General features: G+C 45.8%; 3 protein-coding genes across 5 annotated transcripts in view; 1 reads left to right on the plus strand and 2 right to left on the minus strand.

Annotated features, from left to right (window-relative positions):
- Window positions 1-18,046: 18,046 nt before the first annotated feature.
- On the minus strand, window positions 18,047-23,551 carry LOC129710553 (uncharacterized). The gene is made up of 7 exons (XM_055657623.1): window positions 23,242-23,551; window positions 19,502-19,683; window positions 19,262-19,423; window positions 18,998-19,177; window positions 18,814-18,888; window positions 18,656-18,721; window positions 18,047-18,458 (listed from the first exon to the last, which is right to left on the minus strand). The coding sequence occupies exons 1-7, from the start codon at window positions 23,549-23,551 to the stop codon at window positions 18,324-18,326; spliced, it is 1,110 nt and encodes a 369-aa protein (XP_055513598.1). The 3' UTR covers window positions 18,047-18,323.
- A 2,860-nt stretch (window positions 23,552-26,411) lies between these two features.
- On the minus strand, window positions 26,412-47,182 carry glod4 (glyoxalase domain containing 4). 2 transcript variants are annotated; one of them, XM_055657624.1, is made up of 9 exons: window positions 46,951-47,182; window positions 41,472-41,521; window positions 37,729-37,849; window positions 37,445-37,586; window positions 35,018-35,154; window positions 32,486-32,572; window positions 30,068-30,181; window positions 28,734-28,820; window positions 26,412-26,880 (listed from the first exon to the last, which is right to left on the minus strand). In XM_055657624.1, the coding sequence occupies exons 1-9, from the start codon at window positions 47,074-47,076 to the stop codon at window positions 26,815-26,817; spliced, it is 930 nt and encodes a 309-aa protein (XP_055513599.1). In that variant the 5' UTR covers window positions 47,077-47,182; the 3' UTR covers window positions 26,412-26,814. The 2 variants fall into 2 exon arrangements, with proteins under 2 accessions (XP_055513599.1, XP_055513600.1); XM_055657625.1 differs by lacking the exon at window positions 32,486-32,572 and having other exon boundaries at window positions 46,951-47,106.
- Window positions 47,183-54,697: 7,515 nt separating this feature from the next.
- Window positions 54,698-59,405, plus strand: part of mrm3a (mitochondrial rRNA methyltransferase 3a) — an 8,620-nt gene continuing 3,912 nt past the window's right edge. The window contains exons 1-3 of one of the 2 annotated variants that reach the window (XM_055657620.1): window positions 55,144-55,282; window positions 55,908-56,112; window positions 58,609-58,853. In XM_055657620.1, coding sequence (XP_055513595.1) covers window positions 56,105-56,112; window positions 58,609-58,853 — 253 coding nt within the window. In that variant the 5' untranslated portion in view covers window positions 55,144-55,282; window positions 55,908-56,104. Of the gene's footprint in view, window positions 55,283-55,907; window positions 56,113-58,608; window positions 58,854-59,405 lie in introns of both variants that reach the window. The other variant, XM_055657619.1, reaches the window with a different exon arrangement.

The following is a 59,405-nucleotide window of genomic DNA, read 5'->3' on the forward strand; positions in this document are numbered from 1 at the left end:
CCCCATTCTCCTGCCTTCTCCCCATAAAGCCTGACACCCATACTAATCAAGAATCCATCTATCTGTCTATTCCTTAAAAAATTCCATTGACGGCCTCCACAGCCTTCTGTGGCATTGAATTCCACAGATTCACCACCTTGCTCTCCGTCATAGATCCGAATGCCGACAAGCTAGTGGATGAAGTGAGTACCACCATCTCGAGCCTCGCCTCGTTCACAGTGCAAACTCGGCCCTGAGGGGCAGCAAAAACACTACAACAGACAGACTTTCTTCACCTTCCTGCCGTCATTCATTAGGGGCGGCAGCAGCTGGTGGAGCTGCTGTGTCACAGCACCAGAGACCCGGGCTCGATCCTCACCTTGGGTGCTGTCTGTGGACCTGTTGTTAGGTCAGGCTGCAATGTTAAATGATACACCATCTCCTTCTGAATTAGGATTTGTACTTGTTAACGTTAGATCTGCACACACCACCGGCCCAGCCACCAGGGACAGTAATTACGCCCCCAGTTGAGATGCACCATTCTCTTTACTTCGGGCGCTGTCTGGGTGTGGGGTTTGTCCGTTCTCCCTGTGACCGCATGGGGTTTCTCCGGGCACTCCGGTTCCCTCCCACATTCCAAAGATGCGCAGGTTTGTAGGTTAATTGACTTCTGGAAATTATGCGGGTGGTCGGTGGTCGGCGTGGAGTCGGTGGCCCTGTTTCCATGCTGTATCTTTCAAAGAAAGCTTTTGGTATGCTAGCCTTTATAAATCAGAGCATTGAATATAGAAGCTGGGATGTAATGTTAAAATTGTACAAGGCATTGGTGAGCCCAATTCTGTGTTACTATTTTGAGTATGGTGTACAATTTTGGTCGCCTAATTATAGGAAGGATGTCAACAAAATAGGAGAGAGTACAGAGGAGATTTACTAGAATGTTGCCTGGGTTTCAACAACTAAGTTACAGAGATAGGTTGAATAAAGTTAGGTCTTTATTCTCTGGAGCGCAGAAGGTTAAGGGGGGACCTGATAGAGGTCTTTAAAATGATGAGAGGGATAGACAGAGTTGATGTGGACAAGCTTTTCCCTTTCCCTTGAGAATAGGGTAGATTCAAACAAGAGGACATGACGTCAGAATTAAGGGACAGAAGTTTAGGGGTAATATGAGGGGGATCTTCTTTACGCAGGCGGCAGAGGGGGAGCTGCTGTGTGGCCATGAGATCCTCCCAGTGGAACCTGGTGGAGGCAGGTTAATGTTAAATGATCATTTTCTGAAAATAAATTGGAACGTAGGCATATGGATGAGAAGGGAAGTAATTACGGAGAGGTTATGGTTACGAGTGCAGGCAGGTGGGACTAAGGGGAAAAAATTTGTTCGGCACGGAATTGTAGGGCCGAGATGGCCTGTTTCCGTGCTGTAATTGTTATATGGTATATAGGGTTATATGGTTATATGGTTATAATGAATCAATACTGTCGATCGCAATTTTCCATATTGGAAAACCCTATTTCCCATTGAATCCCATGTTATAAGGGGAGATGTATTCCCATGGGATACTTTCTCTCAACCGGTGATAATATGTACTACAGCTGCTGGTCCAAGGCAGGTTTGAGAGGCTGCCTTGTCAGTTTCCCCAGCAAACCGCTTCAGGTGCACTTGGAGATAGATACTGTCACACAGAGATTAGATGGATTCAGGGGGTTCAGATTTAACATTGGGATTGGCCTTGATTTTACTCAAGGGACAGAGTGGGAGGGGGGGAGAGAGGGAGAGGATGGAAAGGGGAGGGAGGGAGGAAGAAGGAGGAATGGAGAGAGGATGGGAGGGAAAGGGAGAGGGATGGAAGGGGGGGGGGGGATGAGGGAGGGTGAGACAGAGAGGGAGGGAGGTACTCGTGGGTACTTTAGTTCAAAGCCTTTGTTTGCTGACCGGGATTTTCATTGGCTCATTGCAAAAATAAGGCATGTATAAACAGCTCCACCTCTTGTGAGCGGCCATTACGCTTTTTTTCCCCCTAAGAGATCAGACGGTGGAACATGGCTCCCAGGAGAAGGAAGGTTCAACGTAGGGGCAACACACAACCCCCATCACCACCCACAAAGCAGGTGGAGATGGCACAGGTGGAGAATGCCATGAAGGAGGCAGCCCTGGAGTATGCCTCCATGGAGGTAGGCCTTGACCGCACCACCACCCCACCTGGGACTGGCCTCCCTCAAACCAGCGCACCCAAGGTACTTTTATTACAACAATTTTTTTAATGTCTGGAGGCTCTGGACACCATGTGTAAATGACTTCATGTAATTCCTACAGGAAAAACACATCATTGAACAGGCGTTGGATGATCCTCTGGAAGGGACTTCCACACCGAGCCCATCCACCAGCCAACAGCACCGCAGTAGGCACAGTGCAAACATCCACCTCACCACAGCTGGAGGTGCTGAAGAAGGGACAGATGTAGACAGCATTAGTAGTGTGAGTATATAAACTTGATGCTTATTGGACAATGCACCCACCCAGCATTTTGCTGATTTTTATATTTGCGCTGTGAATTTTCAGCTCCATAAAACTATTCAAGACTGCATAAGATTGTTGCAGGAAAGACACGTGACACCAATGGACTTCATGGACAGGACATTCAACTTCTGTCACTCAATGATGGTAGATGAAATAAGTGATGATGAATGGGATTTTGCATGGAATAATATAAATGGTGCGATCACTTATAGAAATAAGAAGGTATAGATCTATTCTTAAAATTATTCCCTTCATTCAGCGTCTCTGTTAAAACTCTTTATTTCTCACATCATAAAGCAACACAGTTTTAATGTGTGGTGTTGTCTGTGCAGTTAATGAAAGCACGTGCACCTCAGGCGCAGCGTCCACTGGTTCCTCAGCCTCGCCCGCCTCACTTCTATGACCAGGTATTAACAAAGATATGTGCGCTTCCCAAACTTGATTCATAATCTGTGGGGTTTTTTTACATTGACTAATACATAACTCTGTGATTCTAAAGTACACAGACAGGCCCTATGGATTGCCGCGTGCAATGGGGGGACATCCACCATTCCGTGCTGAACAGGTAAACTATTGTGTTTAGTGCGATATAAATTAAAAAATAAACATTAGCATCCGCATATGGACAACAACTTATTCATGAGTTGTGTTAATGAGATTCAAGAGAAGAACTCTGATATTCAAAGGGAACTTTAATGAAAGTTCCCGCAATTGTAAGGTCCGTGAGAAATTTTTCACATGTACTTCTTAATTTCCTTCTAGAGACACTCACCATCACCTCTGATGTTTGCAGAGCTGCAGCCTGCTCGAGATCCACCTTTGCCTGTTGCTTACGGAGAGGTCCGTGCACAAAGTCCTTTTCAAGAAAGGGCAGAAGGTTGCGCTGACGTCAACTACCCCAGTTAACCCTCGGAAGCTGAGAATATTTTTTGTGGTGTTTCAAATAACAGTTTGAGTTTTCGTTTATGTTATTTGTTGGCCACTCACCATTTGGTGTGACATCTATAGTCCTTTGTAAATGTCTGTATGTTTTGATGTGTCCTTTACTCTTGTGCATTTTTTTTTCTGTTGGTGGCTCCACATTTTATTATATCCTGAAGTGTGATGAAGCTTTTACCTCAGCATTTTGATTGTCATTGCTTGTTTAAAATAAACTTATTTTTTACTATCGGCTTGATGTCTGCAAATCGTCATTAATACATCACTACAAGATGAATGTCTCTAATGTTATAATCCCTCTCATGCTGAAACACAAAATACCTTAATGGAGGTGATATAATCACATTTTCATTCATTAACATTTTTGAGTGTGTAGGACCCTGAAATGCTCAGCTATTTAAACGTGTTCTTCACCTCTTGGTAGAAAATGAAATAAGACAATCAGCACGGTAAATGTGATACAAAGTCTTTATTCCTGTCTGACAATATAAGAAGACGAATTCTGTCACATATTGAGAGGAGATGCATCACACAAAACATTTGTCTGTAAAAGGGCCTCGCAAACACGAAATACAACAAATGAGGCACGCGAGATTATTTAAAACACATATCCATCAACCTCCGCTACACGCGTGAACTCAGGCATTTAAAGGGACAATGCAATGTTCTAATGGCAGGTTTTGCGGACGAACATCTTATAGGAAGCACTTTTCAGAGAACAACATTAGGAAGTCAGCTTATAACATGCAGTAGTGTTCCTGTGGTCGGCTACCCATCAATATAGCTGTCCTGCCACGGCACACTCCCCAATTGTGAATTGTAGTAAGCGCAGAGATGGTCCCTTTGCTCTTTCACACTGGCTGTGCCCGAGTTACCTTTCAAACGCTGCAGTGAGACCATTTTCAACTTGTTCGCACCACTTCTCCAAGCACCTAGTGTTACTTCCCCTGTGTCACTGTCCATTATTGTCACCGTCCTGGATGGATGTTGCTGATCCAGCAGCTGCACCTCTCATTCGGATCAGGTTGTGCAGAACACGTGCTGCATATACTATACTCTCCACATTCTTGGGCCTCTGCTCCATTGTCTTGAGCAAGCAAGGGTCTATTTGTTTGTAATGTATGGCTGCAGAAACGTCATTTCGTTTGGACCTCAAGGGGTCCAAATGACATATAAATTGTATCTTGTACATCTTGATTCTCACAATCATTTCTGAGAGTTAAGGACTCGGGTGCCTCAAATGCTATGCTTCTTAAATGTTAGAAAGTGTCACCTCTCAGTAGATAATAAAATAAGACAATCAGCACGGTGAATGTGAGACAAAGTCTTTATTCATGTTGTACAATATAAAAAACGTCTTTTTGCACATATTGAGAAAAGGAGCATCACAGCAAACAACAGTGGTCTGAAAAAGGGCTTCTCAAACATGCAAATCAACAGATGAAGCACAAATGAAAGAATTTACAGTATATACTAATTCAGCTTAGAAATGGAGCACAAGCCTAAACTCAGGCAATAAAAGAGACAATGCAATGTGCTCAATGGCAAGGTTTGAGATTGACCATCAGATAAGCAGATGCATGATAACCACTTTTAAAGGAAAGACAGATGCAATGAAATCACTTACACTACAAAGCAAAAATAAATCCACACTTTAAAGTGAAATAAAGAGAAGTCAGCAGGATTAAAACTAAACATCAAATTAGCTGGATTTGTGTGTTTGTGGGCTCTCCTCATGCAGTGGTGTACCTGTGGTCGGCTGCCCCTCAAAGTAAGCTGTCCTGCCACGGCACACTGCTCAATTAGAATAGAATAGTTTCTTTATTGTCATTGTAACATGAGCCATGTACAACGAAATTTAAAAATGTCAGCCAGTCAGTGCACCATTCAAACATTTCTAAAAGCTAACGATACATACAAGGTAAAATATTAAAAGATAAACAACTAAATAAATATCACGAAAATAGCACGCATAAACACCCAATCCTCCATCCTTCTGTCGATTTCACAGTGTACCACAGTCCCTTAGTATGTATCGCCCCTGCGTTCCTTGGCGGCTACATTTAGTGCTTTTATAGCAGTGGGGTAAAAACTGTTTTTTGAACTATTATAAAAAACTATTATAATTCTGAATTATAGTATGCGCAGAGATGGTCTCTTTGCTCTTTGCTCTTTTGCACTGTTGGTCCCCATGTTACATCTGAAACACTGCAGTGGCACCAAAGCCGTGTTGTTTGCACCACTTCACCATGCACCCGGTGTTATTCTCCCTGTTTGACTGTCCACTAAGTCAGTGATTCCCAACCTGGGGCCATACCATGGCAAATTTCAGGGGGGGGCCACAGAAACATTTTGGGATTTAGGGGGCCACAGGTTCAATGAAGGGGGCCACAGAGCTACCACCCTGTTGCCTCCTACATTTCAGTGCTAATAAATTTAAATGTATGTAGTTGAAATATTTTTGATGTTTGTGGAATAGAATAAAAGAGAATATATGTGCAATTAATAGACACTGATATTTTTATGGAAGTTATTATAATATTGAAGTACTTTTTTCCCGCTAATAATGTCAGAGGGGGGGGGGGGCACAGAAAAATTAAGAGATCCCAAGGGGGCCATGAGCTAAAAAAGGTTGGGAACCACTGCACTAAGTCACCGTCTTGCATGGCTGTCGCTGAACCTGCAGCTGCACCTCTGATTCGGATCGGGTTGTGCAGAACACATGCAGCAAATACAATAGTCTCTACGTTCTTGGGTTCCTGTTCCATAGTTTTGAGCAAGCATCTAAATCTGTTTGCCAGGATGCCAAAAGCATTTTCTACAACCCTCCTAGCCCTGGACAGCCTGTAATTAAAGATCCTCTGTACCCTTGTTAAATGTCTGTGTGGATATGGCTTCATCATCCAGGGCCTTAGTGCAAAGGCATCGTCAGCAACCATTGCATATGGAGTGTCCGGGCTGTCTTCTCCTGGCACAGGTTCGGGATCAGGCATGCCAGCTGTTCCATTTTCCATTTTGTGCCCAAGCCAGGTCTCTCTCCAAATCCTGCCATCAGCGACACTTCCAGGTGTGCCCACATCCACATACTGGAAGTTGTAGTTAGAATCCACCACAGCTAACAGTACAATAGAATGGAATTTTTTGTAATTAAAATAATTTGAGCCACCATTGGGTGGACAACGAATGGCCACATGCTTGCCATCCACAGCCCCACATGTGTGTGAAGTTCGATCTGTTTTCAAACCCCAGCGCCACTCTCTTCCACGCATCTGGTGTACTGGGGCAGTCCATCACCTCATCTGCATAAAAATCGATAATGGCCTCACAGGTCTCTCGGACAATCCCACTGATGGTGTTGTGGCCAACCAGAAAGTTGTACGGGAGACTTTTGTAAGAATCACCCAAAGCCAAGTAGCGGAGGGTGATGGCTAGGCGCAACCCTGGTTCCAGTGCCTTTCTCATAACCGTGTCATGTTTCGTCAGCAGAGGTCCCAAGTTAGTCTTCAGCTCATTAAAGAGCTCAGGTGAAATTCTGACTAAATTTTTAAATGCAGATTTATCCTCATCACACAGCACATTAAGCAGCTTTTCATACTGTCCAAAGAGAGATCTCCTTTGAATGAGGGGCTTCATTCACTGAGACCTCTTCTTAATTTTCCTCTTTACTCTTTCCCTTCTGCCTTCATTACAACAAGCATCCTTGCATCACATAAAGGGCTGCTGCATACAGCACTCGAACAAAAAACATCACCCATCCTGGTCTCCAGTAGCCTTCTTGCAGACATGTTTCCAAATGAGCCAATTTAAACAAGGGGGCTTTTTATCGTGTGTAAAAAAAAAGCATGACGTCGTTTTTAACCATGTGATGATTTTTCAACACGTCGGTAAACGTTGTTGGCTCAAGATTAGTGGGAGAGGAACTTGGTAACTCGGGAGACGAACTTGGAACATCGCAGAAATGACAAGTAAACGGCAAACTTAGTCGTACCCGTGGGAACTCGGTTAAACTCTTGATCATACACTTGGAATCTCGTACACAACCACGAGTCTTTCACTCGGGGTACCTCATGGGTCAGCTCGCACCGTGAGTCAGGGTTTTAACTCATACTTGCAGCATGGTCGCCACGAGGTCGTAGGTGGGTCATAGCAGGTCGTTATGCTAGCCGTAGGTGCTCGTGGCATCAGGTAGGTCGCTGCGTTTTTGCTAGCCCGATAAAATAATGCCCACGAGTAAAAAAAGGTTGGCATGAAAAAAATGGTGACTTTTTACTCGTAGGTAGGTCGTAGTAGGTCTTGAAGGTAGTTGTAGGTCGGCAACTGGACCGAGAAGAAAAGGTGAGTGGAAAAAAAAGCTAAAGTAAACATCAGTACGTGACCTCTGTCACTCCAGGGCATTTCCACTTATTGCTGGAGAGTCTTTGGGAGCAGGAGCTTGTGTGGAGTTGGCACCTAAGAGGCAGCAACGAAGGGGCAGAGCACCACCCTCCAAATAACCTGCCATGAAGGTTTTGCCCAAAGATCCTATAGTGGAGCAAGATCGTCCACTCGACGAAAAAGCCGTAGTAGGGTCATGTGTAATCTTTAGTGCCATTTCCGTAACCGGGTTCCGTCTCTGCTCTAGTATCTTTGCTTTGGTCATGGTGTCTTCATACACCAATCACCTTTTTTGTTTCTCAGCTGCAGGTGATCATTTTTGATATTCCTGCCTCGTCTTCCTTATTAACTTTGAACATACAAAATATTGCCATTAGGAAGGAGCTCCAGAAAATCCTGCACCCACTCAAGCCATCCCCCCCCCCCCCCCCCCCCCCCCCCCCCCCCCCCCCCCCAACATGGACACAGAGCAATCTCCGCCCCCCCCCTTTTTTTTGTTAAGCATCTATTTCCTTTTCCATTTTTTTTAATTTCCCCCTTACGATTTCCGTACTTTTTCGGTAGGTGCCAGGACCCGTTCAATGTCATCCTTCGCCAGCACACTGCAGGAGGATTATGTCCTCAAATTGGCTGATTTTGTGGCCTCTATGGTACACGTCATTCCTTCAGAGGACTTGATGTCGCTCACCATCGGCATTGTTAACCCCCTCCGCTCATGAGGTGCTGAGGATTTTTCCCATCGATTAAAAATAAGAGTTGTTAGTGTTTAAAAAATGTTGAGGTTCTCTCTCCTGTCAATCACGCCATGAAGGCCACACCCCATCCAGTGGGAAGGGGAGAAGACTATAAAACCCAGAAGTGTGGGCGTGGCTCAGTCTCTGCAAGATGGGGGAGAGGTCACAACTCTCTGTCTTTGGTGGCCTTGCACCCTGCTTGAAGTGGCAGGAAACTGCACTTGAATTTGGTGGCCCTGCATCCTGCTTGAAGTGGAATTTCAAGGAATAGCTGTGAGTCAACTGCCAGCCCACCAGCCGTGAGTGAGTGAGTGAGCTGCCAGCACAACAGGCTTGAGAGACTGAGCCACCAGCCCAAGAATCAATTCGGCCCACAATGTCCATACTAGCCCTCTGGAAACCAGTCCACAAGACTCATACTAGCGCTCCAGAAAGTCCCCCCCCCCCCCCCCCCCCCCCCCCCCCCCCCCCCCCCATATACACCTTTTTTTTGCAGTAGTCGCCTATAAACCCCAGAAGATCAGTGGAGAAATTGAGCAGCTTGACCATCGGTGCCCATTGCATCATACGCTTTAAAAGATCTACAGAGACTTCAATATATTTCTCCTGTAGTGTCTGGGAGTTGGCAATATCCGTCTGCGATTCCTGGCGTTTTTAGCTGCATAGAAATGACCATGATAAAAGTACAATGAAGGATGGATGCATGGATTGATGAATGAGAAGACAAATATGCAGAATTTTTAAACAAGGTACTTACTGTCTAGATCAGCTTGTACCAATCTGCCTCTCTGTCATCTTTATCAATTGCATGTGGGGTGGAGGCTGCACTGAGGCTGGTACGTGCCATGCTCCTCTTCGGGTGCTGCTGACTGGTGGAGATGTTGGTGCAGATGTTCCCTCGAGTGGATCACCCTCCTCTTTACAGGGCTCACTGTGCAGTGGCTTGCTCATGTTAAACTGGAAGAAAATACATTTGTCTTACAAACTGTCAAGACCATCAAGACCAATTATAACAATTATCTTATTGGTACTCTTTCTATTCACTTTCACAAGATCTGAGGAGGTTCACAATAACCAACCTAATCTCCCGGTGGCTCAGCACTTCATCTCCCCCTCCCATTCCAAATCTGACCTTTCTGTCCTGGGCCTCCTCCATGGCCAGAGTGAGGACCACTGTAAATTGGGGGAGCAGCACCTCATATTCTGCTTGGGCAGTTTGCACACTCTGTAATTTCAGGTAGTCCCTGCTTTCTCCTCCCCTTACTAGCTCTCCCTCAGTCCACTGGCTCCACCTCTTCCTCTCGCAACCCCCGCCCCCCCCTTCACATCAGTCTGAAGAAGGGTTTTGACCCGAAACGTTGCCTTGTTCCTTCGCTCCATACAAAGACCTCCTAGGACCTCATGTCGACCATGCTGCATAGTATGAGTCGAAGGCAAACTCGGCTGAACTCGCGAATTAAGTCGCCGCAGTGGGACAGCCCTTAAAGGGCCTGTCCCACTTAAGAGACTTGTTTTGCGAGTGCAGGCGACTGTCATGGTCTTGTTAAATAGCCGAAAAGTTGCCATCCTTCGACTGTGTAGAAGACCTCCTAATCGCTGATGCTCTCGTGAAAATTGGAGACCCAATAGTGGGGACTAAAGACGACCACCTTTGACTCACAGACAACTACACCGAAAACAAACTACGACCATTTACGACTTACCACCGCTCAAATGATCACCTAAAAAATGAAGTCATGTTTACCATGTTATTTCACTATAAAATGGCTTGCTTGTTTAAAATCATCCAGAGCCATGTGTGCAGGGGAGGAACTCGCAAAGAAAATGCTTGCAGAAAAAATACAATCCCTGCTGCTTGCAGCAGCCCTTGTGCTTGTACAGCCCAAAGGCAGAAGGACAAGAACAAGGGTGAAGAGGAAGCCCAGGAAGAGGTCTCAGTGGGTGAAGCCCTTCTTCCAAAGGAGATTCAGGTTGGGACAGTCTGAAAACCTGATCAATGTGCTGCATGAAGAAGATTTGGCTGCTTTTACCAGAATACCCCCTGAGCTGTTTCAGGAGCGGAAGGCAATGGTGGGCCCTCTACTGGAAAAAAGGGAGACCAACATGAGGAAGCCACTGGAACCAGGCCTGCGCCTAGCCATCACCCTCCGCTACCCGGCATCAGATGACTCGTACAAGAGCCTCTCCTACAACTTTCCTGTGGCCCACAACACCATCAGCAAAATTGTCCGAGTGACCTGTGAGGCAATTAGTAAGGTATATGGAGATGATGTGATGGACTGTCCCAGAACACCAGATGACTGGAAGAGAGTGGCACAGGGCTTTGATAATAGATGGAACTTCAAGCACACATGTGGGACAGTGGACGGCAAGCATGTGGCCATCCAAGGGAGGGTCAAAATACTTCAATTACAAGAAGTTCCATTTGATCGTACTGCTAGCTGTGGTGGATTCAAACTACAACTTCCTGTATGTGGATGTGGGCAGTGTCGTGGATGGTTAAATCTGGAGATGGACCTCCCTTGGGCAGGCACTGGAAGAAGGAACAACAGGCATGCCTGATCCCAAACCTCTGCCAGGAGAAGACAACCCTGACATACACTACACACTGGTTGGTGATGATGCCTTTGCACTCAGGTCATGGATGATGAAGCCATACCCACACAGGCGAATGACAAGTGAACAGAGGATCTTTAATTACAGGCTGTCCAGGGCTGGGAGGGTTGTCGAAAACGCATTTGGCATCCTTGCCGGCAGACTTGGATGCTTGCTGACTACGATGGAGCAGGAGCCCGAGAATGTGGAGACTATTGTGTATACCGCATGTGTCCTCCACAACCTGATCCACCATAACAGAGGCACAGCACCAGCACCAGCCATGGAGGAGGGTGACCGAGTGGACAACCAGACAGGAAATATAACACCAGGTGCATGGAGAACTGGAGCACAGGCTGCACCTATGGTGCCACTGCAGCGATTGGCAGGAAACACTGGCAAAAAGAGTGCCAAGGAGCAGAGAGACCATCTCTCCTTTTACTACAACTCAAAACTGGGCAGTGTGCCATGGCAGAACAAAATGATTTGAAGGACAGCAGCAAACATCACACACCACAAACTGAGGTCCATCATTCCTGGTGGAGAGCCCACTGCAGACAATAAAATTCACTTTGAAGGTACATTCAAATCCTGCTGAATTTGTGTAATTTCAAGTGAAGTGGACTTAGGCAGGTGGGACTAAGGGGAAAAAAAATTTGTTCGGCACGGACTTGTAGGGCCGAGATGGCCTGTTTCCGTGCTGTAATTGTTATATGGTTATATGGTTATTGAATTTCTGTTTCTCTTTTGAGTTTAAAAAAAATTGACAAATGTCTGTTCTAAATGCAGTGCTTTGCTGACCTGTTTGTTTGATGACTGTAAATATATTTCAAACAAAATTTATTTTAAAAGCCTTGGAGGAGGGTGCTTGCTTTATTGTTATAATCTTTGCTTGCGTTTTATTGTCTAGATTAATCGGAAAATATAAAAATAATATTCTTTTACAAACAGTTCATTGCTTGTGTTTTCTTTTTCTTTTTAGATTTATCGAGATGTATAAAAATGTTCTTTTAAATTCAGTGTATTGCTTGTTTCAGTGTTAAGATTTATCAAAAATCGTATTTATCAAAAAGCTTATGTCAATCTCTTCTTTTCTTCCTTATTCCTGTTTTGCTATTAAATTAAAAATTAAGAAATTGTATATGAAATGTAATACGTCAACATTAGGTAATACCACAGTATTTGTACTTACTTCTAACAAAAATAAATACAAATTAAAAAAATCAAATGTATAAAAATTTTCTTTTAAATTCAGTGTATTGCTTGTTTTAGTGTCAGATTTATCAAGATGTATCAAAATTATATCCTTTTAAATGCAGTGCATTTGAAGTGCTTGCATCTGTTTTCTTCATCAAAATAAATGTGAAAAGTCAAACTGTAAATGCAGTGCATTCCTTCCTTGCTTTTGTGTGTGTTTCAATGATCTAAATATATGAGAAATGAAATATGAGATATGTGATAACATGAGGGACCACTATGAAAAAAAGTGATATTCATACATCAATTTGAGGTTAAAAAAAACAGGAATTTCCTTTATTGGTAATGAAAGGTATAACATTCCTATATACAAACAAATGTTGATAACAACATTTTTAACAAGAGATTTGAATAAACCAAAAAAAAAATTGAGAACTTCAAAATATATCTATAAAACTGCAAACAAGTAACTTTCCAAACACTCAACATGAACATAACCATCAACGTCAAAGAAAAACTCAATTTTGCCCCTGGTCCCTGTTGTTATCATATCCTCTTGCTACTGGTGCCAGTCTGTGTCTTTCTCGTATATTGTAGTCTAAGTAATCAGCTGCAATTGAAGATGAGGTAGATCTTCCAGGCCGCATATCATTCGCACGTCTGGTGCTTGTCCCATCCCTGACCGTTTTTGAAACACAGAATCATATATAAGTGGAAGTCAAATAAAATTAGAAATATCTCACTGAGCAGTTGTGTGACTAAGAATTGCAACTATCAAAGCGATTATTATTTTTTTTATACTGTTCAACATAATGAGATGGTTGCTTCATGGGAAACATCCGACGTGGTGCCACTTGTTGTGGGACTGCCTGTGACAGTGTCTGAAAACAAATAATCAAGATCAATTGAAAGACCAAAACAATAAAGACCGTCCAAAGCTGTGTTGACATAGATTTTGAATTAAAACTAAACTGGCAAAAAGTTTTATGTCTTTGTGGTCCCATCATGGACTACTTTTGAAACACAGAAACATTACGAATAGAAGGAAGGTAAATGTAATCATCTTAACAAGCTGTGATTGGCAAACAATTAAAGGGCAAACTAAGCTCACAATTTTTTTTAAATTTATGTAAAACCTGGTCAGCCTGCAGGTGTGGTTGAGCCCCCCATTCGCACGTCTGGTGCTTGTCCCATCCCTGACCATTTTTGAAACACAGAATCATATACAAGTGGAAATCAAATAAAATTAGAAATATCTCACTGAGGAGTTGTGTGACTAAGAATTGCAACTATCAAAGCGATTATTATATTTTTATACTGTTCAACATAATGAGATGGTTGCTCCATGGGAAACATCTGTTGCCGTCCCACTTGTGGCATCGGCTACTCAGACAACAACACACATGAAATCATTGTAGACAAAAAAGCTGGAGAAACTCAGCGGGTGAGGCAGCATCGATGGAGCAAGGGAAATGGGCAACTTTTCGGGTCGAAACCCTTCTTCAGTCTGAAGAAGGGTCTCAACCAGAAACATTGCCTATTTCCTTCAGTCTGAAGAAGGGTCTCGACCAGAAACGTCGCCTATTTCCTTCACTCCATAGATGCTGCCTCACCCACTGAGCTTCTCCAGCATTTTTGTCTACCTTCGATTTTCCAGCATCTGCAGTTCCTTCTTAAACATGAAATCATTGTGATCATTTCATCTAAAAAATAAATTTTGAGGACCGATAAATTCGGTCGATTACAGTCTTCATAAGCTCTCTGATGAAAATGAGCATATACTTAGACGGTGCACATATTACCAAAGAGCTAATAAATTCGGTCAAGTTCTCAACATATTTCTCCTGTGGTGTCTTGGTCTTGGTGGCTTCCTTTAATGTTTGGTTGACGACTTTTGCCAGTTTCAGGAGCTGCAACATAAATGACCATGACCAAAGTACAATGATGGATGGATGCATTGATGAATGAGAAGATACATATGCAGAATTATTACACAAGGTACTTACCAACGTGATCAGATCAATCCGATCTGCATCTCCCTCATCCTCAGTGACATGCTCAGGGGTGTAGGATCCACTGCGGCTGGCCTGTGCCTCCATCCTCCTCCTCTTGCAGTGCTGCTGACTGGTGGAGGGGGTAGATGCAGATGTCCCCTCAAGTGGATCTTCCACCTTTACACAGGGCACACTGGGCAGTGCATTGCTTTTTTTTCAACTGGAAGAAATAAAATTTGTTTTACAATGTGTCAAGACCATCAAGGCAAACTATTTTATGACAATGACAGATGCAGCAACAGCAGCCGTGCCTGGATTCAGTCCCGGATGGGGTGGTGGTGGGGTCAAGGCCTACCTCCATGGTCTTCTCCTGTGCATACTCCAGGGCTTCCACCTTCAGGCATTCTCCACCTTCAGGGCATTCTCCACCTGTGCCATCTCCACCTGCCTGGTGGGTGGTGCTGGGGGTTGTGTGTTGCCCCTGCGTTGAACCTTCCTTCTCCTGGGAGCCATGTTCCACCGTCTGATCTCTTAGGGGGAGGAAAGCGTAATGGTCGCGCACTAGAAGTGGAGCTGTTTATACATGCCTTTTTTTTTGCAGTGAGCCAATGAAAATCATCGGTCAGCAAACAAATGCGATGAACTAAACTACCTACGACTACCTACGCCTACCCGGTGAAAGATATGCAAAAAAAGTAAAAAGGAAACAGGCAATTGTTAGCTGTGGGCCAGGTGAGATCAAGTACAGATAATGAGACTCAATTGCAGACCAGCCCACGTTTTTCTTACATTTCTCCCTTTCTCCAGTACCTTCTGCACCCACTGTAGGCCGCCCGCGTTTAACGTGTCCGCTCCTTTCCTCCACGTCTCCCACTTCTCAACATACTGTACACTCTCGGGGCCACAATGCAATCACATACAAGCCTCCGGCGCCCCCTTGGTTGGCCTGGGGGCAGTTCTTTAATGACCCCCAACCCCCCTCATTTTTAGTTGCGCTCAAATTATTCATTCACGCTGACACATGAACAAAAAAATCCACTCTAACCCAAAGTGTCCGCTTCCCCACTCTTACACGCCCTCCTTTCTGTGCTCAACGTGGGTCCCGGCTACAGGTCCCCAGTCCCAGGCTCGAACCCCTGACCGCCAACGCTCGACCTTGTCCGTGGGAACCGGGCACAGGCGCCTCGTCCAAGACTCGAACCTCCCACTGCCGTGGCTTTCCCGGCGGGACCCTGTAACTTACAGGGGTTGCGAACCTCCTGTCACCATTGCTATTCTCTCGTTATTCGCCCCCCCAATTGCTACTTCTTATTTTCTCCGTTTTTCTCTCTCTTTATAATTCTTTCTGAGGGTGTATAAATATACCCCTAACTCTCTCTCATATATACCTCTCTATATCCATCTGCCTTTCTCTCTGTCTCTCACATATACACATACACACAAACACACACCTCTCTTGGGGGCGACCAAACTGATGATGTGCCTCCACTACGCCGCAGGGGAAGAAATCTGCGTCCCAGCTGCCGCCGTAAGCCGCCGCAAACCTGAGTTTTCCCGGACAGCGAAGCTAATGGCTAGATCTCACGGTGCGACGTGATGCAAGATCTCTCCCGAGTGAAGTGGTCGTGGTCCAGTAAGAGTTCCGCAAGAGTTCCGCACGATATAGCGGGAGGTAGATAAAGAGTTTCCACGGTACTCTACAATTCTGTCATTTTTGCGAGTGACTTGTCCGTCTCCCGATCTTTCGCGGTAATCGTGAATGAACATCGTGGAATGTAGTGTAGTTCATCACGTGGCACAAATGATGTCACTTTTTTTCACACACTATAAATATAACCTCCGTTCTTAGAATTTGCTCATTTGCAGACATGCCTATACAAAGTATGTTCGAGTACAGGCTGGTTGTTATTTTCATAGAAGTGCTGTATGCATTAGCGCTGCATATGCATCAAAAACGCTTGCGTGAATGCAGAAGGGAGAGATTAATTACAAAGAGAATTAAGAGGAAGTCTCACTGGATTAAGCCCATGTTTCAACGGAGATCTCAATTTGGACAATATGAGCAACTGCTTAATGTGCTGTGCGAAGAGGATAAAAGTGCATTCAAAAACTTTGTGAGAATTTCACCAGAGCTCTTTAATGAGTTAAAGTATAATTTGGGACCTCTGCTGAAGAAGAATGACACTGTAATGAGAAAGGCACTGGAACCAGGGTTACGCATAGCAATCACCCTGCGCTACTTGGCCTCAGGCGATTCTTATAAAAGTCTGTCTTACAACTTTCTTGTCGCCACCACCACCATCAGTGGTATTGTCCGAGAAACCTGTGAGGCGATCATCCAATTTTATTCAGCTGAAGTGATGGAATGCCCCACTACACCAGATGCGTGGAAGAGAGTGGCGCTGGGGTTTGAAAACAGGTAGAACTTTGTTGACACATGTGGGGCTTTGGATGGCAAGCATGTGGCAATTCGTAAACCACCCGGAGGTGGCTCAAATTATTTCAATTACAAGAAATTCCACTCAATTGTACTCTTGGCGGTGGTTGATTATAACTACAACTTCCTGTATGTGGATGTGGGCACACCTGGAAGTGTTGGTGATGGCCGGATTTGGAAAGAAACTGGAAGGTGGAACAGCAGACATGCCTGATCCAGAACCTCTGCCAGGGGAAGACAGCCCGGACATCCCATATGCGATGGTTGCTGACGAAGCCTTTGCACTACGGCCGTGGATTATGAAGCCATATCCACAGAGGAATCTAACTAGGGAACAGAGGATCTTCAATTACAGGCTGTCAAGGGCCAGGAGGGTAGTAGAAAATGCTTTTGGCATCTTGGCAAACAGATTTAGATGCTTGCTCAAGAAAATGGAGCAGAAGCCCAAGAATGTGGAGAGTATAGTATATGCAGCACGTGTTCTGCACAACCTGATCCGAATGAGAGGTGCAGCTGCAGGATCAGCAACATCCACCCAGGACGGTGACGTGATGGACAGAGAAACAGGGGGAATAACATTAGGTTCATGGAGAAGTGGTGCAGACAATGCGGAAATGGTGCCACTGCAGCGTTTCAAAGGTAACTGGGGAACATACAGTGTGAAAGAGCAAAGAGGCCGTCTCTGCGCTTACTACAATTCACAATTGGGGAGTGTGCCGTGGCAGGACAGCCACATTGATGGGTAGCCGACCACAGAAACACTACTGCATGTTAGCAGAAATGCATAGCGATTAAGCTTACTTTCTAGTGTTGTCCTCTGAAAAGTGCATCCTATACGATGTCCGTCCGCAAAACCTGCCATTTAGCACATTGCATTGTCCCTTTTAATGCCTGAGTTTGGGTTGTTGCGGAGGTTAATGAATATAATGTGTTTAAAATAATCTAGCGTGCCTCATTTGTTGATTTTCGTGTTTGCGAGACAAATGTTTGGTGTGATGCACCTTCTCAAAATATGTGAAAGAAGTCATCTTTTTATATTGTCAAATAGCAATAAAGACTTTGTGTCACGTTTACCGTGCTGATTGGCTTATTTTATTTCCTACCGAGAGGTGAAACTTTCAAACGTTTTAAATAGCTGATCAATTGATGGACCTGAACACTCACAAATGAAAATAAATGAAAATGTGATTATATCACCTCACTTCAACTATTTGGTGTTTCAGCATGAGAGGGATTATAACATTAGAGACATTCATGCTGTGGTGATGTGTTGATGAAGAATTGCAGACATCAAGCTGATAGTGAGAAATATATTTATTTAACAATGAGGTCAACAAACACTGACAATCAAACTGCTGAGGTAAAAGCTTTATCACACTTCAGGTTATCATAAAATGTGGAGCCACCAACAGAATCAAAGTAATGCCCAAGAGTAAAATACACACATATTAACATACAGACATTTATAAAGGACTCTAGATGTCACACAAAATGTTGAGTGTCCAACAACTAAAATAAACCAAAACTAAAATGGTTACTTAAACACCACATTAATAATTCTAAAAGTCCGAGTCAGTGAAATAATCTGTCCCTTCTTGTGATGGTGTTTGTGCACAGCCCTCTCCGTAAAAAGGCAAAGGTGAATCTCTACCAGGCTGCTGCTCTGTAAACATCAGTGGTGATGATGAGTGTCTCTAGAAGGAAATTAAGAAGTACATGTGAAAATTTTCTCACCTACCATAAAATTGCGGGACCTTTCATTAAAGTCCCTTTTCAACATGCGAGTTATTTTCTTGAATCTCATTAAGATAACTCATGAATAATTTGTTGTTCATATGCGGATGGAAATCCTTATTTGTAAAATTCAATCCCACAAAACACAATGGTTTACCTGTTCAGCACGGAATTGTGGCTGTGCTCCCATTGCACGCGGCATTCCATATGTCCTATCTGCATACTTTAGAATCACAGAGTGATGTATTAGTCAATGCATACAAAGAAGACAGATTATGAATTAGGTTTGGGAAGGACACATATATTTTTTAATACCTGGTGATAGAAGCGAGGCGGGCGAGGCTGAGGAACCACTGGACGCTGCGCCTCACATGCACGTGCTTTCATTAACTGCACAGACAACACCACACATTAAAACTATGTTGCTTTATGATGTGAGAAATGAACATTTTTACCAGAAACGCTGAATGAAGGGAAGAAGATTAGAATAGATCTATACCTTTTTATTTCGAAACGCGATTGCCCCATTGATCATAATCCATATAAAATCCCAGTGATCTTCAGTTATTTCTTCTTCCATAATAACTTGACAGAAGTCTACTGCCCTCTGCGTTACGATGTTCGTTCTCAGGCGTCCTTCCTCCAACAACTGAATACCGTCTCGAACAGTGTCATTCAGCTGAAATTTCACAGCGCAAATATAAAACACAGCAAAATGCTGGGTGGGTGCATTGTCCAATAACCATCAAGTTTATACACTCACACTTCTAATGATGTTTCCATCTGTCCCTTCTTCAGCACCTCCGGGTGTGGTGAGGTCAATACTGGAAATTTGCCTACTGCGGTGCTGTTGGCTGGTGGATGGCCTCGGCGTGGAAGTCCCTTCCACAGGATCATCGGACGCATGGTCAATGATGTGTTGTTCCTGTAGGAATCACATAAAAACATTTAGACATAGTGTCCGGAGCCTCATGAACTCACAATTTTTTTGTATTAAAAGTACCTTGGGTGCGCTAGTCCTGGTCACTACAGGCACAATATGCCCTGGTAGGAACCGCCACTTCTCCTCGATCCACCTATTCCTCTCTGTCAGTGTGCTGCCAGCTGACCCTGTTTTGGTCCCAGGTGCAGTGACCTTTCCATAGATGGTCCTCTGATTTGTGGACCATTGCATGAGTTGGTCATCTGCATTAAAGTAGAGTGGTGGGATTACATAGAACTTCTAGAATTGGATGTCTTCCGTTATATTAAAAGTTCTGGACAGTAAATAGAGGCCTGTTTAAGAGCCTGCCCTCCGCATTTAATGTGGTATTTCTTGTGCTTCTTGGATACCTGAGCACAAGTTTGTAAATACAGATAGCCTTTTTTAAGACAAGCATTACAAGTGAAAATTGCCCTCGTGCATAATTTATTTGATGGCTCTTGGAGACATGATTCCAACTTCAAACACAGAGGGTGTAAAAGCTGTCTGCGACTTTTTTACTTTGCAGCTGCAGGGCACAGACAGACTTATAAGAGAAGTTTAAGTTAACTACAAAAATAGCACTTTTACATCTATAGCAATGTGTGTTTTTAAATCATGGATAACATTAAATGGTTTTCCTGTTGATGTACTAATATATCGTTATATATACTCACATGAGCACCCGGGATACTCCGCGGCCTTTGTCTCCAGCAGGTTCGTTTTTTTCTCCCTGTTTCTGTAATCCTCTCTGGATTTATCGTAAAAAATTTTGTTGCATTGGTACCATTCTACAAGTTCCCCCTCTTGTTCCCTGGTGAAGTTATATGGCCTTACCTTCTGCCATCTTCCCTTTATATACGCGTCTGTTGAGGCTATTCCTACAACGGCTACTGGGGAGGCCATCTGAAATCCACCTTGCTCACCCTCTCCCTGCTCCAAGGAGCCCACAGGCAGGGTTATCTGTGGCATCTCCTGTTGCCTCTCCACCCGTCTCTCTTGCTGCGTCTCCTCATTCTCCTGCATGGCAAAAACCTTTCTGTCATGCTTTATCCCCTTTCTTTGAGCTTTTTTTCTCTGCAAGTGTTCCAGTGAAAAAGATTCCCCAACAATGACAATGAGGTGGGACGTCCTCGATGGACACATGGTCCATTGGCGATATTGAGAACATCTTTTTTACTCACCTTATAACCATATAACAATTACAGCACGGAAACAGGCCATCTCGACCCTTCTAGTCCGTGCCGAACACATAATCTCCCCTAGTCCCATATACCTGCGCTCAGACCATAACCCTCCATTCCCTTCCCATCCATATAACTATCCAATTTATTTTTAAATGATAAAAACGAACCTGCCTCCACCACCTTCACTGGAAGCTCATTCCACACAGCTACCACTCTCTGAGTAAAGAAGTTCCCCCTCATGTTACCCTTAAACTTCTGTCCCTTAATTCTCATGTCATGTCCCCTTGTTTGAATCTTCCCTACTCTCAGTGGGAAAAGCTTTTCCACGTCAACTCTGTCTATCCCTCTCATCATTTTAAAAACCTCTATCAAGTCCTCCCTTAACCTTCTGCGCTCCAAAGAATAAAGCCCTAACTTGTTCAACCTTTCTCTGTAACTTAGTTGCTGAAACCCAGGCAACATTCTAGTAAATCTCCTCTGTACTCTCTCTATTTTGTTGACATCCTTCCTATAATTAGGCGACCAAAATCGTACACCATACTCCAGAATTGGCCTCACCAATGCCTTGTACAATTTTAACATTACATCCCAACTTCTATACTCAATGCTCTGATTTATAAAGGCCAGCACACCAAAAGCTTTCTTTACCACCCTATCTACATGAGATTCCACTTTCAGGGAACTGTGCACAGTTATTCCCAGATCCTTCTGTTCACCTACATTCTTCAATTCCCTACCATTTACCATGTACGTCCTATTTTGATTTGTCCTGCCAAGATGTAGCACCTCACACTTTCTGTCCCTCTGTCCAGCTTCCGGGTTCGCCGTTCGCTGGAGTTCCCACGGTAAACGCAAGAGTTATTACGGATATCGCACTGGCCACTATGTCCATATAATGTTTCAATGTTCAACCACAAGTGTACAAGTCCCTTAATTCTCTTGCTTGAATTTTCTCCCGAGTCACCAAGTTACACGAGTAACTGTCGTTAGCGCCACGGTGGTCCACGAATGCCGTACGGTTATCGTATGAGGTTCCAACGATGTTCAACTCTGGTTACCTTTTGCGTCAAGTTGCCCCGTGAGAAAGCACTATAAGAGTACCCACGAGGTATAACGGTAAACTCATGGGCTGCTATGGTTTAACTACGAGTTAAAAAGCATCAAATTTTTCCTTCACGAGTATATTTTACTCGTGGAAATTTCTCAACATGTTGAAAATTTTTCACGAGTTACCACTTTTCCCGACTACCTGCTGTTAGCGTTACGAGCAGCTAAGAGACATCCACGAGCTCCGATGTTCCCACTACGTTCATTCTACGTGCTTACCACAAGTTTGATTTTGTTTTTAACTCGGGAGAGCTCTTGGGTGAACTCGCACCGTGGGACAGGGCTTTGAGTCAAGGGCAAACTCGGCAGAGGTCGTGAATTAGGTCGTGAAAGTGGGACAGGCCCTTAAGTGAGACAGGCCCTTTAATTGTCTGCCTGCAAGAAAATCCAAGAGGTACTGCAGACAAACAAAGTAGGAACTTTAAAAAAAAATAGTTCCTGCTCTAGATGTCAACTGATCTACATCGGTGAGACCAAGCGTAGGCTTGGCGATCGTTTCGCCAAACACCTCCGCTCGGTCCTCAATAACCAATCTTATCTACCGGTGGCTCAGCACTTCAACTCCCCCTCCCATTCTGAATCCGAACTTTCTGCCCTTAGGCTGTGGGCCGAGCATCAAAAATGTGTCTAGAAATAGGATTTTGTGACCCAAGTCACCAAACTACATGAGATTTTCACATATTGTGTAAAAATCTTTATATAAATCACCCCTGAAACTCGATATGAAGAAGACTTGCACATTTTTTATTAAATTAGAGAAAAAACGGAAAAATGTCGGGTATTTTTTAGTCCAATCAAAGCACATTTAACATTGAGTTGTCTGCCAGTTGGCCAATCACGCGCTTTGTTTCAGGCTAGCACACAACATGGCTGAGGGGGCTTCACAAATGCCTGTTTTACTGGAGATTCCAATGTGTTGTTCTGTGGAATAAATGTCGTGGAAACCTGCAGCAGGTTAATTGTATTTAGTGGGAAAAGCATTAAAAAGGCTGAAGAAAGTGCTGCGAAGTGGATTAGTGCAAGAAAGCCTTCAAATTCCCTGCTGATGTGCTGGAACATTTGGGTCATGAAACTGCAGAATAAAGCTCCTCGGCCCACAGCCTACCTGGGCCACCTCCACCGCCAGAGTGAGGACCACCGGAAATTGGAGGAGCAGCAGCTCATATTCCGCTTGGGCAGTTTGCACCCTAGCGGCAAGAACATTGACCTCCAATTTCCGGTAGCCCTCACTGTCTCCTCCCCTTCTCAGCTCTCCCTCAGGCCACGGGCTCCTCCACTTCCTTTCTTCTTCCCCCCCCCCCCCAATCCTACATCAGCCTGAAGAAGGGTTTTGTCCCGAAACGTCACCCATTTCCTTTGCTCCATAGATGCTGCCACACCCACTGAGTTTCTCCAGCACTTTTGTCTAAAAAAAGAGCCTGTTTTAATTGCCTGCTTGCCCACAAGAGAATGGAAGAGCTACTGCAGTCAATAAAAGTAGGTACTTACAGGTACGGTCAGGGAACTCCTTGGCCTTGTTCTGCAGTAATGTGGGCTTCCACTCTTCCAGGCCTCCCTCTTGCTCCCTGCTGAAGGTATTAGGCAAAACCTTCCTTCTGTCCTTCTTCACTTCCATTGAGGCATTGGTGTCTGATGCTGTGTCTGGGTCAGCTTTAATTGATGCAGTAACAGCAGCAGTGCCTGGATTGTTGGTTTGAGGGAGGCCAGTCCCAGGTGGGGTGGTGGTGGGGTCAAGGCCTACCTCCATGGAGGCATCCTCCAGGGCTGCCTCCTTCAGGGCATTCTCCACCTGTGCCATCTCTCCACCATCTCCACCTGCCTGGTGGGTGGTGATGGGGGTTGTGTGTTGCCCCTGCGTTGAACCTTCCTTCTCCTGGGAGCCATGTTCCACCGTCTGATCTCTTAGGGGGGGGGAAAAACGAAATGGCCGCTCACAAGAGGTGGAGCTGTTTATACATGCCTTATTTTTTGCAATGAGCCAATGAAAATCCCGGTCAGCAAACAAAGGCTTTGAACTAAAGTACCCACGACCACCCACGAGTACCCACGACCACACACGAGTATCCGGTGAAAGATATGCAAATAAGTATGGATGACAAAGGAAACAGGCAATTGTTAGCTGTGGGCCAGGTGAGATCAAGTACAGATAATGAGACTAGACCAGCCCACGTTGTTCTTACATTTCTCCAGTACCTTCTGCGACCACTCTAGACGGCCCTGCGTTTAACGTGTCCGCTCCTTTCCTCCACGTCTCCCACTTCTCAACATACTGTCCACTCTCGGGGCCACAATGCAATCACATACAAGCCGCCGGCGCCCCCTTGGTTGGCCTGGGGGCAGTTCTTTAATGACCCCCAACCCCCCTCATTTTTAGTTGCGCTTCAAATTATTCATTCACGCTCACACATGGACAAAAAAATCCACTCTAACCCAAAGTGTCCGCTTCCCCACTCTTACACGCCCTCCTTTCTGTGCTCAACGTGGGTCCCGGCTACAGGTCCCCAGTCCCAGGCTCGAACCCCTGACCGCCAAGGCTCGACCTTGTCCGTGGGAACCGGGCACAGGCGCCTCGTCCAAGACTCGAACCTCCCACTGCCGTGGCTTTCCCGGCGGGACCCTGTAACTTACAGGGGTTGCGAACCTCCTGTCACCATTGCTATTCTCTCGTTATTCGCCCCCCCCCACACACAATTGCTACTTACTTTCTCCGTTTCTCTCTCTCCTTCTCTCTCTATATATGAGGGTGTATAAATATACCTCTAACTCTCTCTCGTATACACCTCTCTATAATCCTCTCCACTTTCTCTCTGTCTCTCTCATGTACACACACACACATCTCTCTCTCTCTCTCTCTCTCTGCGGCGACCAAACTGATGATGTACCTCCACTACTCCACACGGGAAGAAATCTGCGTCCAGCCACAGTCTCGGTCCCACCTGCTCAAACCTGAGCTGTCGCGGTCTCGGGACCGATCCGACGCCGCGGCTCGACTCCGTTTTCCCGGACAGCGAAGCTAAAGGTTCGCCATCTCGGCGGAAGCTCCAAGAAACCTGTGGTCGCAGATGCACCGGACTCTGACAGCTTGCATTTGTTTTCCAGACACACTTTATTTACTCGCGCACATGGACAGCAGCAAATATACTGGTATCTTTGGACAGCAGCACAGTCCCAGTCACCGCACTGCTCTCAAAATTCTACTCAGAAATGCCCAATGCAATTGTAGTTGTACACTGTCTATCAGCTAATGGAATTACCAATCAGGGTCTATTCTGATAAGTCGCATCAAGTCTACTCGCCATTCAATCATGGCTGATCTATCTCTCCCTCCTAACCCCATTCTCCTGACTTCTCCCTATAACCTCTGACACCCGCGTTAACCAAGAATCTGTCTCTGCCTTAAGTGTTAATAACCAATTAAAATTACATTCTAATAACTAATGTTAATATATTCTTGAAGTATTAGTAAACCAAGCTACATGCTACGTTATTGTTTGTTTAGTCTAGTCGGAGGAGGGGAAGCTACACTTGAATCTTAGAGCAGAGAGACCGCCAAGGTGTTGTGTGGGATGGTGCAGAGACAGACTCCCAAGTTTGTAGTTCCCATAGGAAAGTGGGTGAGGTGTGTCAAGGCTGTTGTGAAGCCTGTTGCAGAGAATCCCAGGGTTTCTGTGTTCAGTGAAGCTTCAACTAGCTCCTTGCCCCTTCTGTGTGGGTGAATGGTAGGATCTGGGAAAAGTGGATAGGTATGGAGGGCAATGCTTCCACACCTCAAAAAAAAAAAATTCCTGAAATAGAATCCCAAATTTCCTGGAATTTAATGGTATTTCCTGATATTTTCAAAATGGTTCGTGCGTGCTATTTGTTGGTTTTTTTTTGCGGGCACAACACAAAGAAGAACAAGGCAAAACACATCTATGTAAATACACTGTATCTACCTGCTTGTTACTCACTTGTACAGTGTTATGCATGGCAGCTTTCGTTGCCTCCAACGGCTTTCGTTATCATTGTTTTTTCAACCTGCTCTCATGTCTCAGTCTCTGCTCTCTCCCTCCCTCTCTGTCTCACCCTCCCTCATCCCCCCCTTCCATCCCTCCCCCTTTCCCTCCCATCCGCTCTCCATTCCTCCTTCTTCCTCCCTCCTTCTCCCTCTCTCCCTCCCCTTTCCATCCTCTCCCTCTCTCCCCCCTCCCACTCTGTCCCTTGAGTAAAATCAAGGCCAATCCCAATGTTAAATCTGAACCCCCTGAATCCATCTAATCTCTGTCAGGTATGGAGGAAACATAGAAAATAGGTGCAGGAGTAGGTCATTCGGCCCTTCAAGCCTGCACGGCCATTCAATGTGATCAGGACAATTTGACCTTTAAATGTCCAGACTTGACTCCTCTTTCTTCCCAAATTCAAGGACTCAGCTCTGCATTCAAGAGCAATGCATCCACACGGTGCGGGCTGCAGCAAGTTTCACACTTGTGTTCCTCACTGCATTCATGGGAACGTGTACAATGACTCGGTCACCTGCATTTACCATCCCCTCGTTCACCCTCAGAGGCGCAATAACCCAACGTGACCCTCCATTGCCTCCAAACTGCCCCTTCCTCTGCGTCCCTCCCAACAGATTCCCATTCCCAACGGCAGCAATAAAGGACACAAAGGCAAGACACTTGGTGGGAAGTAATGACTTTGGTTTAAGTGAGACATGAAGTACACAGAAAAGGGGCTGGATGTAAAGTTGGACTCATTCGCTCTACAATCTCCGAGCAAAACCCCCAAAAAAAGAACAGGACCCCAAAGAGCCCACCCAATGGCCACCACTGACAATGGTCCAGATCAACGAAATAAGGCAACGGTTCCGACAGTAACAAAAAGCAGAAACAACCATGTCAACATTGCCACCAACACTAAATGTAAATGGCCTGCATTGTCAGGCAGGGCAGACGATAGGTAGGAGCAGGTCAATTTGCTTCCAAGAATGTTGTTGGTGTTGGAAGTCAAAGAAAAGAGTCCCGCGGTAAAAATCACACTGGACGATGGATGGGGTGTGTGTCCGAGCCACTCCGGCCTCCATCACGCCAACGGCTTATGCTGACGATTCTGCACGAACCATTGGGTGCTAGTGTCTGCTGTTATGGCCTGTAAAGAGTAAAGCAAGGGTCACCGAATGCAAGAGTTGGGATGTTACAAAACACGTTAGATCACAATTGTGTGCAGTTCTGGTCACACCTCTAGGGTGGCATGGTGGCGCAGTGATAAGAGATGCTGCCTTACAGCGCCAGAGATCCGGATTCCAACCTGACTACAAGCGCGGTCTGTACGGATGTTGTACATTCTCCGTGTGTCTGCGTGGGTTTTCTCCGGGTGCTCCGGTGTATTCCCAGACTCCAAAGACCTACAGGCTTGTTGGTTAGTTGGCTTGGTATAATTGTAAATTGTCCCTAGTGTGTGTATGATACAGCGTGGAAACAGGCCCTTGGGACCGCCGAGTCCGCGCCGACCAGCGATTCCCGCACACTTACACTACCCTACACACATGGTGGCGCAGCGAGTTCCTGCCTTGCAGCGCTTGCAGCACCGGAGACCCGGGTTCGACACCGACCATGGGTGCTGTCTGTATGGAATTTTATATGTTCTCCTCGAGGCCATGTGGGTTTTTTTCTGAGATCTTCGGTTTCCTCCCACACTCCAAAGACGTACTGGTTTGTAGATTTATTGGCTTGGTATAGGTGTAAGTTGACCCTAGTGTGTGTAGGATAGTGTCAAGGTGCAGGGATCACTGGTCGAATGCGGACTCGGTGGGCCGAACGGCCTGTTTCTGCGATGTATGTCTAAACTGAACTAAACACACTAGGGACAATTTACAATTATACCAAGGCCAATTAGCGCACAAACCTGTACGTCTTTGAAGTGTGGGAGGAAACCAGAGATCCCGGAGAGAACCCACGAAGGTCATGGGGAGAATATCCAAACTCCGTACAGACAAGCACTTGTAGTCAGGCTCAAACCCGGGTCTCTGGCGCTGTAAGGAAGTAACTCTACCGCTGTGCCACCCTGCTGGAAATCTTGATATTTCATTAAAGTTTGTTGCTGGAGAAAAACGGCCATAGGGAATAGGGGTAGAATTCGGCTATTCGGCCCATCAAGTCTACTCCACCATTCAATCATGGCTGATCTATCTCTCCCTCCTCACCCCATTCTCCTGCCTTCTCCCCATAACCCCTGACACTGGCTGTGTGGAGTGTGACAGTATCTATCTCCAAGTGCACCTGAAGCGGTTTGCTGGGGAAACTGACAAGGCAGCCTCTCAAACCTGCCTTGGACCAGCAGCTGTAGTACATATTATCACCGGTTGAGAGAAAGTATCCCATGGGAATATATCTCCCCTTATAACATGGGATTCAATGGGAAATAGGGTTTTCCAATATGGAAAATTGCGATCGACAGTATTGATTCATTGAAAGATACAGCATGGAAACAGGGCCACCGACTCCACACCGACCACCGACCACCCGCATAATTTCCAGAAGTCAATTAACCTACAAACCTGCGCATCTTTGGAATGTGGGAGGGAACCGGAGTGCCCGGAGAAACCCCATGCGGTCACAGGGAGAACGGACAAACTCCACACCCAGACAGCGCCCGAAATAAAGAGAATGGTGCATCTCAACTGGAGGCGTAATTACTGTCCCTGGTGGCTGGGCCGGTGGTGTGTGCAGATCTAACGTTAACAAGTACAAATCCTAATTCAGAAGGAGATGGTGTATCATTTAACATTGCAGCCTGACCTAACAACAGGTCCACAGACAGCACCCAAGGTGAGGATCGAGCCCGGGTCTCTGGCGCTGTGACACAGCAGCTCCACCAGCTGCTGCCGCCCCTAATGAATGACGGCAGGAAGGTGAAGAAAGTCTCTGTTGTAGTGTTTTTGCTGCCCCTCAGGGCCGAGTTTGCACTGTGAACGAGGCGAGGCTCGAGGTGGTGGTACTCACTTCATCCACTAGCTTGTCGGCATTCAGATCTATGACGGAGAGCAAACGGAAATTGGTATCGCCCACTAAGCAGATCTCATGCCCGTCCTTGTGGGGGTAAAGAACAACACAGCAGGATTCATTACACAGCATCTGAACAATACGTCAACCTCAGCCAAACCACTAGGATAACAAACAGTGCCCAAGCTCAACAACAAACATCCACAGCACATCCACAGTGGGTCACGCAGCATCTATGCAGCGAATGGACAGAAGACGTTTTTAACGACTATATCTAGAAATCACTATCAATTTGGTCTTGGCTACAAAGGCGAAAAATATATTTCATATTTATTTAAGTAACAATTTCACTTACTACAACTATCTGCTAATACGATACGATAAACTTTATTCATCCCCAGAGAGAAATTGCTTTGCCGGCAGTCACAATACACATGGTACACAAACACTTGAAATTAAAAGTGAAAACAACAAGAAAAAAGACAAGCGACTGTTGTCGTGTGCACAGCACCTTCAGTGGAAACAGATGAATACATTTTTCACCCAGAGAGTTGTGAATTTATGGAATTCCCTGCCACAGAGGGCAGTGGAGGCCAAATCACTGGATGGATTTAAGAGAGGGTTAGATAGAGCTCTAGGGGCTAGTGGAGTCAGGGGATATGGGGAGAAGGCAGGCACGGGTTATTTATAGGGGACGATCAGCCATGATCACAATGAACGGCGGTGCAGGCTCGAAGGGCCGAATGGCCTCCTCCTGCACCTATTTTCTATGTTTCTATCTATGTAAACAAACACAGACTTATCCCCTGGGCAGAGGATTCTAAACTTGTGCCCCCCTCCTCCCCTCCCCCACACAGGGTCCCCCTTTGTTCTCCCACCGTCCCTCACAGCTGTCAGGGTGTCAGGCTTTATGGGGAGAAGGCAGGAGAATGGGGTTGAGGGAGAGATAGATCTGCCATGATTGAATGGCAGAGTAGATTTTAGTATAGTTTAGTTTAGAGATACAGTCAGCCCCCCCCCCCACATTAAGGACAATTTACATTTATACCGAGCCAATTAACCTACAAACCTGTACATTTTTGGAGTGTGGGAGGAAACCAAAGAACACGGAGAAAACTCACACGGTCTCTGTCTGGTGCTGCAAGCACTCATTGTGAGGCAGCAACTCTCCTGCTGCGTCACCATGCTGCCCTTGATGGGCCGAATGGCCTAATTCTGCTCCTATAACTTATGACAATAAAGTATCATTGAATCATTACTCAAAATTCCACCATGTGCAGGTCTTTGTGCTGCCAGCAAATGTCCACAAACCGCCACAGTTACACAGTGCTTACCGGATCTGCCAGTATCACAACTTGCACTGGCACCTTCCCTGGTGTGTCCAGGACCACCAATGCCATCAGTACCTTGTGTTTCTGTTTCTTCATCTTCGACTCGATAACTGACAACTTAACAAAACATTAGCGTTACGGTCAATCTAAAATTGTTGAGCACAGATTCAGAAAAGACTCACCGATTCAGAAAAGACCCAATGATTACCTGGACGGGCAGTACAAGGAGACGATGGATAAGATGGGACGATTTTCTTTGGAGTGTATGAGGCAGGGGGTGGGGGGACGGGGGGGGAGACCTTATTGAAGTAGACAAAATCATGCGGGGTGCAGGAAGGAACTGCAGATGCTGGTTTAAACCAAAGATAGACACCAAAGCCAGAGGAAGCTATAATTATGACTTTTAAAAGACATTTGTACATTGGTTTGCATGGACGAGTGGGCTGAATGGCCTATTTCTGTATTGTATGACTCTATGACCCTTCCTAAAATGTGTCAAGACTCCTACTCTTCAGACTACATTCCCCAAAAAATACAAAAGCTTTCATTTGTTGTACCTCCTCATACAGTGCTCTCCACAATGTTTGGAGCAAAGACCCATCGTTTATTTATTTGCCTCTGTACTCCACAATTTGAGATTTGTAATAGAAAAAAATCACATGCGGTTAAAGTGCACATTGTCAGATTTTATTAAAGGCCATTTTTATACATTCTGGTTTCACCATGTAGATATTACAGCTGTGTTTATACATAGTCCCCCAATTTCAGGGCACCATAATGTTTGGGACACATGGCTTCACAGGTGTTTGTAATTGCACAGATGTGTTTAATTGCCTCCTTAATGCATATATATGAGAGCTCTCAGCACCCAGTCCTTTCCATCACCGTTGGAAACTTTTATTGCTGTTTATCAACATGAGGACCAAAGTTGCGCCAATGAAAGTAAAAAAAGCCATTATAAGACTGAGAAACAAGAATAAAACTGTTTTGAGACATCAGCCAAAGCTTAGCCTTAACAAAATCAACTGTTTGGAACATCATTGAGAAGAAAGAGAGCACCGGTGAGCTAACTAATCACAAAGGGACTGGCAGGCCAAGGTAGACCTCCACAGCTGAACAGAATTTTCACTATAACAAAGAAAAATCCACAAACACCTGTCCAACAGATCAGAAACACTCTTCGGGAGTCAGGTGTGGATTTGTCAATGACCACTGTCCGCAGAAGACTTCATAAACAGAAATATAGAGCTACACTGCAAGATCCAAACCACTGGTTAGCTGCAAAAATAGGATGGCCAGGTTACAGTTTGCCAAGAAGTACTTAAAAGAAAACCACAGTTCTGGAAAAAGGTCTTGTGGACAGATGAGACAAAGATTAATTTATGTCAGAGTGATGGCAAGAGCAAAGTATGGAGAAGGGAAGGAACTGCCAAAGATCCAAAGCATACCACCTCATCTGTGAAACACGATGGTGGGGGTGTTATGGCCTGGGCATGTATGGCTGCTGAAGGTACTGGCTCACTTATCTTCATTGATGATACAACTGCTGATGGTAGTAGCCTAATGAATTCTGAAGTGTATAGACACATCCTATCTGCTCAAGTTCAAACAAATGCCTCAAAACTCATTGGCTGGCAGTTCATTCTACAGCAAGACAATGATCCCAAACATACTGCTAAAGCAACAAAGGAGTTTTTCAAAGCAAAAAAAGTCAATTCTTGAGTGGCCAATTGATCTGAACCCAATTGAGCACGCCTTTTATACACTGAAGAGAAAACTGATTGGGACTAGCCCCAAATGCAAGCATAAGCTAAAGATGGGTGCAATACAGGCCAGCAGAGCATCACCAGAGAAGACACCCGTCAACTGGTGATGTCCATGAATCACAGACTTCAAGCAGTCATTGCATGCAAAGGATATGCAACAAAATACTAAACATGACTACTTTCATTTACATGACATTGTTGTGTCCCAAACATTATGGTGCCTTGAAATGGGGGGGGACTATGTATAAACGTTGTTGTAATTTCTACATGGTGAAACCAAAATGTATAAAAATGGCCTTTATTACAATCTGACAATGTGCATGTTAACCGCATGTGATTTGTTTTCTATTACAAATCTCAAATTGTGGAGTAGAGGCAAATAAATAAATGATGGGTCTTTGTCCCAAACATTATGGAGGGCACTAGATAACCTCTCCCTTGACTCTCAGTCTGAAGAAGGGCCTTAGCAGGAAACATCACCTATTCCTTTTCTGCAGAGATGCTGCCCGACCTGCTGAGTTACTCCAGCATTTTGTGTCTACCTTCAAAATCCCATCAGGACAGATCCTGTTGTTCCAAGGAAGGTACAGTAAATCGCACCTTTCATTTACAATAATGAGTGGTCATTCGCCCCTCGACTCAACCCCATCATTACCTGCTTCTTCGGATAAGAGAAAGCAACTCTTCCAAATCCTGAGGCATGATCGATGGCGACTCCGATATCCTTGAGCTCCACCTTGCACTGTAACGTAAGCAAGACAACACATCATAGCCCAAAACACAAAGTTCTCCAGGAACTCAGCTGGTCAGGCAGCTTCTGCGGAGAGAAATGGAAAGGTGCTGTTTCGGGTCTCAGACGTCACTGCCCAATTGAGTTTGCTTTTCTGTTCTATAAAGAAACCTGGCCGGTCTTAAACATCAATCAACACTGGTCATGGCTCAGTTGGAAGCAAGACACAAAATGCTGGAGTAACTCAGCGGGATTGGCAGCATCCCTGGAGAGAAGGAATGGGTGACTTTTTGGGTAGAGACCCTTCTTCAGATTGATGTAGTCCGAGACAGTAATACTGGTGGGAGAACTGCGAAGGGGGAGGGGATGGAGAGGGAGGGGAAGCAAGGGTAATTTGAAGCTAGAGAATTCAATGTTCATACCGCTGGGGCATAAACTACACAAGTGAAATATGAGGTGCTGTTCCTCAAATTTGCGCTGGGCCTCACTCTGACAATGGAGGAGGCCCAGGACTGAAAGGTCAGATTGGGAATGTGAGGGGGAGTTAAAGTACTGAGCAACTGAGAGATCGGGTAGGTTAAGGCGGACTGAGCGGAGGTGTTCAGTGGAACGATCGCCGAGCCTGCGCTTGGTCTCGCCGATATACAGGAGTTGACACCTGGAACAGCAGATACAGTAGATGAGGATGGAGGAGCTGCAAGTGAACCTCTGCCTCACCTGAATGAGACTGTCGGGTCCTTGGATGGAGTCGAGGGGGGGGGGGGGGGGGGGAGGTAAAGGGAAAGGTGTTGCATCTCCTGTAGTTACAGGGGAGAGTACCTGGGGAGTACGCTGGGACTCTATTCCCTGGAGCGCAGGAGGGTGAGTGGTGATCTTAAAGAGGTGTATAAAATCATGAGAGGAATACATTGGGTAGATGCACAGAGTCTCTTGTCCAGAGGAGGGGAAGAGTATCGAGGAACAGAGGACAGTGGTCCTCTGGTCCTCCTGAATCAAGGACCAGCGGACATAGGTTTAAGGTAAAGGGGAAAAGATTTAATAGGAATCTGAGGGGTAAAATTTTCACACAAAGGGTGGTGGGTGTATGGAACAAGCTGCCAGAGGAGGTAGGCGAGTCTGGGACTATCCCAACATTTAAGAAATATTTAGACAGGGACATGGATAGGACAGGTTTGGAGGGATATGGACCAAACACAGGCAGGTGGAACTAGTGTAGCTGGGACATGTTGGCCAGTGTGGGCAAGTTGAGCCGAAGTGCCTGTTTCCAGGCTGTATCACTCGATGACTCTGCGATGCTGAAGCAAGATTCTGTCTTTCTCTGTCACGTGGACATGAACGATGACCAGTCGAGGTTTTGAAGGCCTCTAATGGTTAACCCAGTAATTGAGCCGCTGCTTTGCTAATCCCCTCCACAGTGACACAGTCAGTAGAACTGCCCCTTCACAGATCCAGCACCCTGGGCTCATTCAGTGCCTTCTGCGTGGACCGTGTATATTCTTCCTGAGATCTCGCCGTTTTGTCCAGGCACCCCGATTTCCTCCCGCATCTCAAAAACGCGCGGGCCGATGGTCACTGGACATTTTTGCCAGTGGTTTGTCTCTCAAGCAGTAGAATCGGGGGGGGGGGGAGAGATGATGGAAATGTGGGGAGAATAGATGGCAGGGACAAATGTGTGGGAGAATGGGATTGCTTTGTTAGACGGCACGCATTTGATGGGGAAAAGTAGGTTCCTTCTATGTTGTGAGGAGCTCTTCCTCACAACAGGTGAGGAAGAGCTCTTCCCTTCTTCCTCCTTTTCCTGTTCCGTACTCAAACCCACAGTCAGAGCAACTTCATTTAATCGTGGAACAGCACAGGAAAAGGACATTCATCTGTGCCGAACAATTTTTATCTGCCTGCATATAATCCATATCCCTCCATTCCATATAAATAAAGATTATTATTATTATTATTATTCCTTGCCTTTCCAAGAGTCTTGTAAGTGCCTCTATTGTAATCTGCCTCCACCGCCACACCAGGCAGCGTGTTCCAGGCACCCAACACCCTTTGTGTAAAAAACGTACCCTGCACATCCCCTTTACACTTTGCCCTATTTCACCTGAATGCGATGCCCTCTAGTATTTAATATTTTCATCCAGAGAGAAAGGCTCTGACAGTCTACCGTACCTATGCCTTTCATAAATCTGTCCCAAAGATAGACTCAACATGCTGGAGTGACTCAGCGGGTCAGGCAGCATCTCTGGACATTTGTCTAACCTCTTCCTGTAGCTAATACCCACTAATCTAGACATTATTCTGGTAAATTGTCTCAGTACCCTTTCCAAAGATTCCATGTTCTTCCTGTAATGAGGAGGGGGAGGGGGGAGGGGGCAAACAAAACTTCACGCAATATTCCAAAGTGACCTAACCAAAGTCCTACAATTTGTCATCTGTCGATGCAATTTGGCCATGGCTCACCTGATCATCTTCAAAACACAGCTGGACCACCATATTGGTGTCATCTCTGTGGTAGATTTTCATCCCAAGCAGCTTGGTCCAGTAATTAAGCGCACGCTGGAGGTCTGACACAGCCAGGCTTACCTTCTGCACCGGATCTGCAGAGGCAACATGGGATCTGAGCATCACTTGACATGAAACACACACTGTTTGGAACAAACATTAAGGAATAACCCAATGGCCATTTGCTCAAACCTATCACATCAGAGCCCAGTACTCAGAGAATGCATGGGGTACTCACGATGCTTAGACCAAGCAGCCTATTGCCATACTCACATCCTGCAGTCCAATTGTAGAAGATAGACACAAAATGCAGGTCAGGCAGCATCGCTGGAGAAAAGGAATGGATTACATTTTGGGTCGAGACCCTTCTTCAGACTGACAATCAGGGGAGAGGGAAAGTAGAGGTATGAAAAGGAACAGAACAAACAGAGCCGGCACCGATGAAAGGTGGAGCCCACAATGGTCCATTGCTGGCTGTGGAAGAGATGATAATGAAGGGATAGTGAAAACAGCATCTCTTTTCCAATTATAGAACTCGTGTCATAGAACAAGAGCGGACCTGTTGGCCGGCGCAGAGCCGTGCAAGCACACACCTGGTTGCCACCATTAACAACTGGCGGTTGGCTGAGAACGAGAACGGATATGATGACAACTGAGAGCATATGATCCCAGGAATTAGTGGGTTAACATATGACAAGCGTTTGTCGGCATTGGGCCTGTACTCGCTGGAGTCTAGATGAATGAGGGGAGACCTTATTGAAACATACAGAATAGTGAAAGGCTTGGATAGAGTGGATGTGGAGAGTATGTTTCCACTCATGAGTGAGTCTAGGATAGAGGTCATGTCCTCAGAATTAAAGGACATTCTTTTACGAAGGAGATGAGGATGAATTTCTTTATCAGAGGGTGGTGAATCTGTGGAATTATTTGCCACAGAAGGCAGTAGAGGCCTAGTCATTGTATATATTTTTAGGCAGAGATAGATAGATTTTTGATTAGTACAGGCGTCACCCATCCCTTCTCTCCAGAGATGCTGCCTATCCCGCTGAGTTACTCCAGCATTTTGTGTCTTGCTTCCAACTGAGCCGTGGCACCTACAGGTCGGCTGCAGAGGCGGTCGGGCAAAGAGAGGGATGTCAGATCGCAGGCCGACAGTAACCTGGGGCTTACCTGGATCTGGGGCGCTCCACTACTTCCAACCAGTGGAGCGGACTTGGACTATTTATTTTTAAACGGCGTCAATATACGACGACAGTCATCTTTGGCACCAGCAGTAGCCCCCCCACCCCCCCCCCCCCCCACACGTCAGTACACTGCCCGGATCTTACAGTCTCTGTTCTCACTGCCAGTCAGACATGACGCAAGGGGCCTTCTCCCCGTTTCATTGTCCTCTGCATGGCTCTGCCCAGCCCAGAGACAAGCTCTGTAGGGAAGAACTACAGATACTGGTTTAAATTAAAGAGAGATGTAAGACATAATATGTTGGAGTAACTCAGCAGGACAGGCAGCATCCCTGGACAGAAGGAATGCGTGACGTTTTGGGCAGAGACCCTTCTTCAGACAAGCTCAATAGCAAGTGAGACCCTGTCCTGTAAACCAGTAAAGTGATTTGCCTTGTTATTCTTCGACGGGTATAGGCATTGGTTTATTATTCATTATTGTTACTGCGGTGGAATATCTTTGGGTGCTATCTAAGTAAAAGCCTTCCCGAGCACAATCAAAAACCATGCAACAGATAATGCAAAGAGAATGGAAACTGCGCAGAATGTAGTGTTACAGCTACAGAGAAAGTTCAGCTTAAAAAAGCGCAGAAGCCATAACAGGGTAGATTGGTGGTGGTCAGGAACACATCCTTACATCCTGTGGGAGTTCTGTTCAAGAGTCTCATAACAGCAGGGATGAAGCTGTTTTCATGAATCTGGTCATAGGGTCTCCTTGGAGAGAGGGGAGAAGAGGGAATGACCGGGGTGTGAGTGGTCCTTGATTGTGTTGAAACAAGGAATTGCAGATGCTGGTTTACGCAAAAGGACACAAAATGCTGGAGTAACTCAGCGGGTCGGGCATCATCTGTGGAGAAAGTGGATAGGCGACGATTTGGGTTGGGACCCTTTGTCAGACTAATGGCTACGTTGGCCCCTTTCCCTGGGCAGTGTGACGTAATGTGTGATTAACTGGGCTACACCGACAACTCTTTGCAATTTGTAGGGGCGGAACAGTGGTGAAACCAAGCTGCCATGCATCTGATAGGATGCCTTTTGTGGGGGGACTTTATAGAAATTGGTTGAACTTCCTTCTTTTCCGAACACAAGGTCAAATCCTGTGCCAACTTGTGTCAGACCTTTAACAACAATAACAGATTAAAAGTACGTCAATCTGCATCCCAACCTTTCAGAGGTTGTTCTTTATCCTCCACATAGAATTTGTATCCTCCTGGGGCCTCGATTACAATCCCGTCCGGTGTTTCGATCAGTGGCCACTCTGCCTTCTTGACCTTTTCTACTATCTCTTTCGACTGAATGGTGATTCCCTAGGGACGGAGAGATAATGCAAGACTGGTTTTAACAACGGGGCTCTTCCGCAATTCAATTTATCGGCCTTTGACCGTGCTTACCAAACAAAAATTATATCCCAAGCCGGAAGGAAAATGGATGGTTAAGAAAGACACTTACCAGGAAGTCATTGCCCAAGCGATATCCAGCCACTCCATAGTTATAAGTTAACTCAACTACAAAGTGATTTTCCTCCGCACCATAGCCAACCATGGTCTTGCTCCATTTGCCATCGTAAGGCCTGGAACACAGTGTAGAAAGTTCAGGATACTTAGTTTCTGCAGCTCACATTCTTGCACTGTCAGCATTCAACAAAGATTTTTTAAAAGCACGATTTGCTGTGGCAGAAATAAGGCTATTCAGAGCAGGGGTGTTCAAGACATACTGTCCCTTCCCTGCACCCAATGGTGAAGAGCAGCTACAGTAATGACAGAAGATTCCAAACTCAGCTGTGGCATTGAATCGATTGAAAAATACAACATGGATATTGGCCCTACCGCCCACCCAGTCGACGCTGTCCATCGATCACCTCACTGTCACACCCACTACCTACACAACTCGAGGCAATTTACAGAGGACAATTAACCTACAAACCTGCACCTCTTTGGGATGACGGAGGAAACCGGAGTACCCGGAGGATATCTGCATGGTCACGGGGAGAATGTGCAAACTCCACACAGTCAACACCCGAGGTCAGGATCGAACCCGGATTTTTAGCTCTACCAGCTGTGCCACTTCATATAGTCTGGTTTAGTTGACCGGGAACTCCTGGTTTGGACACTGTGAAAATACTTTGACACCTGTATGAATAGTACACCATTGTCAGCAGCCACAGGCTGCCCATTGAATGTTTCATCCAAGAGATGGCATCTTTGACACTGCAGCACTCCCTCCCTGCATTACAGGAACAGCACCACATACTACATGCTCAAGTCCCAACAAGCTCCCAGAGGACTGGAGAGTAGCCTATGTTGTTCCTTGATTAAGGGAAGTAAAGCTAATCCAAGTATTATAGGTTGGCGAGCCTTACATCGGTAGTTGGGGAGCTAAGGACGAGGGTTCATCGGGATAAGATTTACGCTCACTTGAAAGCGAATGGGGTAATTAGGGACAGCCGCCATGGCTTTGCCCGTGGAAGGTCATGTCGTACAAAGTTGATTTTAGTATTTTTGAGGTGGCGACAAGGATGATTGATGAGGGTAGGGCAGTGTATGTTGCCTACATGGATTTTAGTAAGGCATTTGATAAAGTACTCCATGGGAGGCTGTTTCAGAAGATCCTTCATGAAGACAGAACCAAAGTACTTGTTTAACCAGCCTGCCATTTCCTTTTTTTCCGTTATAAATTCACCTGTTTCTAACTGTAAGGGGCCAACGTTTGTCTTCCCTATTCTTTTCCTCTTCACACATCTATAGAAGCTTTTAGTCAGTTTTTATATTCCCCGCAAGCTTTCTGTCATGCTCTATTTCCCCCCTCTTAATTAACCCCTTCGCCCTCCTCTTTTGAGTTCTAAATGTTTCCCAATTTATATGCCTCTTCCTTGGATTTAACACTATCCCTAATTTCCCTCGTTAACCACATTAGCTACCCTGTTTTATTTTTACGCCAGACAGGGATGAACAATTGTTGTAGTTCATCCAAGCGATCTTTAAATCTCTGCCCTTGCATCTCCACCGTCAACCCTTTAAGTATAATTTGCTTGTCTATCCTAGCCAATTCCGGTCTCGTACCATCTGTAGGAGCCATTTATGCATAAGTTAGTTACTGTCAACTAAAACAACAGGGAGTGGGCCAGATCAGACGGGAGCTGGCACAGGAGAGAAGACACATTTTTTACCAGTTCAGATAGTAAGAACGGAAAGCTACGATTTATATAAGAATAAAGAGGATCTGGTATGTTCACTTCTTTGTTTCTCAACTTCAATAAAGAATCAATTAAACTGGAAATAATGACTGGAAGATTCCACACCTCCCTGTCAGTGTAGTAATGGCAATCAAAAGTTGGACATTGGAAAGTTAAGAAATTGCCATTACACTAAAGGTAAAAACTGTGTCTTCTCTCCAGTGCCAGCTCCCGTCTGATCTGACCACTCCGTCATTTTACTTAGTTCAATGTAAGTCACGCCCATATACGTATCAAAATCCCACCCTCAAGCATACAAAACAGTAACTAACTTACGCATGAATGGCTCCTACACACTGGCCCTTAGTTGTTCTACGTATATAACGAAGCCAGTACTAATAAACAGTAAAAAGAGCTATAAAAGCTTAACATACCTGCCTTCTCTCCATACCCCCTTATCCCTTTAGTCACAAGGGCCACATCTAACTCCCTCTTAAATATAGCCAATGAACTGGCCTCAACTACCTTCTGTGGCAGAGAATTCCGCAGATTCACCACTCTCTGTGTAAAAAATGATTTTTTCATCATGGTCCTAAAAGACTTTCCTCTAATCCTTAAACTGTGACCCCTTGTTCTGAAATTCGGGAATAATCGGGAATAATCTTCCTATATCTAGCCTGTCCAACCCCTTAAGAATGTTGTAAGTTTCTATAAGATCCCCCCTCAATCTTCTAAATTCTAGCGTGTACAAGCCGAGTCTATCCAGTCTTTCTTCATATGAAAGTCCTGCCATCCCAGGAATCAGTCTGGTGAACCTTCTCTGTACTCCCTCTATGACAAGAATGTCTATCCTCAGATTAGGAGACCAAAACTGTACGCAATACTCCAGGTGTGGTCTCACCAAGGCCCAGTACAACTGCAGTAGAACCTCCCTGTTCTTATACTCAAATCCTTTTGCTATGAAAACATATTATCAAAAATAAAAGATATGCACTATGTGTTAACATTCAAACTACTTCAGTGATTCTTCAATATTCTTCTTTGGCTTCTAGGAGCAGACATATCTTGCTTATCGGTCTTACCAAGATGTTGTTCTTAGTCTGAAGTCGTACTGTACGCACAAAACCCTTTGCCTTGGTATGATCTCCAATATTCTGCCAGGAACTTCGTGGTGCAGTTAAATCAACCGCCAAAACGATTACCTGGAATAAAGCTTCTTCTTACCCTTGACCATCATTGTCGTTCTGGGGTTCGAGGCAAGTATTCCTGTGTCCACCGTTTCCAAAAAAGATCTGCCATATATTGTACCCGTCTCCATCTGCGTCTAATGTACAAATCCTCGCTCACAAAGAGCCCAGTGGTAGTATTGACTTGGTCTTCAACAGAAGATGATGATTCGGTGCAAGTGCTTCCAGGTCCCTTGGATCACCAGAACTCCTGGTAATAGGTCGACCATTTAAAATTGTTTCAATTTCACAAAATAAAGTTTGCAATCCGTCATCGTCCAGAACTTGTTGTTTAAGAGCAGAGCGCAGCACATTTTGAACCATGCTGACCAATCGTTCCCAAACACCACCGTGATGGGATCCTGCTGGGGGACTAAAGTTCCACCTTATCCCTTGCTGAAGCATAGCATTCTGGATGTTATTCTGATTTAAGCCATCGAGCGCTTCTCTCAATTCTCTTTCAGCTCCGATAAAATTTGTGCCATTATCTGATCTTAAAGATGAAGCTTTAGACAAACTCTAATTGCCTTTGAGAAGATGCATTACAATGCTAAGAACTATATTCTGCACTATCTACTCCTTTGCTTCATCTATTGTACCGGAGATTGCCTTTGGATACCACGCAAAACAAAGCTTTGCAGTGTATCTCGTTACACATGACAGTAATAATCCCAAGTCCTTTGCATTCACTCCACAGATGCTACCTGCCCACTGAGTTACTCCAGCAGTGTTGTTTGTGCTCAATGACTTTCAATCATCCTTCATTTCCACAAGCAACGCAAGCCTTTACTCACCCATTGCAAGTAGCTTTGCAGCCTTCTTGAAATTCCTCATGTCGCAGAACCTGTACAAACATCCAACATCAGGTTAGTATTGAATAGGAAGGAACTGCAGAAGCTGGTTTAAACTGAAGATTGACCACAAAAAGCTGCGGGACAGGCAGCATCGCTGGAGAGAAGGAATGGGAGACATTTAGGATTGAGACCCTTCTTCAGACTGAAAGACACGAGAAAAGGAAACGAGTGATATAGACGAAGATGTAGAGATGTAGAACAATGAATAAAAGATAGGCAAAAAAGTCACGATGATAAAGGAAACAGGCGCATTGTTAGCTGTTTGTTGGGTGAAAACAAGAAACCGGTGCGATTTGGATGGAGATGCTGCCTGTCCTGCTGAGTTACTCCAGATTTTTGTGTCTATATTAGGTTAGTATTCTTGGGGCAGAGACCAGGAAGACACCTAATGGAGATACTTAAAATTACAAAGGGACTAGACGAGAAAAACCTTTCCACGTGGAGCAAAGGGTAAAAGCCAGAGGACAGAAGGCCAGTAATTGGTGAGTGAACATTCTGAAGCTTGGTGCAGCCATCACAAAGAAACCACAGGGTAAAGCTCTGTTCATGTTATGAGCAGAATTAGGCCATTCGGCCCATCAGGTCTACCCCACCATTCAATCATGGTTGATCTATCTTACCCTCTCAACCCTATTCTCCTGCCTTCTCCCCATGACCCCTGACACCCGTACTAATCAAGAACTAATCAACCCCTGACACCACGTATTAACCCGTGCCAATCTCTGCCTTAAAAATACCCGTTGACAGCCGATTAAGGCAATGAATTCTACAGGTTCACCCCCCTCTGGCTGAAGACATTCCTCCTCATCTCCTTTCTAAAGATACGTCCTTTTATTCGGGCTATTGGGGTCAGGACAACAACCTCTCCCTGAATGTCAGCAAGACGAAGGAGCTAGTTATCAATGATGTACCATAGAGGGCATACTGTTGGGATGCATCGCAGCTTGGTTTGGCAACAGCTCTGCATGAGACATGGACAAGGTAGGCCTAAGGGCTTGTTGCTCTCGTACATGCTCTATGACTGGAGGCCGGTCTTGGCAATGAGAGGAGATGGGATGCAGGAGGGGAGTTCAGTACCTGGCAGGAGGAATAGGAACCTGAGGGGTAACATCTTCACACGAAGGATGGTGGATGTATGGAACGAGCTGCCGGAGGAGATAGTTGAGGCAGGGACGATCGCAACAGGTCTCTGGCGCTGTAAGGCAGCAGCTCTACCAGTTGCAACACTGTGCTGCCCAATTGTTACTGTACATTGTCCCTGGTGAGTGGTAAAGTCTGAGGGAGAACATGGGAAACTTAATAAAAATAATTTCAATGTACTTAGATACACGTATTCGACAGTAAAATACAATTTAAATAAATGGGTGGTGGATGGCAGCTGACTGAAGGTCCTGTTATTGTGCTACATGTGTCTATAACTTGGCATCACTCATTTATTGTGCAGTTGTAATTTTCCAATAACCTGTTGGAATTATTCAAGGGATCATTAGAGTTTAACATTCACATTGATTCTCAGGGAATCTGTGGAAGTCGCGAAAGCTATTGAAGGTGTACAATTCATCAATACATTAAAACAAGCTGCCAGATAGTATCTGTTGTTTAACATATTCACTTTCCCTAACTTTGTACTCCGCTCCATGCGGTTTCAGAAGACAATAGCTAGTATGGGCCACTGAACATAATCAGTTATTTCCATTATACCTCCAACACACATAGACTTGCCATTAACATATTTGTTGTCACTACTTTTTAACTCCACTGCGTACAAAGTTCAGAGGACACCAGCTGGTATTAATTATCAATATATTCATTATCCTGGCTTTGACCCTTGCAGCACTGAGAAGCCACCAGCTGGTATCTGCTATGAAACACATTTACTTCCTTATCTGTGAACCCACCAAGCCAAGACTCAAAAAGTCACGATCCAGTGTCAAATTATTAACATATCAAGTAAGTATGCTTGCCTTTGTGTAGGAAAGAACTACAGAAGCTGGTTTAGATCAAAGATAGACACAAAATGCTGGAGTAACATCATCTCTGGAGAGAAGGAATGGGTGACGTTTCGGGTCGAGACCATTCTTCAGACTGCTTACCTTTTGTACCTTGTTGCATTTGGAACGGAGAAGTCGCCACTTTTGTGCAAAGTAAGAGTAAAGTACAAGTCCTGTAATTAACATATCAATCTACCTCACATCTGTACTGCCTAAGTTGTTATCTTTTTTGATGTATACATGTCCTGCTGTGCCGACTTAACTTTGGAGTTGCAATCACAGCCTTTGACTGACACTTCTCTCCTTGTGCAAGTATAACCCACTGCTGATGGTTAATCTTATAGTTCCTTGAGTCTTATGAAAGGGTCGACCGTCAAATCTAGCCTGCAATCCACATTCAATGGAGAATTTAACGTGGATGTGGGATTAGTGGGTGGCACAGTAGTGGAGTTGCTGCCTGACAAATCCTGTCTATGGGTGCTGTCTTTATGGAGTTTAGAAACATAGAAATTAGGTGCAGGAGTAGGCCATTCGGCCCTTCGAGCCTGCACTGCCATTCAATATGATCATGGCTGATCATCCAACTCAGTATCCCGTACCTGCCTTCTCTCCATACCCCCTGATCCCCTTAGCCACAAGGGCCACATCTAACTCCCTCTTAAATATAGCCAATGAACTGGCCTCAACTACCCTCTGTGGCAGAGAGTTCCAGAGATTCACCACTCTCTGTGTGAAAAAAATTCTTCTCATCTCAGTTTTAAAGGATTTCCCCCCTTATCCTTAAGCTGTGACCCCTTGTCCTGGACTTCCCTAACATCGGGAACAATCTTCCTGCATCTAGCCTGTCCAACCCCTTAAGAATTTTGTAAGTTTCTATAAGATCCCCTCTCAATCTCCTAAATTCTAGAGAGTATAAACCAAGTCTATCCAGTCTTTCTTCATAAGACAGTCCTGACATCCCAGGAATCAGTCTGGTGAACCGTCTCTGCACTCCCTCTATGGCAATAATGTCCTTCCTCAGATTTGGAGACCAAAACTGTACGCAATACTCCAGGTGTGGTCTCACCAAGACCCTGTACAACTGCAGTGGAACCTCCCTGCTCCTATACTCAAATCCTTTTGCAATGAAAGCTAACATACCATTTGCTTTCTTTACTGCCCGCTGCACCTGCATGCCTACCTTCAATGCCTGGTGTACCATGACACCCAGGTCTCGCTGCATCTCCCCCTTTCCCAATCGGCCACCGTTTAGATAATAATCTGCTTTCCCGTTTTTGCCACCACTACGGATATCCTCACATTTATCCACATTAGACTGCATCTGCCAAACATTTGCCCACTCCCCCAGCCTATCCAAGTCACCTTGCAGTCTCCTAGCATCCTCCTCACAGCTAACACTGCCCCCCAGCTTAGTGTCATCCGCAAACTTGGAGATATTGCCTTCAATTCCCTCATCCAGATCATTAATATATATTGTAAATAGCTGGGGTCCCAGCACTGAGCCTTGCGGAACCCCACTAGCCTGCCATTGTGAAAAGGACCCGTTTACTCCTACTCTTTGCTTCCTGTTTGCCAGCCAGTTCTCTATCCACATCAATACTGAACCCCCAATGACTTGTGCTTTAAGTTTGTATACTAATCTCTTATGTGGGACCTTGTCGAAAGCCTTCTGGAAGTCCAGATACACCACATCCACTGGTTTTCCCCTATCCACGCTACTAGTTACATCCTCGAAAAATTCTATAAGATTCGTCAGACATGATTTACCTTTCGTAAATCCATGCTGACTTTGTCCAATGATTTCACCACTTTCCAAATGTGCTGCTATCCCATCTTTAATAACTGACTCTAGCAGTTTCCCCACTACCGATGTTAGACTAACTGGTCTGTAATTCCCCATTTTCTCTCTCCCTCCCTTCTTAAAAAGTGGGGTTACGTTTGCTACCCGCCAATCTTCAGGAACTACTCCAGAATCTAAAGAGTTTTGAAAGATTATTACTAATGCATCCACTATTTCTGGAGCTACTTCCTTAAGTACTCTGGGATGCAGCCTATCTGGCCCTGGGGATTTATCGGCCTTTAATCCATTCAATTTACCCAACACCACTTCCCGGCTAACCTGGATTTCACTCAATTCCTCCAACTCCTTTGACCCGCGGTCCCCTGCTATTTCCGGCAAATTATTTATGTCTTCCTTAGTGAAGACGGAACCAAAGTAGTTATTCAATTGGTCCGCCATATCCGTGTTCCCGATGATCAACTCACCTGTTTCTGACTGCAAGGGACCTACATTTGTTTTAACTAATCTCTTTCTTTTCACATATCTTTTCACACATCGAGTATTGCGTACATATCGTTTGTACGTTCTCTGACCGCGTGGGTTTTCCCCAGTTTCCTCTACAGCCCAAATAAACGTGGGTTTGTAGGTTAATTGGCCTCTATTGTGTAGGATAGAACTAGTGTACGGGTGATTGCTGGTCGGTGTGGACTCGGTGGGTTGAAGGGCCTGTTTCCATGCTGTATCTCTAAACTACACTGATCACAAGAACTTAAGAGCCCATTCATTGGGAGCACATAGCTTGACCCATACAAGGGATCCTGTAGTGTGGTTTCCTATGCGCACTGCCGGAATGCCCTACTGCCAGACCCTACCATCAAGCACCAAGAATTTGGTTGTCTAGCAGTGACAAGTGTCTGGCAGGTTGTCCGTCAGATCTTTCCTCGACCGTCAGTACCTTACTACTTATGAAATTAATGTAGGAAGCCAGCTAAAGAAGGGTCTCGACCCAAAACTTCACTTATTCCTTCTCTCCAGACAGGACACGTGGCCCCATATGTCTATCTTAGGAATTGGCCGTCATTGGCTGATCAGGGAAAAGAAGTAAAATATCTGGATAAATGCGAGTTAAACCTGAGTTATTACCAGGCTGAGGCTGGGAATGCAGAGGTCCTAGGAACTGGCTGAGAACATGTTAGACACAAAGTACTGGAGCAGCTCAGCAGGACAGGCACATCTCTGGAGAGAAAGAACAGGTGATGTTTCAGGTCGAGACCCTTCTACAGACCGAGTCAGGGGAGAGGGAGACTAGAGATATGGAAGGGCAAGGTGCGAAAAACAACAGATCAAAGCAGACAGTGATAAAAGAAATGTAGAATGGTTCATGGTCGATCGAGGGGAAGGTGGCACACAATCAGTCAAATTAATCAGGAGGACAGTGAAACTGGTCAGCGAACTAGTGTGGTGGAGAGATAGGACTACATGAAGTTAGTGAAATCAGTGTTCATACAGCTGGGTGGGTGGATGTCAAGCACCCTCCAAGGCAAGGGTGCAGATGCTGGTTTACACATACACTGGGACAAGCAGCATCTGGGCTGGGCCGCCGCCGCCAGTGACTGAGGGGAGTGGACGACACCGACATCCCACTCACCTTCATGCCCAGGACCTCCCTGTAAAACTTCATGGCGACCTCCCGGTCGCCCACCCTGAGGACAAAGTGCAGCGCCCGGCCCTGCACCATGGCATCGGATCGTCTGCGTGACCAGACGATCCCCATGAGACCCCGCCCTCACGTCACCCCGCCCTCGCGTGACCCCGGCACCACTTCACCCCCCGTCCTCATGTGACCCCGGCACCACTTCACCAGCTCTCCCCACCCCCCTCCCTCTTGCTCTCGATGTCGCCCCCCGGCCCCACCGTGACCCCGGCACCGCGTCATTAATCCCTCATGTGACCCCGGCCCGTACGTCATCCCGCCCCCACGTGACCCGCGGCATCACAGCTGCTCCCCGCCGTCACGTGACCAGGCCCATCTCTTGCAGTGGAGTGTGGATGGAGAAACTGCACATGTTGCTTTACACAGATGGCGGCGTTTGTGACTGCCTTGGGTGTAAACCAGTTCCTTCCGACCCCCCCCCTTCTTCAGATTGATTAGAGTAGGGGGACGAAAGCTGGAAAGGAGAACTTTTTTCACGCAGAGAGGTGAATCTCTGGAACTCTCTGCCACAGAGGGTAGTTGAGGCCAGTTCATTGGCTATATTTAAGAGGGAGTTAGATGTGGCCCTTGTGGCTAAGGGGATCAGAGGGTATGGAGAGAAGGCAGGTACGGGATACTGAGTTGGATGATCAGCCATGATCATATTGAATGGCGGTGCAGGCTCGAAGGGCCGAATGGCCTACTCCTGCACCTAATTTCTATGTTTTCTATGAGAGGTGGGGGCCAGGAGAAAGTCTGACAAGTGATAGATGGTTATTCTTGCCATAGAGGGAGTACAGAGAAGGTTCACCAGACTGATTCCTGGGATGTCAGGACTTTCATATGAAGAAAGACTGGATAGAGTCGGTTTGTACTCGCTAGAATTTAGAAGATTGAGGGGGCATCTTATAGAAACTTACAAAATTCTTAAGGGGTTGGACAGGCTAGATGCAGGAAGATTGTTCCCGATGTTGGGGAAGTCTAGAACAAGGGGTCACAGTTTAAGGTAAGGGGGAAATCTTTTAGGACTGAGATGAGGAAAACATTTTTCACACAGAGAGTGGTGAATCTCTGGAATTCTCTGCCACAGAAGGTAGTTGAGGCCAGTTCATTGACTATATTTAAGAGGGAGTTAAGACGTGGCCCTTGTGACTAAGGGATTAGGGGGTCTGGAGAGAAGGCAGGTACAGGATACTGAGTTGGATGATCAGCCATGATCATATTGAATGGCGGTGCAGGCTCGAAGGGCCGAATGGCCTACTCCTGCACCTATTTTCTATGTTTCTATGTTATTCACTAAATGCTGGAGTAACTCAGCGGGACAGGCAGCATCTCTGGGTGGAAGGAAGATTCAAGAGAGTTTATTGTCATGTGTCCCAGATAGGACAATGACATTTTGCTTTGCTTCAGCACAACAGAATATAGTAGGCATGAATACAGAACAGATCAGTGTGTCCATATACCATTATATAAATATATACACACACGAATAAACAAAACAGATCAAGTGCAAATAAACAGATAATGGTCTATTAATGTTCAGAGGTTTGTTTCAGTTGAATTTAGTAGCTTGATGGCTGTGGGGAAGTAACTATTTCTGAACCTGGACGTTGCAGTCTTCAGGCTCCTGTACCTGTAGCGGGGAGATGAGTGTGTGGCCAGGATGGTGTGGGTCCTTGATGCTGCTGCCAGCCTTTTTGAGTCAGCGACTGCAGGAGATCCCCTCGATGGTAGGGAGGTCAGAGCCGATGTTGGACTGGGCAGTGTTTACTACTTTTTGTAGTCTTTTCCACTCCTGGGCACTCAAGTTGCCAAACCAAGCCACAATGGATGACGCTTCGGGTCGAGGCCCTTCTTAGAAACTTCAACCCAAAAAGTGACCCATTCCTTCTCTCCAGAGATTCTGCCTGTCCCGTTGTGTCTATCTTTGGTGTAAACCAGCATCTGCAGTTCCTTCTTATACAAGTGATAGGTAAATACTGGTGGTGGAGGGAGTTTTTTGGAAAATGGGTGACAAATACCAGAGGTGAAAGGAGCCAAAGGGGCATCAGATACAGAAAGTAGAAGAGAATAGAAATGTAAAGTAAGAGAGTGGGATACGGGTGGAAGGGGACATGGAAAGAGGGGGAATAAAAGCAAAGTGGGACTCTGATGGGAGACGTGCATGCGGAGGGGGAAGGAACAGGGTCACTGGGGGATGGGAGAAATGGGATAGTGGGAGAAATATGTGGGGAGGCAGGAAAAAGAGAGCGGAGGATAGGGAACAGGATGAACAGAAATTTGAGAATTCAGTGTTTATATCTCTGGTCTGTTAGCTACCCAAATGGAAGAAGGTTCCAAGGTATTTTATTGCCACGCGTACCAATTAAGGTACAGTGACACTCGATTTACCATACAGTCATACTAAAAAAAAAGAAACATGACACACAACTACATAAAAGTTAACATAAACAACCACCACAGCGGATTCCACATTCCTCACCGTGTTGGAAGGCAATAGAGTCTAATCTTCACTCTTTATTCTCCTGCTGTCGGGGCGATTGAAGCTCCCGCGTTGGGGCGATCGAAGCTCCTGCGGCCTGGAGACCCAGCAAAAGGCCGCCTCGATGTTAGGCCACAGTGCGGACGGAGATACGATGCGGGAAAAAATCGCATCTCCGTCTAGGTAAGAGATTTTAAAAAGTCACCCCTGTAACAATAGGATTGTTTATTTAAGTACTGTTGTACGGGGGACTGTTTTAGAGGTGACACTGGGCTTGTGGCCCAGTTGCAGATAAGGATACAGAGGCAGATGGATGAACTGCACAAAGCCAATAAAGTTCAAGTAAGCAAAGCTGCTTTAATCGTCCATTATGTATCGTCCAGATAGAGACAGAACATAATGAAACATGGTGGCAGCGGTGGGCGTCGAAAATTGTCTATGAAAGAAAAAAAAAGACACTAGAAAGAAAAAAAAACATTAGCTAGCGATGGAAGGACTAAGACCCCCTGGAACTTTGGTTTTGAACTCCAACAACTTGGCAAAGTCATGGAAAAGTTGGAAGGAGGAGTTCACACTGTACATAGACCTTACCATGCCAGACGCCGTAGAGACCACAAAAGTCAAGCTATTCTACTATCTCATCGGAGAAAAAGGCAGGGAACTTTGGGCAACTTTGTCGAGTGCTAGCCCTTCAGCGAGGACCACAGTTAGTTCAATGATCATACAGTTGGACGAGTACTGCAGCCCAAAGGTAAACGAGACTGTGGAAAGGTACCGATTCTTCATGAGGAACCAAGGATTGGATGAAAACGTGGACAGCTATGTAACAGACTTGAAAATACTTGCTAGTAGTTGCAACTTTGGGGACATTAGAGATTCTTTGATTAGAGACCGACTTGTGTGTGGTACAAATAGCTCAGCACTGAGGGAGAGATTACTCAGGGAAGAGAAGCTGACTCTTGAGACATCCCTGCACATTTGTAGAGCTACAGAGCTGTCAAGGGAGAATAGCAGAACACTGCAAGGACAGACAGTGGAGGAGGTACATGCACTGAAACAGGCAGAAGAGAGACAAAAAGACAATGAGATACTGTGCAAGTTTTGTGGTAGAACACACGAGAGGAATAAGAAAAAATGCCCAGCTTTTGGGAAAAAGTGTAAGAGGTGTGGGAAGGAAAATCATTTTGCAGTTCAGTGCAGATCAAGACAAGCGAGCAGTAGGAAAACTAAGAAAGTGCATGCAGTTACAGAGCAGACTAGTGACAGTGACTCTTATGAGGATGTCAACTGTATAACTGAAGCAAATAGAGAGGATGAAACTGTAAACCAGGTTAAAAACAGCCACAGTCAGGGCCGGCAGCTCTTTGCAGGAATGAAGATAGGGGAAAAGTTAGTTGACTTCCAGATAGACTGTGGGGCCACCTGTAATATCATCCCCATCGATCTACTAAACCCAGACACACAGTTAGAGCACACTGATAAAGTGCTAGTGATGTATAACAAGACCAAGTTGACTCCTCTGGGTACATGTAAGGTCAAGGTCAGAAACCCCAGAAACAACAAGCTGTACAGACTAGAGTTTCAAGTGGTTGACCAGAGTAGCAGAATCCCTTTACTGGGCAGAAAAGCCAGCGAGGCAATGAAGTTGATAAAAGTACAGTACGAGAATATTCTGGCTATAGACAACATAGTGAAGACAGAGCCGAGCCCAGTGACAAAGGGAGAAAGTGGCAAATCCGTGACCATGGTCAAAATAAATGAAGAGTTTGAGGATGTGTTCACTGGAGATGGCTGCATGGAGGGTGAATATAGAATAGAGATAGATGACAGAGTACCGCCAGTGAAACTGCCAAAGCGCAGAGTGCCTGTAGCTATGATGACACCTCTACAAGAGGAACTCAAAGATCTAGAGAGAAGAGGGATAATCACACCAGTGGAACGCAGCACTGACTGGATCAGTAGCATGGTCGCAGTGAGAAAACCTAATGGGAAGCTGAGGATCTGTATAGACCCAAAACCGCTGAATCGGGCACTAAAAAGAAGTCACTATCCACTCCCAACTATAGATGACATCCTGCCGGAGATGTCAAAGGCAAAAGTATTCACAGTCTGCGACGTGAAGCAAGGCTTCTGGCACGTCAAACTAGAGGAAGAGTCGAGCTACCTTACCACATTCGCCACCCCATTTGGTCGCTTCCGTTGGCTAAGGATGCCGATGGGAATAAGCCCAGCACCGGAAGTGTTCCAAAGAAAGCTCATGCATGCCCTGGAGGGCCTCCCAGGAGTCTGCGTCATAGCAGATGATGTGTTAATCACGGGGGAAGGAGCAACACAAGAGGAGGCAGGAAAGGACCACGACGAGAAAGTCAGACGCTTTCTAACCAGGTGCAGAGAGCGTAACATCAAGCTGAACGCGGACAAATTCAAGCTCAGACAAAAAGAGGTACCCTACATAGGTCATCTGCTCACGGCCAAGGGACTGAGGGTTGACCCGGAGAAAGTACGGGCAATCAGAGAGATGCCAAGGCCAACGGACGTGAAAGGGGTACAGAGATTAGTTGGGATGGTCAACTATCTGTCGAAGTTCTATGACCACCTTTCAGATGACTCCGAGATTCTGAGACAACTCACGCGCAAGGAGAACATGTGGGAATGGACGGACATCCAAGAAGGGGCGTTTCAAAGACTGAAAGACAAAATCGCTAAAGCACCAGTTCTACAGTACTACAACAAGGAAGAGGAGTTGACACTTCAGTGTGATGCATCTGACACGGGACTGGGGGCCGCCCTGACACAGAAAGGTAAACCGGTAGCATTTGGTAGTAGGGCACTCACACCAACTGAAAGGGGCTATGCCCAAATAGAGAAAGAATGCTTAGCCATAGTGTTTGGGATGGAAAAGTTCCATCAGTATACTTATGGTAGAGAGGTCACAGTACAAAGCGACCACAAGCCTCTAGAAAATATACACAGAAAGCCATTACTTAGTGCACCTAAGAGACTGCAGAGAATGCTACTCAGACTGCAGCAGTATGATATTAGTGTGACCTATGTTCCAGGCAGGGATATGCTACTTGCAGACACGCTGAGTAGAGCATACTTACCAGAGAGCACTAAGGGAGAGAGTGAGACAGATATCGAGACTGTGAACATGGTCAGCTACCTACCCATTTCAGCAGAGAGGCTGAGTGCCATCAGGGCTGCAACAAAAGATGACACAAAGTTACAGAGTGTGGTAAACAGAATACTGTCAGGGTGGCCCAAGAGAAAAAAAGGACCTACCAAGTGACATCAGGCACTACCACACGTTCCAAGATGAACTGAGTTTCCAGGACGGCATAGTGTTCCGAGGGGACAGAGCCGTGATACCTGACGCACTCAGGGTGGACATCACTCACAGGATCCACTCCTCTCACCTGGGAGTAGAAGGATGTCTGAGGCGAGCGAGGGAGTGTGTATACTGGCTTGGAATGAACGAGGAGATCAAGACCTTCATCGCCAAATGTGACATATGTAGGTCAGTGGACCCAAGGCAACAAAGAGAGACACTACATCCACATGACATGGCCAGCAGACCCTGGGCCAAGGTAGGAACGGACCTTTTCTCCTTTCACAATAAAGACTATCTGATAACAGTGGATCATTATTCAAACTTTTGGGAGGTCGATTATCTACCTGACACTAAGAGCAACACAGTGATCAAAAAACTCAAGGCACACTTTGCCCGACAGGGGATTCCGGAAATTGTTATCTCGGATAATGGACCCCAGTATGCATCACAAGAGTTTCAGCACTTCAGCCAGAAGTGGGGTTTTGAACACCGTACATCGTCGCCGGGATACCCGCAGAGTAATGGGAAGGCGGAGTCAGCAGTAAAGACAGCCAAGCGCCTGATGCTGAAGGCTGCAGCAGCGAGACAGGATCCGTACTTGGCAATGCTGGATCATCGCAACACACCGAGCCAGGGCCTCAACACAAGCCCGGCACAGAGACTCCTAAGCAGGAGGACCAGGACCCTGCTTCCCACAAAGGACACTCTGCTGAAGCCAGAGGTACACACGACGAACAGGGACTGAAATACAACAGACAGAGACAGGAAAAGTACTACAACCGCACAGCAAAAGACATGGACACTCTGAAAAGAGAGGACAGTGTGAGAGTACAGCCCTGTGATACACACAAGGGCTGGAGACCAGCGAGAGTGGTCCAACAGGTGAGCCATAGATCGTATGAGGTGGAGTTAGAGTCAGGAGGTGTTCTGAGACGAAATCGTCACCACCTCAGACACAATCCCACCACGCTCACACCAACACAAAACACGCCCACACCAACAGTGACTGAGGCGGCCATACCGCCAGATGGCCAGCAGAGAACCAAGGCACGGTCACCAGGTCAGGTCGACAAGTTATCAGACCCCACTACCTGACAGACTATACTCAGTGATTAGAGTATGGACTATGAAAGGAAAATGTGTTGTTTATGCACTTGTGGGAAAAAACTGATGTTTTGAACTGTTGATTTATTATTGCTTATGTTGTTAGATCTGTTGTAAATGAGCAGAGCATATGGTACAAGTTTGTTGCACTAGAATACCTAAGGGGAAGAGACTTAACTTGAAAAAAGAAAAAGAAAGATGTAACAATAGGATTGTTTATTTAAGTACTGTTGTACGGGGGACTGTTTTAGAGGTGACACTGGGCTTGTGGCCCAGTTGCAGATAAGGGTACAGAGGCAGATGGATGAACTGCACAAAGCCAATAAAGTTCAAGTAAGCAAAGCTGCTTTAATCGTCCATTATGTATCGTCCAGATAGAGACAGAACATAATGAAACAACCCCCCCATAAAACAAAGTTAAAAAACACTAAAATATAGTAGAAGTGCTGTGACCTCAGTTCAGGAGCAGCTTCTTCTCAACAACCATTGTGCTATTAAACTTGTGTAGGAAGGAACTGCAGTTGCTGGTTTACACTGAAATGCTGGATTAAAAGTGGATGTTTTTGATTCTGCTGTGGGGGGACGTTTGTGTTGAACTCTATAATGTGTTGTGTCCATTTTCTTTATTTTTTTTAACCTTTATCTATGGCATAGAAACTTATTATCTATTTTATGTAAAGCACTTTGGTGTCAATGCGAGTTGACTTAAAACGTGCTATATAAATAAAACTTACTTACTTACTAAAATGCTGGAGTTGCTCAGTGGGACAGGCAGCATCTCTGGAGAGAAGGAATGGATGACGTCGGCCAGCTGGTGACGTGAGTCTGCTTCTGGCCTAGTGCGCAGGCGCGACGTTGCGGGCTAAGATGGCGGCGCTCAGGGTGCTCGTGTTTGGCGGGGCCGTCGCTCCTCTCCCATTCCCGGCCGCTCCTCTCTCATTCCCGGCCGCTGCGGGGAGGCGCTACGTGAGAGCGCTGAGGAGGAGGCCCATCGAGGTGCTGGACACTCGGCGGCAGGGAGCTGCTGGGGCCGGGGAGGCTCCCGGACGGGAGAGGCCGGGGCTCAGTGGGCCCGCCCGGCAGACGGAGATTCAGCTCGGTGGTCGGGCCGGGCAGCTGCCCCTCGGCCGGGAGAGGACTGGACTTCGTGGTCCGGCCGGGCAGAAGGAGCTTGGACTCGGTGGTCCGGACGGGCAGGAGGGACCTGGGCACCGTGGTCGTTCTGGACAGCTGTCCCTCGGCCGGGAGAAGACTGGACTTCGTGGTCCGGACGGGCAGGAGGGACCTGGGCTCCGTGGTACGGCTGGGCAGTTGCCCTTCGGCCCCGGCCTGTCGTTCGAGAGGGCGTTCCCCGGAGACAAGCGGCTGGCGTAAGGATGATGATGATACTTTATTGTCACTTGTACCCAGCTAGATGCTGTGAAATTATTTGTTTTTGCATACAAAGTACACAAAATGGTCGCCATAAAGGCGCTAAACAAAATTGCAAAAAGTACTCATCCCTTCTTTGTCCGGGTCCCGTGGAAGATGTATTGATCAAACATCCAGGCAGGGCTGACCTTCAGCAGGGGACAATTGGGGCAAGTGTGGTTACCTCTCCTCTACCGGTTCCATCTGCCCTTCATCTCCCTCCTCAACAGGTTCCACTCATCGCCAGTCAGACCTGATCTCCCTTCGACGTCTTCAGTCCTAATGTAAGGTCTCGACTATCCCTCTGCCTCTGCAGATGCTACCTGAGCCGCTGAGTTCAATGGTCCTTTATTGTCATGTGTACCATTTCAGGTACTGTGAAATTTGATTTACCATTCAGTCATACCAGAAAAAAGCAACAATACACACAACTACATAAAAATTAACATAAACATCCAGCAGCTCCCCCACATTCCTCACTGTGATGGAAGGCAATAAAGTGTTATCTTATCCTCCAGCACTTTGTGTTTTGTTCACGATTCCAGCATTCTTTTGATGAGATTTCCTCTCATTCTACTAAACTAGAGAATACAGTCCATCCAGTCAATCTCCAAGGGCGGCCATGGTGGCACAATGGTAGAGTTGCTGCCTTACAGCGCTTGCAGCACCGGAGACCCGGGTTCGATCCCGATGACGGGAGCTGTCTGTACGGAGTTTGTACGTTCTCCCCGTGACCGTGTGGGTTTTCTCCGAGATCTTCAGTTTCCTCCCACACTCCAAAGATGTACAGGTATGTAGGTTAATTGGCTTGCTATATATGTAAATTGTCCCCAGTGTGTGTCGGGTAGTGTTAATGTGCGGGGATTGCTGGTCAGTGTGGACTCGGTGGTCCGAAGGGCCTGTTTCTGCGCTGTATCTCTAAACTAAACCTCTTATGGCAAACCTGCCATTCCTGGAACCAGTCTAGTAAATCTTTACTGAACTTCCTCTAACATATTCACCCTTTGGAAGGTGACTGTGCCCTACAATACAAGGAAGTCCCACAAGGTCTTGTATAATTGCAATAAAGCTTCCTTCTGTCATGAAATCGTCTTATAACAAAGGCTGGCCTGCCATATGTTCTTGGGACTACTTGCTACATCTGAACTTCGGCCTTCGGAAACCTGTGTACGTGCACACCTGTCCCTTTCAACATCACTATCCACTATCACTCGCCATTTAACAATACCCTGCTTATCAGTTATATTCTTCAAAATCCAGATATTAGAAATCCTAATACACCACATCCTTCAGTCTGGAGTCACCTTTCTCAGTATTAAGAAGGTTATCGACCAGTAACGTCACCTATTCCTTTTCTTCAGAGATGCTTCCTGACCTTTTTGTGTTTCTTCACACCACATCCTCAGTTTTCTTTCTTCTCTATTTTGATACTTGCATCCTCAAAAAACATTTGTTAACATCATTTTTGCTTTATCGGTTGATTGGGGTCACTCTTGCAGCAAGATGAAGCCTGGTTTATAGACAGAACCTACTCCCAATTAGTGAGTCATTCTGGGGATTCGTTTAAAGTTTGGGCAAAAGGTGAATGTCAGGGAAAAACATTATGCTCAGAATGATCTGAAATTCAGGGCAAAAAATAAACAGCCGGATAAACTCAGTGAGACAAGCAGCATCTATGGAGGCAAACAAATAGTGGATGTTTTATGCAGAGACCCTGCATCAGGACAGAGGGGAGACAGATAATGAAAGAGAAATAAAAGGAGGCAAATGGAGCCAGGTGGGGGAAGAGGAGTGTGGAGGCAGTGACAGCATCTGCAAGGTGATGTCGAAATGCGGCTGCAGATGCCGGAATCTAAGTTTTAGAGTCATAAAGTGTGGAAACAGACCCTTCAGCCCAACTTGCCCTCACTGATCAACATTCCCATCTACACTAATCCCACTTGCATGCATTTGGCCCTTATCCCTCTAAACCTGTCCTATCTATGTACATGTCTGGTTGTTTATTAAATGTTGTGATAGTCCCAGTTTCAACTACCTCTTCTGGCAGCGCATTCCATACACCCACCAGATTTTGCGTGAATAAGGTACCCCTCAGATTTCCATAAAACCTTTCTCCCTTCACCTTAAACCTATGCCTTCTGGTTCTCGTTTCCCCCACTCTGGGCAGGAGACTATGTGCGTCCACCGGATCAATTCCGCTCATTATTTTATACACCTTTATAAGATCAGGTAAGAAAGGTGATGTGTGAAGTCTTACTCATGCTGCCTTGAGTCGCTGAGCTCTTCCAGCAGTTTATTTTGCTCCATTTGGCCCATATCCCTCCAAACCTATCCTAACCATGTACTTGTCTAAATGTTTATTAAATGTTGTAATAGTCCCAGCTTCAACTACCTCTTCTGGCAGCTCGTTCCATAAACCACCCTTGTGTGAAAAGGCTACCCCTCAGATTCCTATTAAATCTTTCCCCCCTCGTTTCAAACCTATGTCCTCTGGTTCTCAATTCCCCTACTCTGAGCAAGAGACTGTGATTTCCTGTTCCTCCTCGCCCCTCAGATGCAGCATGCTCAAGAAACTTCACTCAGTGTTATCAATACAAATCTGGGGTGAGCATTAAGTAAGCTCAGAGACGGGAAGGCTCGCAACATGTAAACTAAATATTATCTGCAATATTGATGGAATTAATTAGAGAGACTGGAAAATCAATAGGAAGGGCACTTTTTACATTCCTTGACACAGTTCTGCATGTAAGAACAGTTCTATGATCCTTTTGTGATGTGAACCGCTTGGTCCATTTTATGTCCAGGTTTCTCATTAAAAAAAAAAAATGTGATTTAAAAAATAAAATCTGCTTTGGAGAGGCGCAGTGGCTCAGAGTTGCTGCCTTACAATGCCAGAGACCCGGGTTCAATCCTGACTACAGGTGCTGTCTGTATGGAGTTTGTACGTTCTCCCAGTGACCTGTGTGGGTTTTCTCTGGGAGCTCCGGTTTCTTCCCACAGGTTTGTAGGTTAATTGGCTTCTTATATTTGTAAATTGTCCCCAGTGTGTGTAGGATAATGTTAGCGCGCGGGGATCGCTGGACACTGGACTCTATGGGCTGAAGGGCCTGGTCCTGTGCTGGATCTCTAAACTAAATGGCGAATCTGTGTCGGAAGGAACTGCAGATGCTGGTTTACACCGAAGATAGACATAAAGTGCTGGAGTAACTCAGCGGCACAGGCAGCATCTGAATCGCTTGGTCCATTTTTGACCGGTAATTCTGGTTTCTCTTTCCTGCTGTTATAGAAAAGTTATGACCATTGTGAAGTCCAAGAAATTCCGTAACCAGCATGGGAAAATCCTACTGGAGGGTTGGCGGCTGATAGCGGACGCCTTGGAAGCCGGAGCGTCGCTGGAGACCCTCTTCTTCAGTAACATGGACAGCGTGAAGGAATTGCCTCCGGAGAAACTGAAGCACGTTAAATTGATCAAAGTGAAGTTTGACGAGATTAAGATGTGGTCTGAGCTTGTAACTCCCCAGGGGGCACTCGGTAAGTACCAAAAATCACCGATAAAACGGGAGAAAGGCAGAATCAGAGTCGGGGAGAGCATCATCTCATTCTGATTGCGCCTATCTCAATACGGGCCGTACCCGGGTAATGAATGCGTTCCATTTTTACAGACATCTGTTAATCAATATTTGTCCAGAAGTCCACTGTCTGGGGGCACAGTGACGCAGCGGTAGAGTTGCTGCCTTCCAGCGCCAGAGACCCGAGTTCGATCCTGACTACGGGTGCTGTCTGTACGTTCTCCCCGTGATTGTGTGGGTTTTCTCCAGGTGCTCTGGTTTCCGCCCACACCCCAAAGACATACAGGTTTGTAGGTTAATTGGCTGCTGTAAAATTGTCCCAAGTGTGGAGGATAGTTCCCGTGTATCGACCAGGTGGTCGCTGGTCGGCGCGGACTCAGTGGGCTGAAGGCAAAGAAAAAGCAAGACTGGTTAAAAAAAAAAAAAAAGCATAAGATAGGAGTACAGCACAGGGACAGGCCATTCATCCCACAATGTCTGTGCCGAACATGATTCCAGGTTAAACTAATCTCTT

This window comes from Leucoraja erinacea, chromosome 28, assembly GCF_028641065.1.
Source record: "Leucoraja erinacea ecotype New England chromosome 28, Leri_hhj_1, whole genome shotgun sequence".
Taxonomy (NCBI): Eukaryota; Metazoa; Chordata; class Chondrichthyes; order Rajiformes; family Rajidae; genus Leucoraja; species Leucoraja erinaceus.

Bases quoted from the DNA above. Each gene is read 5' to 3' on its own strand.
- LOC129710553 (XM_055657623.1), bottom strand. From the start codon at position 23,551: ATGGCACAGGTGGAGAATGCCCTGAAGGAGGCAGCCCTGGAGGATGCC. The intron at 18,889-18,997 runs GTATAGATCTAT...TTGTCTGTGCAG, and splicing joins TCGCGTTTCGAAATAAAAAG to TTAATGAAAGCACGTGCATG. The intron at 18,722-18,813 runs GTATTAAAAAAT...GTGATTCTAAAG, and splicing joins CGCCTCGCTTCTATCACCAG to TATGCAGATAGGACATATGG.
- glod4 (XM_055657624.1), bottom strand. From the start codon at position 47,076: ATGGGGATCGTCTGGTCACGCAGACGATCCGATGCCATGGTGCAGGGC. The intron at 41,522-46,950 runs GTGAGTGGGATG...ATGTTTGTACAG, and splicing joins GGGAGGTCCTGGGCATGAAG to GTTCTGCGACATGAGGAATT. The intron at 35,155-37,444 runs GTTGGGATGCAG...TTGCCTCTGCAG, and splicing joins TAAAGAACAACCTCTGAAAG to ATCCGGTGCAGAAGGTAAGC.